Below are 72,089 nucleotides of genomic sequence, written 5' to 3' on the forward strand. Positions count from 1 at the left end.
CTGGAGCCAAAGTGCTTTTTTGCAGGTAATTAGACTCTAAATCAGATGGGTTAGGCTGGGTGGGAAGGAGACTGGCAAGAAGTCTGGAGGCTTTGGAAGCTGAGAATGAGTGTTTACAGGTGATCCAGGGAAGAGGAACTCCCTCCTCACATACAGTTCGGGAAAACAACACTCATTCTGCTCTCAAACAGAGCTGGGTTTGATTTTTTGCTTTGCTACTCACTGGCATTTTGAACTTGAACAAGCAATTTCACATCTATAAACTTCAGTTTCCTAATCTGAAAAGTCAAGACAATAGCACCTACATCTCAAGTCTGCTAGAAGGATTCAATGAAAAAATAATGTAAAGTGTCCTAGTAAGGTACTTTGCATATAGGAAACCAGAGGATTAAAATTCTTATTTCAGGTATTAGAAGAGTTAAATGCCGGGGTGCCTGGGTGGCTCAGTGGGTTAAAGCCTCTGCCTTCAGCTTGGGTCATGATCCCAGAGTCCAGGGATTGAGTTCCGCATAGGGCTCTCTGCTCAGCCGGGAGCCTGCTTCCCCCTCTCTCTCTGCCTGCCTCTCTGCCTACTCTCTCTCTGTCAAGTAAATAAAATGTTTAAAAAAAAGGAAAAGAAGAAGAAGAGTTAAATGCCAAGGCATGGTGTGTTCCTTTACTCCAGCCACAAGATTAGAGTCACCATGGGTTTTTTTTGTCTTGGTTTGGGTTTTTTTTTGTTTTCTTTGTGAAGGTGTTTAATATTCTCAGAACTTAGCTCATACCCTGCCAGGGAGCAGTGAAGGAGCCAAGCTGAGTCTGAAGGCATTATATGAAAACTGACAAGCAGGCAGACTCTGAAGACGATACAGTTAGTAAGATGATCAAACATAAGAACAAAACTCAGTCCAAAAACAGCTAGCTAAATCATTCTTGGAATTCTGGTTCCCGAGTAAGGCCAGGAAGAGTGCAGCTTGGTTCAAAAAGCATGAGACAATCCGGAGTTTTATAAGCCAGGGTAAAATTTACCCCTGGGTAAGAGATAATGTCTGGAAATTGTCAGAGGACAGATTGCTGGTAATATTTTGTTTCCTGTTTTATGTGTTAATTATACTGGATGTGTTAGCTTTATGCCAACTCATTGAGCTGTGCACTTAGGATTTGTGCACTTTTCTGTGTGTATGATAGACTTCTAAAAATTGCAAAGCTTTTTACACTACAAGCCCAGGCCAAAAGGGTCTACTCACCACACAGTCACATAAATAAGAGAAGCATTGTAACTGTGCCTTACTGTAGAAAAATGGTCAGTTTTTCTGGAATTAAAAAATTGAATCTCAATCATTAGAAAGTTGTGTGTAAATTAGAGTATCCTGTAATACTGGATGGTTTTATCTTTTATGAAATGGAACCTACCCATCACCTGCAAAGAGCAAAAAATAAGAACAATTTTTTAAATGGTTTGTAACTATATTCCTCACTCTGTGTTTTCCCTAGAGGATCCATAAAATCATAGAATCTCAGAGCTGGAGAGTCTGAAAGCCCTTTTTAATCCAGCATTCCACCTGACATGTATATTCTCTCTCCAGCAATCCTGTTCTAATTTCTTTTTGAATGATTCCAGTGACAAACAACTCATTAGTACCTGTTCCGCAGTTACTGTAATCTATTTTCTCACAGGTTATATTAGAAAATAATGAGTACAGGTCTTTGAATAAAGACTAGAGTTCTTATTTTGACTGTTTCACTTATTCTGCCTTTGTAAGCTTTGTCAAAACACTTCACTGCTCTGAACTTACTGGACCAACTGTAAAAAGGAATGATAATTTCATTTTATTTTTTAAAAGATTTTAAAATCTTTTTAATGAGCAGCAGGGAGCAGCAGGCAGAGGGAGAAGGAGAAGCAGGCATCCTGCTGAGAAGGGAGCCTGATGGGGCGGGGGGGGGGGGCAATCTCACAACCCTGGGAGCATGACCTGAGCTGAAGGCAGACACTTAATGACTGAGCCACCCAGGTGCCCCATAATTTCTCTTTATAGAGAGGGTTGTGAAAATTAAGTCAGATTCAGCTACAAGTTCCCAAATATTGAATACCTACCAGGTTTTCAGTAAAAGTATGGAATTTTATCTGTACTGATCAGTGGACGCATTCCACCGAAGTTCTTAACTATAATTATCTGAACACCAATTATGTGAAAGGAATAGTGCATGCATTTTTTTTTTTCTAACTCTCAAAAGTGCACTTTCAGGTAAGTATGAAGATATCCCCTCTGTTTTCTTATAGAAGCTTTATAGTTTCAGATCTTATGTATAATTCTTTAGTCCACTTTGGGTTGATTTTTGTATATGATGTAAGATAAGGGTCCAATTTCATTCTTTTGCAGGTAGATTGTTTTCCTAATGCCATTTATTGAAGAATTGAAGACACTGCCCTTTCCTCATGTGTAATCTTGGCACCCTTGTCGAAGATCATTTGAACATATGCATGTGGAGTTGTTTCTGGGCTATGATGTTCCATCGGGCAATATGCATTTTTTATGCCACATACTATTTTGATTACTATACTTAATATGTTTTGAAATCAAGAAATGTGAAGCTACCAGCTTTGCTCTTCTGTGTCAAGATTGTTTTGGCTACTTGGGGTCCTTTGTGGTTCCATACGAACTGTAGTATTATATTTTCTATTTCTATAAAAAATATTATTGTGATTTTGATAGGAATTGCACTGAAACACTTTAGGTAATATGAACACTTTAACAATATTTAGCCTTACCATCCATGAACATGGGATGTCTTTCATTTATTTGTGTCTTCTTTAATGTCCTTCAACAGTGTCTTATAGTCATCAGTGCATAAGTCTTTGCCTCCTTGCTTATTCCTGTGTGTTTTATTCTTTTTTAAGAAAAACTAATGTTATTTCTGTTCATGATTGCATAATCTTATATGTAGAAAACCCTAAAGATTCCACACCAAAAAAAACCCAAAAAACAAAAAACAAAAAACAAAACTTTTAGAACTAACAAATGAATTCAGCAAAGTCGCAGGATACAAAATCAACATAAAAAATCAGTTGCATTTTTATATACTGACAAGAAAAATCTGGGCACCTGGGTGGCTCAGTGGGTTAAAGCCTATGCCTTCTGCTCGGGTCATGATCCCAGTGTCCTGGGATCAAGCCCCCCATCGGGTTTTCTGCTTGGCAGGGAGCCTTCTTCTCTTCTCTCTCTGCCTGCCTCTCTGCCTTCTTGTGATCTCTGTCTGTCAAATAAATAAATAAAATCTTTTAAAAAAAATCTAAAAGAGCTCTTTTTTTTTAAATCCACTCTGACACTCTTGGTTAGTGTAGTTAGACCATTGACATTTAAAGTGATTATTGATATAGTAGGATTAATATCTACCATATTCATTACTGTTTTCTACTCATTGCTCTTGATTTTTTGTTTCTTTTATCTTCAACTCTCCTTCTGCCTTTTCTGGTTTTAATTGAGCACTTTAAATAATTCCATTTACCCTTTTATTTTAGCATATCAATTATAGTTCTTTTTTTTTTTAATTGGTTGACCTAGAGTTTACAATATACATACACATCCAACAGATCCAAACCCACTTTTAAATAACACTGTCCTGATTTATTGGTAATGCAAGTATTCTTTAATAGTTTTCCTACTTCCTTCTCTTAAAACATTTCATCATTTATATCACTTATTTATAAGCTATAATCACTGAATATGTTATTTTATTTTGATCTGTTATTAGATTATTAAGAATAAGAAAAACAAAAGTTATTTTACTTTCATTTATTTCTTCCCTAATGCTCTTCTTTTCTTTATGCAGACCTGAGTTTCTGACCTCTATATTTTCCCTTTTTTCCGAAGAACTTATTTTAACATTTCTGGTAAGGTTGTTCTATTGGCAGCAAATCCCTTCAATTTTTGTTTGAAAATAATCATTACTTCTTCACTAGAAAAGCTTAATAATTTAAGATTTACTTCTATAAAAACATATCAGCAAATATTAAACTGTTATACTTGTAATTTGAATACTATAAAACAAACACAAGACAGAAACTATCCAGTGTTAAATAATGATCTCCTCTGCCTGACTCTGTAAATATTGAGTATTTTATATTTTATATAGAAAGGAACTTTTAGAGTCTTGTCAATATTTATATTATGTACTATTATTCCTCACCAAAATCTTCATGAAATCTAAAAGGCTGGTATTAAGGTAGTTATTTTTTTCTTCTTGAATATTTTAAAACATGCCAGTTTAGAATAGACTTCAGATTTCCAGGGCGTTACGGATATACTAACATAAGACACATGACTATTTTTTGCCCATTTAAGTTTGTTTGCAATATGACAGAAATGCCTTCAAATTTCAGATAATGGGAAAAAAGCATCCTAAGCAAATAAAAAAGATACGATGGGTCAAGTTATACCTTAGTAAAAACAATGCATCATATCAATCAATTTTTAAACTAAATCCTTAAAATCATTTGAAAAACATTTGTGTCTTCTAATTGTCCATGTACTTATGTCATGGAAGAAGATACAGACAAGTAATAGAAATTTTAAAAATCTCAAATTATTCTAATTCCTAAAATAAAGAATTTGCAAATTAAGAAATTATTATTGTTTAGAGAATAGGCCTTATGTGTAATCTCAAATTCACTTTAAATGCTTGACATGTAATTTAATATCTAAAAATACTCTAGCTGAATTACTTATTAATATTTATAGAGTGTTCCTTCTTTGGATAGACAGAATTCACAACAGCTTTCAACTAATGCTGAAAAAAAATCACTTGATAGCTGTTATCATAATTACCGACTAACTTATTAGTGGCTTGCCACTTTATTCAGGAATTTATTGACATAAGGACCACTGAAGAGAATAATTTGAAAATTTCTCATTGTGAAACTGTGCCCATTAGTAAAATTAAGAATTTGATACATCGTTATGTATCTTATATTACTTATACTTAGTTGCATTACATGTTTCCATGTGTGTGATTTGACCAACTAAAAAATGATTTGACCAACAACAACAAAAGCCACATGTCAAGCTTTTTCCTTTTTCTTGCTTTCTTTCCTTTTTTTAAAAAAATATTTTATTTATTTATTTATTTTGACAGAGACAGAGATCACAAGTAGGCAGAGAGGCAGGCTTAGAGAGAAGGAAGCAGGCTCCCTGCTGAGCAGAGAGCCCCATGCAGGGCTTGATCTCAGCACCCTGGGATCATGACCTGAGTCGAAGGCAGAGGCTTTAACCCACTGAGCCACCCAGGCACCCCTCCTTTTCTTTTTTTTTAAGAGCAAATCAATGATTTGGAAGATTTGTTAGTACAAGACAGAACACAGGAGAAAATCACAAAGTAGCACTGAACGCCAATGCTAAAATTATCTCGTATGATTATAACTAAGGATATTAATAATGTTTGTGCTATTCACTATTCTTTAGCACAAAACCAAAGCCATTAACTTGAACCTGAAGTATACACAACTTATTCAAAATACTTTTAACAAGTTATGTTACATTTTTAAAACATTAGGAACCAAATACCTGTACTGGTTTGTATTTTGACTTAATGGAACAAGAAGGGAACAATATTTAGCTAGGGAAGGTTATATTAATAGCAATAAGGTCTTAAAGTTAAAAAAAGTCTTCCTTTTCCTTTATACTTTCCACATGCTACACAATGCCCTGAAAGTATTCATTATAGGAAAACAATGTCAATCCTAGCCTTTAGACTTTGCTTTGGAAGGAACTAATGAGAAGCAAATTAGAAGGTGAGGTTTCATCATTGTTTTTTGAATAAGCGGTCTTAACTTTTCTTCTTATGGTAGTTTAAATCAGCTTATTATAAATACAACTAAACATCAATTTTCGTGGCTTTCAGGTAAAGTCCAACTCTTCATTTATATAGTCTGTGAGAAGAGGTCCTGATTTTGGAAAGATAAAAAAGAGACTTCAATTCTGTTCTGTTCTATTTTATTTTATGCGACTGTTTATCTGTACGTTAAGACTATACGTGTGTACTATTCCACTTCAAAACTGTGCTTCATGATTTGAGTACCTCACAGATGGGGAGACACAGGATGGCAAGGAAGGTTGGAACCTGGGCCTCTAACAATGTCTTGGGGCTTCAGAGGAGGAATGTCACATGGCAAACCAAAAAGGAGAAGGAGGAAGACACCTTCTTACAGTGTTAATTAAGCACCTGTTAAAGACTAGGCTCAGGGCTAGGGGCTTTGATGTAATGCTTTTTAAAATTTAAATTTAATTAATATATTTATACATTTATTTATATATGTATGTGTGTATATACATTTATTTATCTACTTAAGTGTGTGTATACGTTTATTCATTTACATGTTTGTTTGCTTGAGGGCAGGGGGCAGAGGAAGAGGGAGGGAGAGAATCTTAGGCAGGCTCCACACCCAGCCCTGAGATCAGGACCTGTGGGGAAATCAAGAGTGGGTGGTTTAACCGACAGAGCCACCCAAGCAACCCTTGATGTAACGCTTTTCAATCTTCAAAAAGTTACAAATACAGCATCTTGCTCAGATGTGTTGCAGACCCGTGGATTTATTTATTCACCACCTATTTGCCTCTTATCCTTTAGGTCTCAGTTTCCTCAACTGCCAGATGGAGCTAAGAAGAGCATTTTCTGCCTGATTTTGTCAAAATTAAGTGATTCATGCGCAGAAGCGAGTGTGCTGCCTGGCATTTGGTTAAGGCACCCAAGAAATGCCAGGTGCTGCTGTTATCATCACTGTTTACCTGGCAAGATTCCAACTGTGCGATGAGAGAGGGTGATTGAAAAACACAGAGCTCAAAGGCTTGTGGCGCTCTCAGAGATGCGGAAACGCTCCGTGGTCTCAGAGACGAGCTTCGAGCTTCGTAAACAGAAAAGAGCAACGCTCTGAGCCTGGCCTTTTCCAAGACCTCTTCTGGAGGGCAGCCTGGCTGACGTGGGGTCTGGGGTCCAGGGAAGGAAGGAGGGGAGAGGGAAGCTCACTGGGCGCTGCACTCGGCGGGTGGGGCGAACAGCTGGGACAGAGCTCCCGCCCGGGGCGCAGCGGGGAGGGCACCAGGGGCGGGGCAGAGCGGGGGCCTGTGTGGGAGGCGAGTTGGGCGGGGCGAGTTGGGCGGGGCCGGCCGAAGGTCTTGCAAGCTCAGCTGCGGGGACCGGCGGGGACGTCGCCTGCTCAGAGCTCAGCAGAGCGAGAGGAAGAGAGAGCTATGCTTGGGGCGGTGGGCTCCCTGGTGGCCACTGTCTGGGTGGTGCTCCACCTCCGCACCCTCCTGCTGGGTGCCGTCGCCTTTCTGTTCTTTGCTGATTTCCTCAAAAGACGGCGCCCAAAGAACTACCCGCCAGGTCCCCTACCCCTGCCCTTCGTGGGCAACTTCTTCCATCTGGACTTTGAGCAGTCTCACCTGACGATTGAGCGGGTAGGAGCGGGTAAAGGTGCAGGGCTGTGCCGGGACCCTGACTTGCAGGACAGGGGCCGTCCCGGGGGTGGAGGGCGGGAGGCTGGGTGGCTGTGCCGCGAATGCAGGTTCCTTGGTAAATCCTGCTTTGAGCCTCGGTTTCCTCACTGTCAACTGGTATGATTACACCTGTCCTTTCTAGAAGTGAAATATTGTTCACTGATTACTGTTTAAAGGTGCTAGACATGTTACAGTTTTTAACCCATTTAGTTGCGTATCTTGTTAAGTGTTATTAGAACATCCTGTTTATAGTATGATCACTTTGTCCTCTTTAATATTTTTGTCGTGGGGGTGGGGGTTTGGGGAAGCTGTACTTACCTTCTCCGCTGTATTTCCTGAGTGTAAAATGATACAAGACTCCCTAAATCCTCACCACTTGTCAGTAACTTAGCCCCTCCCTTTCCGTCTCTCCCTGCTATCAGCGCTCACTAAAGTAATTTGTTTTAAAATGTCCCTCTGCTTAAATTCTTTTAGGGCTTCCTACTGTCTTCCAGAGTTAGGGATCCACTTGGAACTCTTCATAACTCAGCCTCTTTCCACCTTTTTATAATCATGTCCACCAGGGTTTCCTAACTCTGCCCTCTCTGATTTCCTCAAAATTCCCTCCAACATCCAGCCCTCTCTCAAAAATCCTCAGCTGGTTTCCTGTCACTCAGCTAGGTACCTCTGTTATCTTTCACTACCTAGCTAAGTGACAACACTGTGGTAGGTGACTGTGAAGGTTAAATAAAACTATCAGTGATCAAACATGGCTTTTAGTGGGTGCACAACAAATATTTGTTCCCCTTTTCCTAGACGTACCCCCGGGCACTTTAAACACATGCTTCTATACTCCAGTACAGGTGGAGAAGGTTTTATCAATTTCTTGGAGAAACACCCAATTGAGAACACTAAGTGACAGGATTAGTAACAGAATTTTAAAGCTAGGCTCCTAAACCTATGCCCTTGTTTATGAAATGTGTTGGGCTACTGGGTGGCTCAGTTGGTTAAGCAACTGCCTTCCACTAAAGTCATGATTCCGGAGTCCCAGGATTGAGTCCCACACTGGGCTCCCAGCTCCACAGGGAGTCTGCTTCTCCCTCTGACCTTCCCTCTCGTGCTCTCTCTCACCCTGTCTCTCACTCTCTCTCTCAAATAAATAAATAAAATCTTAAAAAGAAAGAAAGAGAGAGAGAGAGAGAAAGAAAGAAAGAAAGAAAGAGAAAGATAGATGTTTAATAAGGGTGCCTGGCTGGCTCAGCTCAGTCAGTGGAGTATGTGACCCTTGATCTCAGGGTTGTGAGTCTGAGCCCGAGTTCGAGTGAAGAGATTACTTAAAATCTTTTTAGGAAAGAGAAAGAAATATGTTGTTTAATTTCCAAGTATTTGGAAATTTTCCTGCTTTCTTTCTATTAATGATTTCCAGTTTGATGTCACTATGGTAAAAGGACATATCCTGTATAATTTCAGGTCTTTTAAATTTGTTAAGGTTTGTTTTATGACCCAGCATACAGTCCCATGCATGCTTGAAAAAAATGTATGTATTCTGCTACTGTTGGGCTGAGTGTTCTATATGTATCAATTAGATCTCATTGGATGATCCTGTTGCTTGGTTTTCTATGCCCTTCTATACCCTGACCTCTTATCTATTGATTCTATCAATCACGAGGAGAGGCATGTTGAAGTCTCCAACTATAATTACAGGTTTGTCTATTTCGCAGCTCAGTTCTGGTAGTTTTTCCTTTTTGTATTTGTCATCTCTGTTATTTGGAAGATGCATGTTAAAATTAATATATCATCTTGGTGAATTGACTCTTTTGTTATTATGTAATATCTCTCCTTATCCCCGGTGATTTTCATTGCCTGGGCTTTAGCTGATATGATACAGACACACCAGCTCTTTGATGATTATCTACATGGTGTGTACTATATTCTTTCACTTTTAACCTATTTGTATCCTTCTATTTGAAATGAGACAGCATATAGGTGGATCAGTTTTTTTTTTTTTAATTCTGCCAATCTCTCTCTCTCTTTTTTTTAAAGATTTTATTTACTTATTTGAGAGATAGATAGAGATAGAGATAGAGAGATAGAGATAGATAGAGAGATAGAGAGCAGGAGGAGCAGTAAGCAGAAGGAGAGGCACACTGCCCGCTGAATGAGTCCCCATGTGGGACTCCATCTCAGTACCCTGGGATCATGACCTGAACTAAAGGCAGATGCATAACTGACTGAGCCACCCAGGTGTCCCAATCTCTGTCTTTTAATTGGTGGATTTAGATCAGAATAGTTAATGTAATTGTTGATAAGTTAATACTTAAGCCTGCCATTTTGTTATTTATTTTCTATTTTTTCCCTCTGTTTCTTATTCCCATATTACTCCTTTTCTGTCTTCCTGTGGGTCACTTGAACTTTTTTTTAAGAATTCCATTTTAACTTATTTATACTGATTTTTAGTATATCTATGGATTATGTTTAAGTGTCTGCCTAAGGATTATAAGAGGCACATGTAGCTTAATGCAATCTATCAGTATCACCATTTTACCACATCAAGTATAATATCGATTCCTTACAACCAGTAGGTACTTTCACTCTCCCTGCTTTATAATTATCTTGAATATTATTTCTATATATATTGAGAACCACATCAGACAATATTACAAACTTGCTTTTAACTGTTAAACACACTTTTTTTTTTAAATTCAAGAGGAGAGTAGTCTGTTATATTTACCAATTTACCCTTTATGTTGCTCTTCCTTCATTCCCAAAGTTCCTAATTTTCTACCAGTATCATTTCCTTTTTACATGAGGAACTTTCTTTAGCCCTTCTTCTAGAGCTGGTCTGCTGGCAAAAACTTATCTTAACTTTCCTTTACCTAAAAATGCCTTTATTTCACCTTCATTTCTGAAGTATATTTTCACTTAATATAGAATTCTAGATTGACAATTTCTTTCATTCAACATTTTAAAATGTTGTCCCACTTCTTTCAGGCCTCTGTGATTTCAAATGAGAAATTTGCTGTGATTTGAATTGCTCCTCCCCATAAGTAATAAGTTGTTTTTCTCTGCCTGATGTCAAGAAGATTTTTTTGCTTTTATTTTTTTTAAGATTTTATTAGGTTATATCTTTCGTGTGAGAGAGAGTGAGAATCTGAAGCAGATCTGCGCTGAGTGCAGAGTCCAACCTGGGGCTTGATACCATGACCAAGAGATCATGATGTGGCTGAAACCAAGAGTCAGACACTCAACTGAGCCACCCAGATGCCCCAGTTTTTTTGCTATTAGTTTTCAGATTAGGTTATGGTATGTCCTGGTGTTGAATTCTTTGAGTTTATTGGGTTATTAGATCTGTAGTTTGATCTCTTACCAAATTCAAGAAGTTTTCAGTCATTATTTCTTCAAATATTTTTTTTAATTCCACATCTTTTTCCTCTCTTTCTGGGACTCTTGGATGGTGATGGTGCAAATGTTACATCTTTTGTTATTCTAACATAGGTCCCGGAGGGTCAGATTTGTTCTTTTCAGTCTATTTCCTCTGTGTTGTTCAGGTTGGATACAGTCTATTGATCTGTCTTCAGTTTCACTGGTTCCTTTGTCATTTCTGTTCTGCTGTTGAATTGCTTTATTGAGGTTTTTGTTTGGGTTATTGTATTTTTAAGTTTTAATTTTTCCCCTTTGGTTCTTATATATATCTTCTATTTCTTTGGTAAGATTTCCTAATTTTTTCTTTTTTAAAGATTTTTTAAGTTAAAAAATATTTTTTATTATGAGGGTAGGGAAGAGCAGAGGAAGAGAAGAGGAGGGGAGAGAGAGAAAGAGAGAGAAAGAGGGAGAATCCCAAGCAGACTCTGTGCTGAGCATGGAACCTGATGGAGGGCTCAATCTCATGACTCTGAGATCATGAACTGAGCAGAAATCAAGAGTCGGATACTTAACAGACTGAGCTAGTGAAGTGCCCCCCAATTATTTTTAAATGTTTTAAGAATATTTATACTTGTTTATTGAAACATTATAACTGATTTAAAATCTTATTCCTATAATTCCAACATCACTGTCATCTCAGTATTGGTATCAACTCATTCAAACTGAGATTTTCTTGGCTCTTAGTAAGGTGAGTAATTCTGGAATATGTCCTGGACATGTTGTGTTTTATATGACTTGGGACATGTAAATTCTTCCATTTTGGTAGAGAGTCAACCTGTTTATGGTCAGAAGCTCACTTTTGTGGATTGTGGCTCAAATGCCAATTTAAGTTATAAACCCTCTCCAGCGCTTCTAGTCTTCCCCTCTTATGTGTTATCCACCCACAGAGGACTCCATCTCCACATTCTCATCAGTACAGGCTAGGGAGAATGAGAATGGGGACAAAAGACCACCCCCTCCACCCCCTCCCCCAGTCCTGGGTAGGGTAGCCTCTTCCTTACTGTAGGAAGGATGGAAGTCAGAGATCTATCCATACATGCTCCATGGGGAAGGAGCATCTCCTTATTTCTGTAGAAGAAGGGTAGAAATAAGAATTCTTCCTCTTAACCCCTCCATTTCGGGGGTGACAGTTACAGTTCAGCTCACAGACTGGGCAGGCAAGGGGCATCACCTTGTTACTACAAAGGTGGGGTAAAGACAAGTTCCCATCCATGTTTTCCACTGATGCAGCACCCATTAGGGTGGGGGAGAATCATATCTTTTTTCATGCTGTTGTCTCCAGAATAGGGAAGGAGAAAGGTTAAAAAGTTTCTGTCTTATCTGACCAAGCTTTTTCTGTCACTTTGGCTAGAGAAAACAGTACTTTCTTGGAGTTATTTTTGCTGTGCTAATTAGAGTAATGATTAATAGGAGTAAAATGGAAATTCTTTTACTCAATCTTGTCTGGAAGGGAAATTTGATCTGTGCCCTTGTTTTACCATTAAGATAGAGCTGATTAGAAAGGGTAAATGATTTACCTGTCATAAAACTGGTTAGTAGTGAAACTGAGGCTAGGATCTAATCCATGGCCTGGTGTTTTCTCATCAAGTCAGACTGTTACATTTTATTCCATATAGGTTCGCATTTTTTATATTTTTGGTTGTAAAACAAATGGAGTCAAATGGTTCATTCAGTTACAATGAATTTTACATTCCAACAATTTGGAAACATTAAGTACCAACGATTTGCTGGGTCTTGTAGCAGGATTTAGATGTTCATTTTCATTAATCTTCACAAAAAACACACAAGTCAGGTATTCTCTTGTGGTGGGTCCATTTTGCCATTGAGGAAACTGGCTGAAAACAATAAAGTCTTTTGCTTGAGTTATTCAGCATAAATAATGGCAAAAGGAAGAATCTCTGGAATCCAAGGCTTCTTGACTCTTACACCCATCCTCTACTTAACACCACTTGACTTTTCATGGTAGAGGATAATGGATGCATTGATTCAACACACATTTATGAAGTGTTTACCGTAGGACAGCCACAACACAAAACAGTGTATGATGAAATGTGTGGTGTAGACTCATGGTAACCAAATGAAGTATCAGGAGATGAGATCACAGGGAGTGGGAAGCCCTAGAGACAACCTCTTGTAGAATGTTGGGATAAATTGGGCTTAGCTTTAAATGCACGTTAGGCAAGTGTTATGTGGAGTTAAGGGGACAGGAGATTTTTTAAACCCGAGGATGTAGCATGAGCTAAAACATAGCAACAGTACAGTGAGGAAACTAGCCTGTTTAAATGGCATGATGGGAACTTTTCTTGTGTTAGTTCCCCTATTTTCTAAACTTTCTCTATCATAGCTATACGACCTATTAGATGAGTATTTATCAAAATAAGAGAAAACTTTACTGGACTAAGGCGGGAGAATGGTAGATAAGGTGGATAAATGAATTAGTTAAGATACACGTAAAGCTGTTTATAACAGAGACCTAAAAATGCAGTAATGTAAAAAAAGATGGAGACTTACTTTTCTTCCACAAATGAGTTCAGATGTAGGCAGGAAGTCAAGGAGCCAGAGGCTGCTTTATACCTCAAGGTCATCCAAAAACTCCAGTTCCTCCTATGTTGTAGCTCTGGTCCTACAACACCTTTGTGTCTGAGTTCTGCTCTGTAGAAAGGGGAGTAGGGAAGGTGGTGAGCAAGCAGCTTTCATTTAAGGCTGAGACCCAGAAGGGGAACATGTGTTCCCCATCACCACTACTCCTGTACCGTTGTCTACACCTGGAGAAGCTGGGGAATGTGATTCTTGATTGGGAAGTCATGTGGCTCCTTAATTCTTAGGGAGTGCCATCACTCAGAAGAAGGGAGAATATCGTCATCCTTTCATTAAAGATGAAAACTAAAGAGAGTTAGAAAGAGCCCAAACTTTATGCCCCCAAGCTATGTGCTAAATCTGTGTGCCTCCTTTTCTGAAAACTGAAAATGCTTTCTAGGATGGTTAAAAAAATCACATAACCCCATGAATATCAGTTTGTTGTCAGAGTGCCTAGCAGTTGATGCTTATTTCTGTAGCTATAGCACTCTTCCCTTTTTAAAAAAAATTGATAGCAAGAAATTAAAGGAAAGCCACTGTGTTGCATAGCAGGCATACCTTCTCTGGCCTCCTCACTGGATGGGCTCCATTATCCCACTCTCTGGCCTCTTCCCCTTCATTGCTTTGTCAATACCTTACCAGAGTCCCTTCGCTAAAATATGCTCCCAAATATATCAATAACAATACAGAAGTTGATTATTGATATTCGTATTATGGCTAATCCTGCCATAACTTCCATTTTATGGATTTGGAAACTGAGACACAGGGAAGTCAGATAACTTGCCCCTAAATCACACAGAAACTCACAATTGGATTCAAACATTTGTAGGACTTCACAATCCAAGCTCTTAAATACTCACTTCTATTGTGTCTCCTATTCAAACATCTCCAGACTTTCAGTTACAAACAGGACTCAAACTATTTCAGCTGGCATGAAGGCCCTCTTCCATCTAGCTCAGATCGCCTTGCCAGCTTTGTCCCCTATCTCCTTACTCAAAAGAGGAGCCTTGTCTTCTGTCTCCTTACTTTTCCCAGGAACCTGTCCTGGTGCCTGGTCCCCCTATGTGTTTCCTAACTTGCCCCCATCGAATGACTTATTGTACAGAATAGTAAAAACAAGAACTGATTATATTCCCGTGTGCTCCTTTAGACTGTGGAGCTTCTTTAATATAAGAGCAGATCCATGACATACACTAGATTTTCAAAGGATTCTGTGACTCAGAATAGAGTAGGAACCCATCGTTAATGACGCTTTATTCCTTATTTCCTTAGGTCTGTTTTTCTTTTCTTCTTTCTCTCTCTCATTCTTTTTCTTTATCAGATAGAAATACTTCTGATCTATAAAAGCAATACAGGGATGGCTAGGTGGTTCAGTGGGTTAAGCGTCTGCCTTCTGCTCAGGTCATGATCCCAGAGTCCTGGGATTGACTACTGTATGGAACTCCTTGCTCAGCGGGAGCCTCTTTCTCCCTCTCCCTGCCACTCCCCCAGCTTATGCTCGCGCTCTCTCTCTCTCTGACAAATGAATAAATAAAATCTTTAAAAAATAAAAATAAGTAAACAAAAGCAATACAAACACATTAAGAAAATATTTAAGAATACAATTTAGTGAGAGGCAGAGAATCTTGCCCCTCCTTGTGCCAGCCCAGCCCCCCGCACATACCCAAACATGCCGAGCAGCTCCTCTATAAGATTTGGTATATATCTCTCCAGACTCCTGTGTAATAAAATAAAAATATTCCTATTTGTAACTTTTTCCTAGCGCTTCTACCAATCAGTGAGTAAAAAAGTTGAACTTCCCAATTAAAAAATGGTTAGAAGATATAAACAATCTTTTTAAAAAATAATACATATATTGGGGAAAAGGTGTTAAACCTTAGTAACATATAGAAACAGCATGCATTGTTTTGTCTATTAGAATGATATGTGCATGTGTGCACACATGTGCGCGTGCACACACACACACACACTGCTCAGGGTGGGTCACATGTAGAAGGAGCAGACCTTTTCCCCTCCTGCCTGGGAAATGAGAATTGCTACACTTTTACTCCTTTGCTTTTCCTTTGTGTCTTTGTTCTGTGGGTTTTTGAGTTTAAGAGCTTAGAAGTGGAATCTCTCCCAGTTGTCTGCCTCGTGGGTATCATGGTTCAAGCTCTTATCTCACTAACCCTCCCTTCTAATTTTTCTTCATTCTAAAAATTTATTTTGTTCCACCTTATTGTGTAAGTACTTAATCCCACATTTGGAATTTTGACCATTTGTCTTAAATCTCCTGTCTCCTATTACTTCTGTTCACCTTTTGTAGTTCCTGTGTGAATTCTTTTCTCTTTTTCTATCTTCCTTTCTGATATTAAGCCTATTTTAGCCTCCTGAATCATCGTATTTTTAACCTCTTTTGTTCTCTTGCTCTCTTGTTTGTGTAGTGATTGTTGGACATTGGGCAGCGTGCTCTACACTACAATGTTCTCAGGTGCCCAGTGTGTTACACATTTACCTCCTGTTAAGTGATCAGCAAGATGATGGGCACAGTGCACGTGAGAACTCTTAGACACCACCATAGTGGATAAGAGGGTTCTGGGAGGTCATTTGACCTATCTATGATTACACAGTTGACTATGCTGTGAAAGTTTCTGGTCCAATTCTTTTGGACTAGAAATATACATGGGCAGAGAGCTGGTAGAGCCGAAACTCTGAAAGAGTTCATTTCAGTAAATGCTAATGGGGCGCTGTGTCCCGGCCCAGTACAAGCTGAGATTCTAGGCTGTATAAGCACATTGTTCGTTAGAAGTCCTTCAGCTTAACCTGAGATTTTTAGCCATTCCAAAAACATCTTTTCTGCATATTCTAAATTAGTCAAGAAATCCTTTTTATAAAGCCCTAAGAGGTTCATCCAGGCAGTCAGCAAGATGAAACAACAAACAAAAAACACATTTGCTTGATGTTCATGGACCCATTCCTGGCATTTATAAGCAAATCTTGCCTCCACCCTTTCCAGCAAGATAGGACAGACTGTGCTAGAGGCGAAGATTGTTGGAAGACTCTGGGCTAAAAGGACAAGGGAGGCATTGAGTTCAGGCTTGGTTTTTAATGTGGGACCAGGGTGGTGGAATGAGACTGGTGTAATCCATTGAAGTTGCTCCGATGAGGGGGGCGCTGGGGTCTGAGGCACTGAGGGTGGCAAAGGGGAGCATGAGGGCATAGGGATCGGGAAGGAGGGGCTGCAGACACGTGCAGGAAATGGAACCCTTCTGTTTGTTACCACTGTCTGCAGCTAGCCACAGCCGTTGCAGACGAGAGGCAGGGGTAGGGTCTACTGAGAGTCATCTCTTGAATGAACAAGTCAGGAAATACTTGATTATTAGCCATTCACTCTCATCCAGCTCCCTTGCACATACCTGCGTATTTGTGCGTACTTGTGACACACCACACACTCTTCCGTTCTCTTCCTCCCACTCTCTCCCTCCCTCCCTCTCTTTCCTTCCCACTAAACTCTAAGGGCCTGGTGCCTTCTCAGGTTTGAGTCTTTGTCTGCAAATCTTACATAATGCCTGACAAATTCCCTCCACCACCCAACAGCTTTGTTACCTTGGTAGTTACTTGGGCTAGGACTCATTTTCCTTTTCTGAAAGACAAGGAAAATCATTAATGCCAGAGGGTGGTTGTAAGATTAAATAAAACAAACAGTGAAAAGGGCCACACATGGCACCCTTTGTCTATGTGCCTTCCTCCAGCACATCACCCATGTGCTCTCGTCCTCTCTGTTGCCATGAGCCCAGTCATTCCTCAGAGACTCAGGCAGCTGTGCGCCAGGTACCAGAAAACCAAGTGCCTTTCATACAGTTGCTTTCATTCTTCCTCACCAAACTCTTTGAGGGAGTTTTTTTGTTTTGTTTTGTTTTGTTTCCTTTCTATAGCTGAAGCTCAAAAAAAAAAAAAAAAAAAAAAAAAAGGAAAGAAAGAAAGAAAGAGAAACAACTTTCCCAAATGCCCATAGCTAATGAACCATAAAGCTAAGTTGCCCACATTAGTCCGGAACTAGAGTGCTTTTCTGCATAGTTGACCCCAGCTAAGACTTGAATTTTCAGCCATCTAGCACATGTTGAGGAAAGGGACATTTTCTTCTACTTCAACACTTATGATTTACTAAAAAGTCCATGCTTGCAACTCCAGACTTCCACTAAGCATATCAGCCTTCTTTGGCCTGTCACGTGTTCTGAATTCTCTCCCCTCACTAGACTCTAAGATGCTCCTGGGTTAGAGACCTTGTTTGTTTTATTATAGTTACATCTTCATGCCTTGTTCTTGGGAGAGTGGTGGACGCTCACTCAAGTTGTGTAGATTGAATATACGAATAAATATTTATAAAGAACATCCACATCCCGTAGTGAATTCAATCCAACTCTAGTAGAGAGGAGAGGAAAGGGAAACAGAGAAGAAATGTTCCCATCATGCCGAGGTACACACAGACTCTCCTCAGTACAAGATCTTCCCCAGCTACACAAACCCCCTCCATTCCCGGACACACAGACATGTACATATTCAGTTGTGACTATTTTTCAGTTTGTGAAGAAATATGGAAACATTTTTAGCATGCAGCTTGGTGACTTGCCCGTAGTTGTCGTAACTGGATTGCCCTTGATCAAAGAAGTCCTTGTCGACCAGAACCAAATCTTTGTGAACCGCCCTGTGACTCCTGTCCGAAGACGTATCTTCAAGAGCAGTGGTAAGTTTCTTAACCAATGTAAGATGGCTGTGTTTGATATTTTATGATCTGTTAAAGATGCCTCTGTGACTGTAATTCTCCAACACTCTCATGGAGCAGGCCCATTATAAAATTTCGGAAGTTAAAGAAAGCTGGATGCTGGATGCCCACAATTCCCTACTGAAGGCACCTCTTAGAGAACCTGGCAGGTTCTGTCAGGGATTTAGAAGAAGCTGTGTCTCCTGCATGAACTCACTCTGGAAACACTGATGAACAAGTAATTGCATTACTCAGTGATGGCAGAGAAAGAGGCAATGCATTTTCGTTCTCTCTTTCTGCTTCCTGCTCCAATCTCTTCCCCTAGGCAAATCGATGCAGATCTGCTTCCTTCTGCTGCTTATGTAAGTCCCTCTTCTTGCCTCTAGTTCAGTGCTTTCTTGTTAGTTACGGCATCTTAAGCCTTCCATTCTGTGTTAGAACACTTTGGCAAGAATACTTAAAATTGTCATTAATAGATATAAACACTACTGTATGTTGGCTAACTGAACATAATAAATGAGTGAATGAATGAATGAATAAAATCTCTGTAAACCCCCCAAAAATAAAAAATAAGTTAAATTTTTATTCAGTTTCTTTATTGGCTATATATATTCAAGTTTTTGTGTTAATTCTTAAGTTACTTTTAGTAATTATTTCTTAGAAAATTCATTTTAAAAAATAATAAATGCAAAACATTTAAAAATCTAAATGGATAACTCAAATCTATTACTCTACCAAAGCACCATTTCTTTCAGGTGCTTCCCAATTCCTTTATGATATAGTTAATCTTCCAACACTACCAGGCACTACCTACAGGCACTACCAACACAACAGTGAGTAGTGCAGATAAAATCTGTGTCCTTAGGTAACTTACATTCTATTCAGAAAGACCGCTTCAATTAGCTCTCATAACTTAAAGCATCAGTCTTATTAAGATATGTACGGGATGCATTTATTAGGGGCATCTAACCTAGTCCTTGGATTCAAGGAAAGCTAATGTAGATAAATGACAATCAAGTTAACAAAATGAAGAGGCATTCGGGCATATAGACTAGAATAGAAAAAGCTCTTGAGGTGGGAAGAACAGTGAACTTGAGGAAGTAAAAAGTGGCCAGTGTGGCAAGTGCAGGGATTAAATGGAGATAACGGAAGGAAGATGGACCTCTTGAACTTGACCAGGAATTGTTCACACAAGTTCTTGTTAAGTGTGTTGGGTTTTATGCTAATAACAATGGAAACTCTTGAATGGTTTTAAGTAGGTGAAGGAATCACCATATTTACATCGTACATTTTAAAATCTTATGTAGTTTGCCCTGTAGAAAATGGCATACAGGGAGCGAGAGACTATGGTAGCATTCTAGGTTAGAAAAGGTTGCAGTGTAGACTAGGGAGATGGCAATAAATGACAATAGAGTAGATTAGACTAGGTTAGTAGCAGTGAAGATTCACGAATTTAAGCTATCCAGGTGGGTAAATCCAATAAGATATGATGACCTAAATAGAGGGAGATGGAAAGCTGAATGAGGTGAGGTAGACGCCAAGTGGGTAGATAATGGACAGGAGGAATATTTGGAGTAGGACAGATGTTTAGCTTGGGTGTGGAGTTGCATGGAGAACATCATGAATCCAATCATGGATATGCTGAGTTTGAAAGGCTTTTACGTAGACAAAGCCAGGCAAACAGTGGTGTATGTGTCTAGAGCTCAGGGACAGAAATAAATGTTCACTATCAATAGATGCTATTTAAAAATTTAGGAGTTGATGAAATTTCCCAGTTCTGGGGTTTTGGGGAAGAAGAGAAGAGGCTTTATAGCTTATCTTGAAGAACTCCATCATTTCAAAATTTGATAGAAAAGGATGAGCTAGCAATAGATATGGAAAGGAGGAAAATCTGGAGGGTGTGCTGTCCTGAGCACCATTGGAAGGGAGGGCTTCAGGAGAAAAGTCCCTCATACTACTGAAAGGTCAAGAAAGATAAGGTTGAAAAGTTTCCCTAGATTTGACAAAGATGGCTATCTCCTGAAGATTGTGGAGGCCAAAGTCAGGCACTCAGAGGAGTTGGAGTATGCTCTGGAGGTGAAGAAAAGAAAGGAGGGTGGCCTTATCTGTGTTGTAAAACAAATGAATTTTTGAACATAACAAGATTTTTTTTTCCTTTACCTTTCCATGTGCTATACTTTCTGCTTTCTTGAGTCATTCCTTATCTTTTAAGGTCTAGTTTAGATAAGACTTTCTTGGAAAGCCTTGCCTCCTTATGAGTGTGTATTTTATCTTATCCATGAGTGCATTCTTAGTATGTAGCATAAAACAAATATTTCAGTATACTTATGTGACCAGTAATCAAAGCATGGGCTTTGGCATCCAGCAGACCTGAATTTGAATGCCTCTTCAGCTGCTTACTGTGGCCCTGCAAAGTAAGGGTTATACCCATCTCATAGAGTTTCTGTAAGTGCTAAATTACATAATGCAGTAAAAACACTCAGGTCTCTGTACTACCAGCAATGAGGCTAGCCACTATATCCACTACTTTGGGATTATTTCCCTGAATAGTTTTCAAGTGGCTTAATGCCCTTCTTCTTCCCACCAATACATATTCCCATACTATTTGCCATATATTTACATAATAGAATATCATAATGTTGGCTTTTTTTTTTTTCCAGGATTGATCATGTCCAATGGCCAAACATGGAAGGAGCAAAGAAGGTTTACCCTGGCGACCCTAAGAAACTTTGGTCTAGGAAGAAAGAGCTTAGAGGAACGCATTCAGGAGGAAGCCCATCACCTCATCCAGGCAATAGAAGAAGAGAATGGTGAGTTGTTTTCTAGGACAGATGCAGGAGATTGTGACTCATTCATTCACTCACCGAACAGATACTTACTAAGTGCCTGAGTACCTATCTTGTGCACAGCACCATGCCAGGCACTGAGAATATTACAGCGAACAACCAACCACGAACCTGCCTTCATGGAGCTCTAGGGTTACGCACAAGAAGACTGGTACTAAACACATTACTGATTTTAAACGCTGGTCGTTAGTATGATTTCCCAGGTATTGACCGAGTCCTCGCTGTATGTCAGAGCCTCACAGGCAGGTCTATACTCAGTATGTTAAATGTCATGAAGAGCAGACTCTCAGTAGAAAACAGAAACAAGCAAATCAAAGGATTCATCTCTCCTTCCACCTCCAGGACAGCCTTTCAACCCTCACTTCAAGATGAACAATGCAGTTTCCAATATTATTTGCTCGATCACCTTTGGGAAGCGCTTTGAGTATGAGGATGAACAGTTTCAGGAATTGCTGAAGTTGCTGGATGAGGTCACGTGTCTGGAGGCATCCATGAGATGCCAGGTAAGGGGTTCTCTTTCTGCATCTTGGACAAGAATACCGGAGCTGATGTCAGACACAGATGGGTTCCTACTAAATATCATCTTTTTGTTTAAGCTAAAGTTATCACCTTTTATAATTGACTTCAACTCAAACTTATTTGAAGTCAATCTGTTGACTTTAGTGTTTTTTGATATTATTTTTGGATATTTACTACATACAAAGAACATTTCTAACATGCATGCAAAGAATAAAATTTCCACGTTATATACCTATACATCCACGTCATTTTATCTAAAAGCACGATATTGCCACTGCCTTTGGGTCCCGCCTCTCCATGTCCCTCCCTCACCCAGCCACTCTGCTGGCCCCAGAAGTACTCTTCTGTGCTCGGCTTCTCCCTGGGCAGATTGTTTGCAGATTATCTGTGTCAGTTGCTCTTTTCTTTTTAAAATTCTGAACAGTATTTCATGTTATGAATATGCCACTGTTTGTTGCTCTATTCTCTATTGATGAACATTTGGGTTGTTTCCAGTTTGGGGATGTTATGAATAGCTACCGTGAACATTCTTGTACACTTGTTCATGTGGACATGCCCACTCATTTCTCTTGAATTTATACCTGGACATAAAAGATGCCTAAAGTTTTTCAAAAGCAGTTACACTACTTACCTGCCCATCCACACTTGACATTATCAATCTTCTCATTCCATAGGGTATAGACCTTTGGGGTTCAAACATCACCCTTTCCTTGGTGGACCCTGCTCTCCATTTTGTCCCTCTGGGTCTGTGAGTCTGTCAGAAACTGCTCAGCTTCTTGGTCTCTCAACCACTTTCCCGGATTTGGAAGATACTTCTATGGGAAAAGTGGCCCTGTTAAGGCCACCTCTCTAGTATCTAAAAGTGGGTTTATTTTTATTTATTCCTGACAAGCATCTTTGCCTGGAGCTTTATGGACCCATCGCATCAAAACCAATAAAGCATGATTCCTGACATGCTTTAGCATGATTCCTGACACATTTGAAGTATGCAATGAATGTGAACTATTATTATTGTCAAAGCTATTTTGAATTCCTTGTTCTCATCTCTAATCTCAGCAGTCCCAGTTCAATAATTCCATGTTCTCCAGTCCTATTAAGACAGAAAGTCATAAGAGTTCAATGGGTACCCAGCTAATGTTCCCCAAGGAAACGTAATTCCTGAGAGGGTAAGAAGGGGCAGTAGGGTAAGGTTATTAAGTATTTCTTGGACTCTCAAAATAGGCCAGGCATCTTGATGGACAAATATATACTTTATCTCAGTTAATTTAAAAAAAAAAGAAAAAAACCCTTTAAAGATGAAATGAAGCATCATGGTATATACAAGCAGATATGGGAGTGTGTAAGCAAATCCAGATAGTGGTCCACTGGTTTTGTGCTAGGTGCTATATGGATCTCATGTCATCCAGCCACCAGAATAATCCCAGGGCCCCACTGGCAGCTATTTAAACTAAGGAGCAACAAATCGTATCATCATCATCATCATCACCACCACCACCACCAAAATATTATAGTTAAAAAGCAGCAGAGCTAATGGACCCATATCTGTCTCATTTTAAGTCTAGGTGACTTTCCATTTTGTCATGCTCCTTCCTACCAGATATTATTAGAGAAAATATTTTTAAAAGTGCTTTCTTTCAGTAAAATGTCTTACCTACGTGGAGCTTATGTCATAGCAGGGCAGACAAATACGTATACATGAAACACATATGTGTATCTTACACACACACATATATTAGTGATAATTACCACAAAGGAGAATGAAACAGGATAAGGGAATGGAGAGAGGGTGGCAGGGGTGCTTATAGGATTATCAGCTTTTAAGACCCCTCCAAGGTGGTGATATTTGGAGCAGCACTTCAATGAAATGAGGGGCTGGAGATTACAGATTTCAGAGGAAGAGCGTTCTAGCTGGAAGGAATAGCAAATGCAAAGGCCCAAACAAGAACATCCTTGATGTCATCATAGAGGCCAGTGGTGCTGCGCTGGAGTGAGTAAGAGAGAGTAAGATGGCAGGGGGTGATAGCAAAGGGGGTGACGGTTGTGTGTGTGTGTGGGCAAGGAGGGGTTGCAGAGCTTATGTCAGGAGAATGATGTAGAGTCATGGAAAGTCACTTGAGGATTGAGATCCAAGAAGTAAAATGATCTGATTAAACTATTAAATGATGCCTCTGGCAGCTCTGTGACAAACAGACTGGGAGTGGGTTAAGAATGGTATCAGTGAAGCTGATGGAGGCGGTCACAGCACCCACGTAAGAAATGTTGGTGATTTGTACTAGGGGACAATATGGCTGGGGCAGTGAGATGTGGATACGCTTTGGATGGAGTGCTGAAATGCTTTGCCAGCAGGTGAGAAGAGAATGAGAGAGAAGAGTTAAGGTGACCCAAGTTTTAAGAGCAAATAAATGAAAGATAGAGATTATTGATTATTTTGTCTTGAAATATGGGCATCAGATTGTCTCTATGTGTGTTTTGTTTTTCTCAATTAGCTCTACAATCTCTTTCCATGGATTATGAAATTTCTTCCTGGACCTCATCAAACACTCTTTAGCAACTGGGAGAAACTGAAATTATTCGTTGCTCATATGACTGAAACCCACAGGAGAGACTGGAATCCTGCTGAACCAAGAGATTTTATTGATGCTTACCTCAAGGAAATAGAAAAGGTGAGGGAACCAAACTTGTTTCTTTGTTCTTAAAGAGCAAATGGGGGTATACTAGTCTCCCACAAATGGGGGTATACTAGTCTCCCATTGCTGCTGTTAACAAGTTACCACAAACCTGGGGTTTCCAAACAACACAGATCTATTCTCTTCCAGTTCTGGAGGTCAAAAATTTGGAAGCAGTTTCACTGGGCTAGAATCAAGGTGTTGGCAGGGCTGGTTCCTTCCGGGGGCTCTAAGAAAGAATCTGTTTCCTTGACTTTCCCTTCTAGAGACTGCCTTGATTTACGGCCACTTTATCTATCTTCAGAGCCGGTATGTAGCCTCTTCTCTGTTATCATTCTTACCTCTTCTCTTTATGACCCCCTTGCCTCCCTCTTATACTATTGTAATTACATTGAATTATCAATAATAATCTTTCCACATCAAGAATCTTAACTTATAGGGCACCTGGGTGGCTCAATGGGTTAAGCCTCTGCCTTCAGCTCAGGTCATGATCTCAGGGTCCTGGGATCGAGCCCCACATCGGACTCTCCGCTCAGCGGGAAGCCTGCTTCTCCCTCTCTCTCTGCCTGCCTCTCTGCCTACTTGTGATCTCTCTCTCTCTGTCAAATGAATAAATAAAATCTTTAAAAAAAAAATCTTAATTGTAACCACAAAGTCCCTTTTGCCATATAAGGTAACATCTACAGGTTTCAGAGATTAGGATATGGACACCTCTGTGGGTCATTACTTAATTTACCACAGGGCAGTCAAAATAGAGGCAGCCTTTCATAGAGTGTAGGAGCAGCATTAACTCAGGATTGACAAGGTAAGTAGAAATAAAGATAGCGGTTGAACGATATTTGGCTTGAGGCCTTGGGGATGCCCAAATACTGCCTGTTCATCTTCTGTTTTCCACACTTTGCCCATATCTGAAGGAGCTATATATAAAAGGAAAACTAATAAATAAGCTTCAAAGGACTCTTTCATTTTTAGCTGGACCTGTGCCCAGTTAACTGCCCCTTCCCTTAGCCCCCAGCGCAGAACACAAGAAGAGCTAAGCTGGATGCCAGAATTCAAGCTCAGGGCCTGGGTGGGACTTTTGCCTTCCTCCCGGATCTTCCTACCACCCACTTTCCAATATTATAGGAAGGACGCAGGGAAAAGCCACATTGGATGGACTGCCTTTAGCACAGTAACCCCTGTGGTCAACGAACATCCAGGCATCAGTGTCGTAATCTTTCACTCATTAGCTTAGTTGAGCCTCCTCTTGGGGTTGATAGTTTAGTGGATTTCTATCCACCTCCTCTTTTATTTCACCATATTGGATAACAGTAGAAGCACTGATCTCTCCACCGAGGAGGAAACTTTCCTTTCTAAATGTTGTACAGGTACGGGGCCACACATTGAGAGGATTGTTGACAAATTGAAGCTTCCAGGGGAAGGTGACAAAGATGATGGAGGGCTGTGAGGTTGATGGAATCAACTTTCTTGGTTTCACCTAGAAAGGAAGAGATTAACAGGGAAATATGAGAATTGTTTTACATAAGAGGAATTCAATTTATTATTCCTGGTATCAGTACAAGCATGTGTTGAGTATTTGTTTCGTGCTCTTTATATCTCATGTAATTCATAATGCCATCTTAAAGGGCATGTGTATTTCATTTCTCTTTTTTGAAACAGGAAACTGAGGTGCAGAGAGATTAAATGACTTGCCCCAGGGTCATGCAGATAGTTCACAACGATATAGCTAATATTGGAATCCAGGCCTGTCTTTCTATTAAACTGTTTCTCTTTCCACTGTACTAATAGATTCTCCCAAATTATAGGCATAAACAAAAAAGTTGTCTTGATTTTCATCCACCAAAGCCAACAAAAGCTTCCAGCACTTGGGGCAGGAGGATGCTAGTGATATTGTGTAATAAGCCTCTACCTCTTGAGCTGGCCAAGAGGGATCTTTCCTTCCATGTTTTCACCCTAGGGTGAAGCCCCTGTGTATTGTAGCAACCAAGAACCAACTGGAAAAACCAATAAACATTGTGCTTTCTAGAATAGAGACAATGCTACATCAAGTTTCCATGAAGAAAACCTCATCTATAGCACCCTGGACCTCTTCTTTGCTGGAACCGAGACAACTTCAACAACACTGCGCTGGGGTCTGCTTTACTTGGCCCTCAACCCAGAAATCCAAGGTGAGCATGTCAGTGAGTGCTCCTGGGCCAGGGCAGAATGGTACCTCCTGAAGCATACTGCCCCCTAGCTGGGGCTAGAAGATAGCATGGTAGAATGAAAAGCTAGGACAAAAGCCAGGTGATGTGGACTTGAAAAGGGTACCTTCTTCAGTTTTTCTGTTGGATTCAGATAGCAATATAACAGAGTCCCTGCCCTCAGGAAACTCAGAGTCTAGAGGGGAAGCAATGGAGTCAATTGACATTGTGAGTTCCAGGAAAAGACTGACATTCTTAACATGAAATCTGGTTACAGCCTTCCATCCTTGTAAGTAATGTCTTCCATTGCCCTGTGGATAATGTTCAAACTCCTTAGTCTGGCATATCACGCCCTCTGATGTGCCTCCTTCTGTCTGTCCAGCCTCAGCTCCACCCACCCTGCATGGTGGTCTCACTAAATTACATGGTGGTTTTTTGGGTTTTGTTTTGTTTTTTGTTTTGGTTTGGTTTTGGGGTTTTTTGGTTTGTTGTTGTTGTTGTCTTGCACTGTCCTTATTTATGCCTCTGCCATCATGACTGCTCTTCCCTTTACCACTTGTGTAGTTCCCCAGTTTCTCTATATGGTAAATCACCAGATGGCACTTGAAGAAATCTGATCAAATACAACCTCCTCTAAGATGTTCCCCCATGCTTGTGGGAAACTACTTCCTTTAAAGATGACTTTAGTATTATTAGGATTATTTTCCTCCTCTAGAGACGCCCTAATATGCCTCCACTGCTGTGCTGATTGTACACTATTCATACAGCTTCCCCAAAGACTGTTGTCCATTCAAAGCAGTGACGGTTGTAATCTTCTTCTTCTTCTTTTTTTTTTTTCCTCTAGGACCCAGAACAGTTTGAGCATATGAGAGATGGGATATTAGGATACAGTTTTTCAAACTGTGGGTAACAGTTTGTTAATGGGACATAAAATCAATTTAGTAGACCAAGACCAACATTTTTTCCTAAAATAAAAATAGAATAGAAAAGATCAGAGTACTTCCCATGTAGTAAGGATAAGTTTGTTCATGAAACTGTTTCTTTCCATAATTATACATAGAAGTGTGTTTTATATGTGTGTATATTTGTGTTTATGTGCCTTAAGTCATGATGTAAAATGCTTTTAGAACTATGAATTACAGTTTCTAAAAAGTTGAAAAGCTACCTTATTAGGATATAGATTAGGCTTCTGTAATAGGGTCTCTAAAATAACAATAGCTTAAAATGATGGATGTTTATACCCATCTTCATAGCAACTTTATTCACCACAACTAAAAGTCAGAAGCAACCCAAGTGTCCATCAATGGAAGAATGGATAAACAAAACTATTCAGTCTTAAACAGGAAGGAAATTCTGACACATGCTCTAACATGGATGAACAGGACATTATGCTAAGTTAAAGAATAAAGTCACACAGAATACAGAATAAAGAATACAGTCACAAAAAGACATACTGATAATTCCATTTACATAAGGTTTCTAGAGTAGCCAAATACACAGAAACAGAAAATAGAATGGTGGTTTCCAAGGGCTTTGGATAGGAGAAAATGAGAAGTTATTGTTTAATGGATGTACAGTTTCAGTTTTTCGAGAAAAATTCTGGAGGTTGGTTGCACAATGTGATTATGTGTGTGTGTGTGTGTGTGTGTGTGTGTGTGTGTGTGTAATCATTAAGCTGTATGCTTAAATATGGTTAATATGGTAAATTTTATGTCACATATGTTTTACCACAAGTTTAAAAATATTTTAAATGGCTGGTGAGAAAGAAATTAACTTTCTCTATTTCTCTCTAAAGTAAAAAAGCCTGAGCTGGCCTCTGCAGAGCCCTTTGGGTTCTAAGGTCTTCCCAACATGTTGCTCTGTTGTATCTAGAATGATGCCCTTGTTTGCACTCTCAAAGATGGCTCACCTCAAGGGCCGCCTTTCCTCGAAGAGGGAGGGAAGAAGGGAAGAAGGAAATGCATACCCTTCCTTTAAGGATATGTTTTAAGTATTAAACATCCTTTCTACATATAGTCTGTTGACCAGAACATAGTCACGTGGTCACACTTAGTCACAAGGGAATCTGGGAAATGTAGTCTATAGCTAGGCAACCAGGAGTCCCGCTAAAATCTCTACTATTGTAGAAAAAGAAAAAAGAGGAAAAAAGGTATTGGGGCACAGTTAGAATTTTCTTTGACTTGTTGGGTGCTCACCTAAATCAGTTCATGTAAATCTCAAGATCTCCTTAGGAGAAATGTAGATCATCCTCACTAAGAAGAGAAAACAGAGGCTCAAAGAGTTTAAGTAACTTGCAGCAGTAATGTTGCAGAGCAAGAGTTTGCAACCAGGTATATCTAAACCCAGGCCCACTTTTCACTCTGAAACACCTCCTGAGAAACCAGAGTCTATAGTGCCTGCTATAGTTTTAGCCTTTTTTCTTTCTTTTTTCTTTTCTTTCTTTTTTTAGCCATTTTGATCCTGATTATTCCATTCTTCAGCTTAGTCAGGCTTAAGGAAGGTTGTGGAATAATAGAATAATAGAACTTTCTTTTCCAGAAAAAGTCCAAGCTGAGATCGACAGGGTGATTGGCCGGTCTCAGCTGCCGAGCTTAGCCACTCGAGAGTCCATGCCCTACACCAATGCTGTCATCCACGAGGTGCAGAGAATGGCAAACATCATCCCCCTGAATGTGCCCAGGGAAGTGACAAGTGATACCACGCTTGCTGGATACTACCTGCCCAAGGTAACCAGGGACTCCCAGCCTCAGATCTTCAAGCCCATCTTTTTAAATGGTAGAAACTGTGACCCATACCCTTGTCCTAGGGAATCGCTTACATGCGAAGAGTGCTGTGTTACACCTGAGATAATACTGGCTTTTTTCCCTATGTGTGGTCTTTGGAACATTAATTCAACTAGACATTAACAGGTATTACAGAGGGGAAGGAGGATTCCATGGTCAAGTATGATTAGGCAAAGACCAGCTTTTCTTTGCTGTGGGATGTCTTAGTTTTTTGTTTTTTAACCATGGGATGTGCATTATGGATCTTTGTGCAGATACAGCAAGCGGCAATTCTCGGTAAGACTTTGTCGTGGGGCCCTTTGCTTTGCCAGGGTGGAGTTTCTCACAGCACTAGGGACCTGCCAGACCTGGAAAATTCTGCTTCATAATCATGGGGTTATAGAATATTGAAGAATGAAGGGACATTTGAGACTACCTGGGCCAATATCACATTCATGCTGGTGTTTCTAGCATGGTATCCCCCACAAGTATTTTTCCGGCTTTTATCTACAGCCCTGTGTGGGGCTGTGTCACAAGGGAAACCAATCCAGGCGGGTGTGATATTAATTATTTAGAAGGGAGAAAAGGGAACCGATGCTTATTAAGCAAGGAGTGTGTGTCCTGGGCTCTTGTATATTCTTTTAGAAGGTCTTAATCAGTCCTCGGAATAACTGTTACCTCCACTTAATAAATTTAGAAGTTGAGGCTCAGGAGTGGTTAAGCTAGTGTAAGAGCTCAACTACAAAGTGACAAGAGTAGAGTTCCAGAAGATCTGTTCCGTTTTCCAGGCGCGTCTTTTCTGTACTACACCATGTTCTCTCCATGGGAGCTGCTTTACTTGCCCTTTAAAAGAGTCTCTCTGCAGTTGTTTTTGGTTGGTCTCTGTTAAAATTCCTATCCTCACAAAGGAGATTCTTTTTTTTTTATTCTTTATTTAAATTTAGTTTAGTTAACATATACTATAATAGTAGTTTCAGGGGTCGCATTTAGCAATTGATCAGCTGCATAGCACACCCAGGGCTCATTACACATCAAGTGCCCTCCTTAATGTCCCTCACCCAGTTACCCCATTCCCTCACCCAGCCCCCCTCCAGCAACCCTGTTTGTTTCCTAGAGTTCACCATCTCTTATGGTTTGCCTCTCTCTTATTTTCATCTTACTTTATTTTTCCTTCCCTTCTCCTATGTTCATATGGTTTGTTTCTTGAACTCCACATGAGTGAAATCATATGATACTTTTCTCTGACTTATTTCACTTAGCATTACACCATCTATTTCCATCCACGTTGCTGCAAATGGCAAAATGCCATTCTTTTTGATGGCTAATATTCCATTGTTTATATATACCGCACCTTTATCCACTCATCTATTGACATCTGGGCTCTTTTCATATTTTGGGTATTGCGGACATTGTTGCTATAAACATTGGGGTGCATGTGCCCTTTCAAATCACTAGGTTTGTATCCTTTGGATAAACACCAGGTAGTACAATTGCTGGGTTGTAGGGTAGCTCTATTTTCAGCTTTTTGAGGAATTCTCATACTGTTTTCCAGAGTGGCTGCACCGGCTTGCATTCCCACCAACAGTGTAGGAGGGTTCCCCTTTCTCTGTATCCTCACCAACATCTGGTTTCCTGAGTTATTCATTTTAGCCATTCTCACTGGTGTCAGGTTGTATCTCATTGTGGTTTTGATCTGTATTTCCCTGATGCCGAGTGGTGTTAAACATTTTTTCATGTATCTGTTGGCCATTTGTATGTCTTTTTTGGAGAAAGGTCTGTTCAGGTCTTCTGTGCATCTCTTGATTGGATTATTTGTTCTTTGGCTGTTGAGTTTGATAAATTCTTTGTAGATTTTAGATACTAGCCCTTTATCTGCTAAGACATTTGCAAATATCTTCTCCCATTCCACAGGTTGCCTTTCAGTTTTGTTGACTGTTTTCTTTGCTGCACAAAGCTTTTTATCTTGGTAAAGTCCCCATAAAGCATTTTTGCTTTTGTTTCCCTCGCCTTTGGAGAAGTGTCTAGCAAGAAGCTGTTGCCGCCAAGGTCAAAAAGGTAACTGCCTATGTTCTCCTCTAGGATTTTGATGAATTCCTGTCTCACATTGAGGTCTTTCATCCATTTTGAGTTTATCTTTGTGTATGGTGTAAGAAAATGGTCCAGTTTCATTCCTGTACACGTGGCTGTCTAATTTTCCCAGCACATTTGTTGAAGACACTGTGCTTTTTCCATTGGATATTCTTTCCTGCTTTGTTGAAGATTAGTTGACCACAGAGTCATTGAGGGGCCATGTCTGGGTTCTTTATTCTGTTCCATTGATCTATGCATCTGTTTTCGTGCCAGTACCATGCTGTCTTGATGATGACAGCTTTGTAATAGACCTTGAAGGCTGGCAATGTGATGCCCTAAGCTTTGGTTTTCTTTTTCAATATTCCTCTGGCTATTTGGGGTCTTTTCTGGTTCCATGCAAATTTTAGGATTGTTTGTTCCAGCTCAGTGAAAAACACTGATGGCATTTTGATAGGTATTGCACTGAATCTGTAGATTGCTTTGGGTAGCATAGACATTTTAACAATATTTGTTCTTCTAATCCATGAGCGTGAATGTTTTTCCATTCCTTTATGTCCTCCATGATTTCTTTCATAAGTGTTCTATAGTTTTCAGAGTACAGATCCTTTACCTCTTTGGTTAGATTTGTTCCTAGCTAAGTTATGGTTTTTGGTGCAATTGCAAATGGGATCCTTAATTTCTCTTTCTTCTGTCTCATTGTTAGTGTATAGAAGTGCAACTGACGTCTATGCTTTGATTTTATATCCTGTGACTTTGCTGAATCCCCATTATCAGTTCTAGCAATTTTGGGGTGGAGTTGTTTGGGTTTTCTACATAGAGTTATCAAGTCATATGTGAAGAGTGAAAGTTTGACTTCTTCTTTGCTGATTTGGATGCATTTTCTTTCTTTTTGTTGTCTGGTACTGATGGTGGGACTTCCAGTACTATTTTTTTTTTTAAGATTTTATTTATTTATTTGACAGACAGAGATCACAAGTAGGCAGAGGCAGGGAGAGAGGGAGGAAGGAAAGCAGGCCCCCTGCCGAGCAGAGAGCCGGATACGGGCCTCGATCCCAGGACCCTGAGATCATGACCCGAGCTGAAGGCAGAGGCTTTAACCCACTGAGCCACCCAAGCGCCCCCAGTACTATTTTAAACAGTAGTAGTAAGAGTGGACATCCCTGCCATGTTCCTGATCTTGGAGAAAAAGCTCTCAGTTTCTCCCTCTTGAGGTTGATATTTGCTGTGGGTTTTTCGTATGTGGCTTTTATGATATTATGTTCCCTCTATCCCTACATGGCAGAGTTTTTATCAAGAAAGGATGCTGTACTTTGTCAAATTTTTTTTCCTGCCTCTATTGAGAGGATCAAATGGTTCTCGTTCTTTCCCTTATTAATATATTATATCACATTGATTGATTTGCCAATGTTGAACCAACCTTGCAGCCCAGGAATAAATCCCAATTGGTTGTGGTGAATAATCCTTTTAATGTACTGTTGCATCTAATACTAGCATCTTAGTGAGAATTTTTGCATCCATGTTCATCAGTGATATTGGTCTGTAGTTCTTTTTTATTGTTATCTTTGTCTGGTTTGGGTATCAAGGTAATGCTGGCCTCACAGAATGAGTTTGGAAGTTTTCCTCCTATTTCTTATCTTTTGAGACAGTTTCAGAAGAATAGGTATTAATTCTTCTTTAAATGTTTGGTAGAATTCCCCTGAGAAACCATCCAGTCCTTGATTCTTGTTTGTGGGGAGATTTTTGATTACTGATTCAATTTCCTCACAAAGGAAACTTTGTTCTCAAGCTGCCCACCAGTCTTAAGATCTCCGCCAACAGCTCGGCCCCCTGGTGTCCGCTCTGCACACTGCACAAACAGTTCCTTTTCTTTCTCAAGGTCTTGGTCGGCTTCTGTGGATCCATTCCAATTTGTCTAGGTCCCTCTGCGTGTGTCTTACCTGGGGACAGAACCAGAGGAGCTTACCCATTTCTATACCGATTCCTATAGCTGTTTCCATTCACTGTTTTCTTACTGATTGACATCTTGTGGGTGAAGGCTGAGGTCTAAATTATTTCACAGGTGCTGTTTGCATTTTTCTAGCAATTCGTTTAGCTCAACAGAGTCATTCTACCACTGATTTTTAATATCAGCTTTAATAAAGACCATGGGAACTGAGAAATCTCATTGACTGTATCTTATAGAGACTTGGAGCCATGGCTCTGACAGAAAGTAGACCTTGTACAAATCATGGCTCTATCTCCTTCCACTGCATGACTCTGGGCATGTCACTTCATGTCTCAGAGCTTTGATTGACTTATCTGTACAATTTTAAAACTACTCCAGAGGTGAAGATGAAATGAGTTCATTCATGTAGTGTTTAGAAAATGCTCAAAATAGCCATTATTTCTTTAGTAATTTAATAAATGTCCATTAAGCATCTAAAATGCCCCCGTCTAGGAAAACAACTCTGAATAAAGTAATCATGAAGGATATACTTACAAACCATGATAAATGCTCAGCTGGGAGAACTCGCTGGTTTCCATAAAGATACAGGCCAGCTGGAACCAGGAGGAGAGGGCTTCCAAAGGGAAGCGTTTGTGCTGAGGATTAAAGGATGATTGAGAGTTAGCTCAGTGATAAGAGTAGAGAAAAAAGGCATTCCAGGCAAGGTGAAGAGCTTGTAAGAGGCCCTGGAAGTGAGTAGGAACATAGCATTTTTGAGAAACTGAAAGCAGGCCTCTGTAGTGTGAGTGCAGGTAGGAGGAGAGCGGTCCAAACAGGGCTCGGCAGATGGGTCTCTCAGCTAAGGGTGGCGGGAAGCTACTGAAAGGTATTCAAGATGTGGGTGTTTGGATGAGCGTGACATCACTAAATCCTGTTCAAAGCTCACTCTGCTTTTAGAGTGTGGAGCAGATCAAAAGGGGAGAGGTGATGGGCATAGGTGGGTAGCTACTGCAGGGATATAGGCAAGGCACCTGGTATCCCAGGCTAAGAGGCAGCGGTGGGCATAGAATGGAGGTGACAGAATCAAGAGACATTTAAAGAAAAATGGAGCAGCCTCACTGAAGGATTGGATGAAGGCAGAAAGAGGGAAATGGAAGCAATATGGAGGACTCCCGGGTTTCTTGCTATGTACCAGGATGGATAGTGGTTCCTTTCACAGACGTACCTGATTCTATTATTCAACCTCCTATGGAATGTACCAGACCCTGGAGGGAAGAGAATGGGAGAAAATGAGATGAAGGAGATTTCTTTCACCTGGATAGAGCTGCCGCAGTTGTCATTTCCCTGAGCGGCTGGGTGATTTTCATGTGATGGTACTGACTAGCCAGCTGCTGTGTTATTCTCTGGTTGATGCAGATATGTCCCTGTAGGAAGATCCCTTCTGCAGTCAATAGAAGCTACACTTCCCTGGTCAAACGCCCTGCAAGCCCATGACTTTGAGCTGTCCCATCACAAAGAGCAGGGGCCAGGGTGGGTGGGCGAGGGACTGGGCTTGGAAGACAGTGACTTGGGGAGGGTGAGGGAGTCTGCGGGGTGTGGTGAGGTCAGCCCTTCGTGTGGGAGCCAGGGGACTGCTACTCTTCTGAGTAGGTGTGTTGTGTGGGTCAAGCCTTGCCTGAGTCTTTGCTGCCTTTTCCAGGGGACCATGATCCTGACCAATCTGACTGCACTGCACAGGGACCCAGCAGAATGGGCCACCCCCGACACATTCAATCCGGAGCATTTTCTGGAGAATGGACAGTTTAAGAAAAGGGAAACCTTTCTGCCTTTCTCAGTAGGTGAGTTGTAAACAAATAGGAGTGTCCGAATCCAGAGTCCCTCTCTTAGCCCTCCCCCTCCTCTTCTCCCTGCTACACACGTTACAGAGCCCACACGAATGGAATACATGATAGTCTGCTTATCATTAACTTAAAAATAAATATAAATTGGTTTTGTGGTCCACTATCATTTTGCTGATGACACTAAGGCTTCCAAGGGGAGGAACTGGAATTTGAACCCATGTGGTATGACCTAAAGCCCAAGGAGCACACTGCCCTGAGTATATCTGGATGGATTCTGATTAGATCTTCTTTGTCTTACTTCACCTCATTCTGTGTCATCTTTGCCCACATTGGACAAGTCCCTTCCTAATAGGAATTCTGCTATGTGATGTAGGAATATCTTCCAGTCTTCTGTCTACAGTAGCTTCAAATTTCGTATTTTAGTACCAAGTCCCAGCCGTATATTTCAAGGATTATAATTATTCTTGCCTCACTGGTGCTTCGCTATTGAGAATTTTATCATACCCTCTTAATTACAGACTTCATTTGCAAGCACATTATCTCACTTAATCTTTGCAGCAACCCAGTTATTAATAATTAGACAGGAAAGTGAGCTGTATTTCCATTCTTAATATGAGGAAATGAAGAATAAGGGAGTGGTTTCTTATCCAAGATCCTGTGCGCCAGGAATTGGCAGAACAGGGGCCTAAGACTCAAGGTTTTATACTCCTGGTCTACTGCTCTCTTCACCACAACTGGAATCTAACTCATCTTCCCACTTAAAGGCCCTTCCACTTTGATTCAGAATCCATCCCACAGCTATCAGTTAGCATACGCATGCATAACAGTCCGCAAACTCAGTGGCTTAAGACAATAAGTTATTAAAACAGTATTATTGCTTACAAGTCTATAGCTTAGCCAGGTAGCTCTGCTGGGTCTTAGCTGAGTTTGTGTGTGTGTTTGGGAGGTCAGCTGTCTGAACAGCTGATCTAGGATGACCGCAGGTGGAACAACAAAGCTTTCCACATTATCTCTCATTCTTTAGCAGCTAGCCTGGTTTGTTTACATGTTGGTGTTAAGATCCCGAGAGGGAGAATGGAAGCATAAAATGTCTCTTAAGACCCAGGCTGCGGACTGACATTCTGTCACTTCCACGGCATTCTGTTGGTCAGTGCAAGTCATAAAGTCAGTTCCAACTAAGGGAGTGGAAAATACTATAATTTTTGGTGGGAAAGGGTATGAAGTCACATTACAGATGATGTGAGTACGTGGAGAAGAGGGGAATTGGAGCCAGTTTGCAGTCAGTCTTATCCCTGTGATGGAGAAGAATGAAATTCAAAGAAGGCAAACAATTTGGGGATTCCCACAGGAGGTGTGACAAAATGCAGGTTAGCTGAACAGAAGAAACAGAAATCTAAAAAATCCAATGAGTTAAGAAAACGTCAGCACACTGTTTTTTCTTTCCCACCCCATTCCCATCTTTGGCACACAGTTGCTTTTCCTCCTTCTTGGTCTAGCACTTTCTGGAGACAGCGTCCCTGAAAGAATGAGATATGGACGGCCCCTTCTTTTTTCTTGGGAAAGATGACCATGGCGAAATTAGTACTTGTGCATAACCAGGGAATATTGTGAAGCTATTTTGGCAAATTCCTATTTTCTTTTCCTCACTGAAGTCCTTCCAGGTTGATCTGACATGGCAGCAGGCAGCTTCATGAAAGGCAAGAGTTTGGTTCCTTATTTTTCAAATAAGATCGTTTGGTCATAGAGGATGAGGTTAGGAAGAACTTTTCCCAAAACACCTAGGTCATCTCTCTCATTTTACCAGTGAAGTAATCGACCTTGTTAGTTGGTGATAGCCAGGTGGTGGGAGTACCAAGGAGATACCAGTTTCCTGTGATCCGGGAGAAGCTTCAAAAGCAAGCAGTCCTCATTTTCATGCTTTGAAAAGAAAATCCCTGCTTGTCATCTTCTTGGTATCGTTGCCCAGCTGGCCACATGAAACAATTCGAAGAGAGATTATTTCATGGATGTGACAAGTGGGAAAAATTTAGCTCTGTGGGATGAATTTGCTCACTACCCACAGCTGGTTACTACTGGTTTCTGACTATCTGGGTCTAGTTTTGTCATCATGAATGGATTCTTCTAGGAGAATCTTAGTATTCACAGGACAGCTGACTAGGTACCATTTTAACAAATATGCTCATCATGCTATGTGTGATGGGTAAAGAGACAAAGACAGAGGGAAGAGAGATGAATGAGACACATGCTGGTAGGAAACACAGACCCCAAACAATGTAATAGCAGCATAATTGTGCTGCACGTTTACATTTACTAAACACTTCTGCAGGTGTTACCTAATTTTATTTCCTCAACAGCCCCTTCTAGGCAAAGGACAAAATGGAGGCATGCATACATTAATGAGTTTTCAAGAGTATTTAATTACATGGGAAAATACAAAGTAGCACACGCAGCACAGAGAATTAACTACAGAGAATTATACCATTATAGTGTCCAGGGGGATCCCCACAAAGACAGTGAGGAAATATGTCAGAATGTTAACAAGGGCTCTTGTCTAGATTATGGGATTATAACCATCTTTTATTGTCTTCTTTATACCTTTCTTTTTCATGCATTTAAAAAAAAAGTCTGTGGTGAATATGTATTACTTAGGGAGAAAGTAAGTTATCATAAACACACATACAAAAGAGATGGCAGTAGTGAAACTGGGAGGTTGTTGCAAGGGGGAGAGGACAGTAGAAGCCTAGAGCGGTAGGTCAGAGCACAAGTGAGATGAGGTAGGGTCTGCACAGGGTGGCTGTGGTGGTGATGGATTGTATACAAGGGATACTGATCCAATAAGTAAACCTACTGGCAATAATGGGAGGAAGTTACAAATAGGGAAAGAGAAAAGATAGAATGAACTCTGGTGTTGAGTTGGAACCAGAGGTTATTGATATGAACTCAGATTTCTGATAGGTAGGTAGGCAGATATAGAAATAAATATAGATGTAAACATGGAGATATATATATATATATAAATATATACTCACAGTACATACATATAGGTTCCCAGCTCTAGCCGCTGATGTGCACTGAGAGCAGCACAACCCTGATATCAGCAAGCATGCCAAATGCCCAGATCTTGGTTTCTAGATATCATTATCCACTAAAAGGAACGTGGACTTCTAGAAAGTTGGCTGATTCTAGGGTTGGGGAAGGGAAAGGGGAGGATGAGCCTGAAACACACTGTGGTGCCCAAAAGTTAAGGAAATACCAGCTTGAATGGGCAGCTAATAGCCAAATCTGGAACACCTTGAGCATCAAAACAAATAACGATAACAAATTATAACCCTTTGAATAAAAATAGGAATCTCTGAACTCACATTGATATAAGTAAATGGGTGGAAAAATGGGTATGCGAGAAAGCATTTCCTTTAGTAGAATTCTAGCTAATAGATGTGGAAGGAATGATGGAATTTTAAAGCTCATGACTTGGCAACCATCAGAGTAATCAATAATTTAGCCAAGAAATAGCAATGGAAACTAGTGGATGAAAGGTCAGTGAGGAATGGCTCATTAACATAGTCTTAAAGTATTTACTAGTTACAAAGAGAAAGATAATCATTTTAAAGAGGAAAATTTGGTAGACACCACCTTAATCGAGAGATCAAAGTTAACACCACCAATAATGGGACAAATCAAAACTGTGTACCACTCAATAGGATGAAATGAGAACACAGCCTCACTTTGGTGTTACTCCTATTAGAAATGCATGACCTTACAACCTGAATCTAATCATGAGGAAACATGAGAGGCACTTACCAAGTAATCTGTTTGTTGTCTTCAAAAAAGCCAGTCATATAGACCTGGTGTGGATACACACACACACACACACACACACACACACACATGAATAGTATTCAGCCGTAAAAAAGAATGGACTCTTGCCATTTGCAAGAACATGGATGGCATTAGAGAGTATTATGCTAAGTGAAATAAGTTAGTCAGAGAAAGATAAAGACCATATGATTTCATTCATATGTGGAATTTAAGAAACAAATGAGGAAGGGGAAAAAAAGAAGCGAAAGAGACAAACCAAGAAACAGACTCAACTATAGAGAATTCATGGTTACCGGGGGGAGGGAGGTGGGGGGATGCCTGAAATAGGTGATGGGGATTAAGGAGCGACTTGTCATGATAAGCACTGAGCAATGTGTAGAACTGTTGAATCACTATACTGTACATCTGAAACTAATATAATACTGCACGGAATTAAAATGAAAAGCTCAGTAAGAAAAAAGAAACGTCAGACATGGCAGCTGAGTCGTCACTTGCATGACAGCCAAATGCAGCAGTTGATACTCAACTGGTCCTTTTCCAATAAAGGGCATTATTGGGACAACTAGCAAAATCTGATTGGGGATGTCGGGGGCAAAATGGTAGCAGTGTGTCAATGTTTGCCTGAATTGGTGGTTATACTGTAGTTATGTCGGAGAATGTCCTTCCTTTTAGGAAATACATACTAAAGATTTCATAGGTAATGTAGACAAGGCACTTTCAAATAAATAACTCAGAAGAAACAAGTTCTTTGTATTATTCTTGCAAGTTTGCTGTACTTTGAAAGTGTTTCAGAATAAAAGGCATGCTATGGAAAGTATCATAGTAAAGAACTGTAATATGCAGAAAGCCATCCAAAATGTTTTTATTGAAAGGTAGTCTTGTGATGGGCTTTAAGGAGGGCATGTATACCATGGACTACTGGGTGTTATTTGCAAACAATGAATCATGGAACACTCGATTAAAAACTAATGATGTACGGTATGGTAACATAATATAAAAAAAATAAAAAGTAAAGGTAGTCTTTTAAATTGTATTTTTCCATTTTTTGAGAATTAACCAGAGGAAGTTAATGCTAAGCTGTTTTACAGATAGAATGTTTATTATTATCTAGTTGATGTGTTAAGCTACTTTGTTTTTCAATACAAGTTATTAAATTCTTTGGTCTATTTGGATTCAGTGTGTAGCCCACACAACATATAAAATAAGGTTCCCATTTTTAGTGTGTGGGTTTTTTTGTTTTGTTTTGTTTTGTTTTGTTTAAGGAGTAGGGGACAGAGGGAGGGAGGGAGTATCTTAAGGAGGCTCCATACCCAGCATCTCATGACCCTGAGATCATGATCAGAGCTGAAATCAGGAGTCAGACACTTAACTGACTGAACCACCTAGGTGCCCCTAAAATAAGGTTCCCATTTTAAATACACACACACACACACGCTCCCCCTGATGCCCAAATGACATGGCTTAGAAGGCGCAAGGAGTTGAATTGGATCTCCCTCTGCCTCCAGTTCCTCCCTCACATAACGAGGAATGGGATGGTGCCAACTGTGGGCCAAGGGATTCATCAAGGAACCCCCGTTAAAGGCAAAATCCCCACTGGAGAAGGACTTCTATGTTTAAGGACTATTCAAGGAAAGAGCCTGAGAAAACTCCAATGTAGAGGGCCATCCATGGCCATGAGATCCGCAGTCATGAGGGAGGAAAACATGACATAAGGGAAAGACATCTTGCATTTTAGAAACCCTGCTCTGAAATTTATTGGCTTATACTTTTCTACAGTTTAAAGGAATGAAAAAAAATAATCAACACAGAGATTTTTTGTTTTGCTGTCTGCTAATGTTGTTTGCTGACTGATTTTTGAAAAGCCTTTCAGCTAACACTTCCACTTTCGAGGTCAACCCAGGCCTCCCTCCTCTTTAGTCCTACACCCTGTGCCTTCACCCTGTGGGGCAGCTGCCTGACACCTGAAAGCACTGGGAGTTTTCGAGTACAGACTTACACTTTGGCCTGGATGGTTGTCAGATTAAATGAGCCTCTGTATGTAAATCTCTGAGGCCTGCCAGCCCCTTCTTCTGCTTAGGTTTTATAAGAAGTGGAAGATGTCAGTCCCAGGTGGGCACCCATACCAGATGGAAAGATGACTTGTCTTACGCTTTTGCCTTTCAGGAAAGCGGGTATGCCTTGGAGAACAGCTGGCCAAGTCTGAGCTGTTTATTTTCTTCACCTCCCTTGTGCAAAAATTTACCTTCAGGGCCCCCAACGATGAGAAGCTGAGCTTGAAGTTCAGAACGGGCCTCACCATCTCCCCAGTCAACCACCGACTCTGTGCAGTCCCTCGGTCCTGATGTCTGAAGTCGTCGGGCAGGGAGAGGGGAAAGGAAAGCAAAAAGTGTGGTGTCCTTGAAGGCACTGGCACCTACTCAGAAGGGAGGTGATAAAATGGAACGTGACTCTAAGGGACAGTCATAGGAATTGAACTCAGAGGAAGCACAATCCAAATCCCAGCCTTGCTGTTTTCTCTGATGGAGCCTTGAGCAAATCTGTTATGTTGTGAATGATTTACCTTTTCATCCAGGAGATGAAAATCAGATAATGATTCCTCCTCTAAAGGAATGGACTTTGAGTGGTTTGGAAACCATACAGCTTATCAGAAAAATTAGAGCTGAAATCTGCCTTTTTCCTGCTTGCTTCTTTAGACATGGATTTGCTTCTAGCCTGTGGAGGTGGCTCAGGTCACAGTGGTGCCAAAAGTTTGACAAGAGTTAGAATTTGGACCCTGGGGCAGCCAGAGGCTGACCTCAAACGCTGTCACACTTGGTGGCACTACCCAAGCTTTATCTTGCTCCCACCCTAGAATGGCCCTCTGGGAAGTCAGCCAGGCAGCATATAAATACTCCCTATTTATATGCACGTTTCTATGAGGAAGCAGTTTCTGTGGTTTACTTGAGGGAATACTACACTGGCTTTGGAATCAGGACCAAGCAGAGTGTGACCACTACCAATTAAATGCAGGGAACATGTTTGGGAAACAATGTGGAATTTATCTTCCATCCTTAAGAGTATCTCTTTGCCTCAATTCCTCTATCAGGCATCTTTCCTCAAGGATTTAACTATGGGGTGGGTGTGAACTTTTCTGGCAAATAGATGGTCAGCTTTTGAATGGTTAAGTATTACCAGCCTAAACTCAACTGAGCCCTGGTACAGTATTTTATAGTAGGGAATCAGAAATGCCAGAATCCTGCTCAATCCTTCTGCATGTAGTTGCTGAGGGGAGACAATGGCCAGAAAATTGAAGGCCAGGTAACACTGATGGTCCGTGGAGTTTGACGTCAAACCCCAATACAAACAAACACAAAAACACCTGCCAAACTGGACCAAACCATATGGGAGGTCTTTTTCCCTAAGGTGGAGACCTTGTGTGCTTCTGCCTGCTCCTCTGGAACTCTGCTCCCACCATTTAAAGAAGCCCGTGTAACCCGACGGATGATGAGAAACACACAGTCCAGTCATTGCTGTTGCATCCGTAGCTGACAGCTGGCCGACCACCAGAGCTCTGCTGAGACCATCTGAGATGAGCTGGACCCAAGCATATCCAGCAGCTGAATGCAGACGCATGAGTGATCCCAGCTGAGACGAGAATTGCCCAGCCGAACCCAGCCTAAACTGCCACCCAGAGCTTTAGGAGTTAAGTGGTTATTGTTTTAACCCACTATGTTTTCAGATGCACTGTTACACAGCAGTAGCTAACTAATATATTCCTTGAGGGCAGGAGCAGTATCTGTCTTATTCAAGAATGGTGCCTGGAACATGATAGGACTCAAAAAATAGTGAATTAATAAAATAAGGCAGAATTATTATGGGCAGGTGCTAGATTGGACCTATCACTCCAAATCAGATCTCTGCCACTACCCCTCTGTCCTTTTCACCTCATTCCAACGACCTACTTCTCAGTCCTCATGCCAACTTCTGTTATAATCCTTCAGGAACAAGGTAGGAGGAGTGCAGGCTTGTTCTTACCTCACTGTGTCAGTTCCATTTCCCAGGTGGCTTTCTGGAATGGGGCCACCTATTCCTTTTCCCCATGCTTATTTCTTAAGAAGAGGCTGATGTCCCTGGATGGGTATTTTGTACTATCTGGGTCACACTGTGTTTTTGTGCATTCACCATGAGCTGTGTGTTCTGCTCTGAAAAGCTAAGAACTTTTCCCTGTGCTTTTGAAGCAGATAAGAAATTAAGCAAGAATAAAGGGTCGAATGCGAAGGGCCACTTTCAGGGGCTGGCGTGGAATCGTTGATGATGCCTGTTGCAACAGTCAGGGTCAGAACAGAGGTCTCTCTTAGTCCAAATATATCAAAGGTCCAAAGATATCACAGGGCTCTGAGGTACATAAAACAACATTAAAGATTCAAGGGGGTGGACTGCGGACCATGCCTAAATTCAGTTCAAGGTTTTACCATTTATTAACTTCTGCCCGTGAATTAAACAGGCTACTTTACTTTCTTCAACTTGTATCCTAATCTGTGAAATAGAATTAAATAATACCTACTTTGGTAAATTATGAAACTGATCAAAAGAGCCACTATCCCTCTCTGGGTTGCCTTTCCTTGTGGTACTCGGCCCCATGGGACAGTTATGGGTAATCGCCTCGATACATCCAAGAATGGCCATGTCAGTTGCTCAATAAAATAGCAAAAGTTCCACAAGTTCAACATGTTTCTTTTTTCTCTGCCACGATGCCAGCAATGTCCCGGATAAAGGTCTGTCAGCTTACATCCAGGTGACAAAGACATAATGCAGAGTCCCAACTGATTCATGATGGACATGCAATAAGACAAACCTATTTTGTGGTGAGCCACTAAGATTTTGGGATTTTGGGTTATGCAGCATAAGTTATCCTCAACTGTCTGATATATCAGCATTTTAATTGAGAGGACCATATATATTTGTGTTTGTAGTTACTGTAAATACCAAATATGTGTGTGGGTCTCTCTCTATATATACGTGTATATACATATAATATATATGCTATATATAAAATGCTACTTTAATACATATTAAACATATACATTTATATTATATGTAATAAAGTCACAGTACACTTGGCATGTAATAGATTAAATTGTAGTTGTAATGCTGTTACAGTTGTTTCAGACAAAAACTTGTGATTTATACGGTTTTTCTTCTAGACAATTTGATCTTTTCCTCGCTGGATCACAGAGCAATAGATTCTCCCTATTAACTATAAGACCATTATAAATCCTTTGATACGCTGCCCAAACTCTGCAACTCCTGGGGGCCATCGCGGGCAGTCTAGGGGAATGGCGCCCTCTGCATTTGGACTGTGCAAGGCCCATATGTGTGGGCCTGCTCCTTGGCCGGGTGTATGATAATTTTTGTGATCTGAAACCTGCTCGCTTCATCAGTCACATCTTTTAATGTTTCTGCCAAACAAGTGAGCTCCTCTCAATCTCCTAGACAGACTAGGTCCTTTGTCATTGTCATGTTTTTATAGATGCTTTTTTTTTCTGTAAGAAGTATCTCATGACACATGACAGACCCCATCTAAATGTCAACTCTTCAGTGACATTTTTCTTGACTCTCAGCCAGTTGGGTGCTCTCTCCTCCATTCTCCGAGGATTTTAGTCAAAAGTTTTCATTTTCTTTATCCATATAATCTCCCAGTTACACTGAGGTTTTTGGAGGCAGCTGTGCCTTGCTCGCCCAGGCTCCATCCCTAACAGTTTTGGTGCATGGTCGATGCACAGTAAATGTTTGTTGGACTGACAGAGTGGGGGAGAGCAGCTGAGGGACTGAGGCAGAGCAGGAGCACCAACAGTCCAGTGTTGGACATTTCCTGTGGCTACGCAGCAAGTCTCTGGGCTCTCTGTGCCCTAACTGCACGTTCAAAGACTGTACACTAAGGTCCCTTCCGGTTCTAGAAATCTCACCTGTGCGGAGAAAATTCTGCAATGGCAAAGTAAGGACCTCTGAAAAGCCACTCTTCCATCTAGAAAACTAACAAAAGTTGTCAAAATCCACATTCCCAGAACTCTGAAAAGTAATCAATGTCTTGCCACAATCTGAGCATTTGTTTAAGGTGGAAAAAAAATAAAAGAGCTGGATCTCAGTAAGAACAGGAAGCTCTGTGGCATTTAACTTACCCTAGTCCCATTCTCTTCTCCCCAGCTCTGCAGTCTCCTTAAAAAGCGCAGCCTCGCAACCACGGAGCTGAGAAAACCAAGCGCCAAGGAACCACTGGAGGGGGCAGGATGGGTTTGGAGCACCCCGTGCCCAGACAGCTGTCACCATTTGACCTGTCTGGCAGTTCGCTGAAAAGCCCCATTCTCAGGGCTTGTCTTTATTTGACCTGACTCAAAGTGGAGTCTGTGTGAAAAAAAGTGGGTATTTGTTGAAAAAAACGGGTAACAATTGTCACCACTCTGGTAACCAGGGTGGGGATACCAGTTGGTGCTAACAAGAGGATTACAAGGTAAAACGGGGGAAGGAGAAGTCCATGGGAGCTTCCAATGGCTCTAACATATCTCTGGGAATCTAAAAGGCCAAGCACACGCAAGGACTCTGTCTGAGAAGGCCTTAATCTCTCCTTCTGACTGACCTTGAGTCTCTGCGTGAGCAGGAAATTAAATCTAAGAATTGTGAACTACTGGCTAGTGTGTCCAAGATATAACCTGCCTCATAGGCAGAGCCTTGAGAGCCTTCCTGGTTTCAAGGCATTTAAGGAAACCTCTGTCTGAGCCTGAGCTGAACACAGTACTAACAGCAGAAAATCCAGTGGCTGCACGTGACAGAGAACAGAAATTTTATAGAATCCGTCCCAGAAAGTCACCAAACAAGAAGCAACACAAACTACAACAGTAATAATAACAGACCTACAACAGTAATAACCACCACCTCAGGGTGTTTCTTGATTTCCAGAATTTCCACATTATATCATTTAAAATGTCAAATTTTTAACAAACCAATTACGCACCACATAAAGAAATAGCAAACTATGTTCGGCACACAGGACACAGAGAAACTTCCTGAGGACACCCAGGCACTGGATTTATGAAACAAAAAAACTTAGGATAAGCTATTCTTAACAACTTAAAATATTAATAAATTCTAATTAATACTATTTCAATTTAAAAGCCTTTAATAGGAGACATTTTTGCATATATTTATAGTGTAGAACTTATTTTTATATGTAAGTATGCATTGTGAAAAAAATCACTACAGTCAAGCTACATAACTTATCCATCATCTCTGTAGTTAACCTTGTGTGGGGGGACAGTGGGCAGGGGGTTAGGAGCCATCCTTTCAGAAATTTCAAGTATGAAATGTGGCATTGTTAACTGTCATCATCACGACGTATATTAGACCTCCAGAACTTACTCATCCCACATAACTGAACCTTTGTACCCTTTAACGAACACCGCCCCATTTCCCCCACCCTCCAGTCTCTGGGCAACCACAGTTTTACTCCCTGTTTTTATGAGTTTAGTTTCAGATTTCACACTTAAGTGACATCATGCAGCATTTGTCTTTCACTGTCTAATTTCACTTAGCACAATGTCCTCCAGGTTCACCCTTGTTGCCAACTGCAGTGTTTCCTTCTTTTTTCAAGGTTGAAAAATACTCCTGATTTCTTCTGGTTGCCATAGGAAAGGACTGTCTTCCATTTCTATTAGCACTTTACTTTCTAGCCTGCTTTATTCTTTCTTATGGATAGCACATAGTCCTGGGCTTTTTTTAACCCACTCAGCTGCTCTGTACCTTTTGATTGATAAGTTTAATCAATTTTCATTTAAAACAACTATTGATACAGAAGAATTTATTATTACCCTTTTGTTAAATGATTTTATGGTTCTTTTTGAAATTCTTCTCTCTTGCTGTCTTCGTGTATTTTTTTTTATTATTGATAGGCTTTGATTTTTTCCTCATTTTATTTTATGTAACTTCTGTATTTTTTCTATGGGGCTTACATAAACTATCTTTAACAGTCAATTTCAAGTGGGTAATTTCACTTATAAACAATTCCGTACACTTTTACCTCTCTTTTCCCCTAACATTATATGTTAATGATGTCACAATTGACATCTATTTATATTGTGTGTCCATTAAGATCATTTACAGTTATTAATATTCTGTCCCTTATCCACCACTGTGAAGTAGTATTGCATTACATTTACTTTGGTCAATGACTTTCATGCTTCCTTACGCTCTTGTGCTGCGTTTTAGCATTATTTCATTTCAACTTTAAGAACCCCCTTTCGTACTTCTTTTCAGGCAAGTCTAGTGGTGATGAATTCTTTCAGCTTTTGTTTATCTAACAGTCTTTACCACCCCTTTATTTTTGAAGGACAGGTTTGTCAGAATAAGTATTCCTGGGTGGTGGGATTTTTTTTTCTTTCAGTTTTCTGAATTTATCATCCCACTTCCTTCTGGACTGCAGGATTTCTGCTGAAAAATCTGCCCATAATCTTAAGGGAGTTTCTTTGTATGTAACATGTCATTTTTCTCTTGTATCAAAATTCTATCTTTAACTTTTGACAATTTGATTATAATGTGTCTTGGTGTGAGTCTCTTTCATTTTACTTGGTATCCTTTGGGCCTTGTGGATCTGGATTTCTATTTTCTTCTTCTAGGTTTGGAAAGTTTTCAGGTGTTACTTCTTTGAATAAGCCTTCTGCCCAACTTTCTTTCTTCCTTCTGAGACTTCCATAATGAGTATCCTCTAAGTCTCATAAGCTCTCTTCACTTTTTCATTCTTTTTTCTTTTTGCCCATTTTACCAAATGATTTCCAAGACCTTTTCATTTGTTAATCCTTTCTTCTGCTTAATCTAGTCTGTCACTAAAGCTTACTTTTGAATTTTTCATTTTAGTTACTGTGTTCTTCAACTCTGTGATTTCTGTTTGGTGCTTCTTAATATTTTCTCTTTGTTGACATTCCCACTTAGCTCATGCATTATTCTCTAGACTTCAGTGAACACCTTTATCATCATTATTTTTAATTCTGTTAGATAAATCAGAAATCTCCATTTCATTAGGGTCAGTTTCTGGAGGTTTACCTTGTTCTTTTATCTAGAACAGATTTTCCTTTCTTCATTTTCCTTGAGACTGCACATCAGATAAAACATCCACCTCTCCCAGTCTTCACAGACTGGCATCATATAGGAGATAAACTTCATGAATCAGCCTGGCCAGAGACTCTGAATGCCTCTCAAACCTTCGTGCTTGTCCAAGCTGTCATCTTTGTTTTTAGTGGCCCCCAAGAGAACAGAGTATGCCAAGTCCTGTCAGTGCTCAAGACAGGTAAGATAAAAGCCAATTCCCCGAATAGCAGCTGGAAAAGTCTGGAGCACTAGGTGTGAGGTCCAATTCCTTCTCTTCTCAGGGAGACGCTGGGAGCAGGAGTTCATCACTCATCTGCTCTACACTGAGTTTGGAGAGGAGTTGTGGCAAATCCCTCTTTCTCATTGAGACCATATACTCTTTCAAATGGCTCTTTTGTTCCCTGTTGCCCCCAGGGTCCTAGCAAGTGCTGGGTCATGCTCGCTCTCATAGATAACTGGGTTAGAAGTCCCTTGGTAGCAGCTGAAAAGCTGGGGGGAGAGAGCTAAAGTGTGAAGTTGAACTCCTTCTAGGGAAAAGCTGGGGACTTAGTTTTATTCCTATATCATGCTGGGTATAGGAGCTGTGTGAAGTGCCCATACACCTGTTCAAAAATTCCAAAAGATCAGTCATTACCTGTGCAAGTCAGCTCCCAGAAATAGGCAAGTTAGAAGACAAACTATCCGGCAGCAATTGGAAAAGTCAGGCAGTAGTATAGTCTCTCTTCCAGAGAGAAGCTGGATAATATTGCAGAGTGAGCTGAGATGAGGAGTCATAACAAGAGCCTGCAGGGCCACTCAAACTGCTGCTTTCTCTGTAGACCCAAAGGGACTAGTGAAGGCTGTGCCTTGTCAACTCCTAGAGACAAGAAAGTTAGAAGTTAAACCATCAGGCAGCTGCTGGAAAAGTCCGGGAAGCAGATGTATAGTTCAGCTCCTTCCAGGGAGAAGCTGAAAGCTAGGATTTTTCACTGGAGTGAGCCAGTAGGAGAAGCTACAGTTAGTGCTCACAAGCTTGCTCAAGCTCCCAGAGGATGGTAATTGCCTATCCCATCAGCTTCTACATGCAAGCTAGTTAGTAGGTAAATCCTCAGGCAGCAGGTAAAGTTAGAGTGCTAGATGTGCAGTCAACCCTCCAGGGAGAAACTCAGAGCTGAGCTTTACTGCCTGCTCCTAAGCACTGAGCCAGGGGAAGAGCCCCAGAAAGTGTCAGTGCACCCATTTAAAACCACATCCTTGTAACTGGAGGGTATTGTGTTAAGTGAAATAAGTCAACCAGAGAAAGATAATTATCATATTGTTTCATCACTCATATGTGGAATATAAGAAATAGCACAGAGGATCACAGGGGAAAGGAGGGAAAACTGAATGGGAAGAAATCAGAAAGGGAGACCAACCATGAGACACTCTGGACTCCAGGAAACAAACAGAGCAGTGAAGGGGGAGGTGTGTCGGGGGCTGGGGTAACTGGGTGATGGGCATTGAGGATGACACATGATGTGATGAACACTGGGTGTTACAAGCAACTAATGAATCACTGAACATTACATCGAAAGCTAGTGATGTAATATATGTTGGTTAATTAAATTTAAATAAATACAAAATAAAAATAAATAAAAATAAAACCACGTCCTTGCTCTTTGAGGTGCTAGGAGACTAGCAAATACCAGGCCCCATCAGCTACCAGAGATGGCTTAGTTAGAACCTCATTCTTCAGGTAGCAGCCATAAAGGGTGGCACGGCAGATGTATGGTACAAACCTTTCACTCCCCAGGGAGAAGCTGGTTGTTGGGGGTCTCCCTCCAATGGCACAGCACATTGCCGGGCGCGGGGTTTATGGTGAGAGTCTGTTTCAGCTTTTCCTACCTGTTTCAATGTACATCCTTAGTCACCTAGTATGCACAAGTCTCCCTCAACTGTTTTTCTGGATTTCTCTCAGAGCTATGGATCCATGTGAGGCCGTGTATTTGTTGAGTCCATGGATGGAGCATTTCTTAATTTCTTGTCTATTCAGGTGCTCCTTCAATGCACTTCCCTTATCTCTTCAGAGCGTCTTGAGACTGGATTTCAAAGGAAAAATTCTGTGCCTCATCAGCAAGCCTAGTTTGGCTGGTACATAAGTACTGACTGTGTAGAAGACACTGTGCTGCAGGGGAACAGATAACCAGATATGGCCAATGATCTCAAGGAACTTTGGTGTAGTGGGGCAGACATTTGAGGGAAAAACAAAGTAGATCACATTAAGGTCACGAAGACAGGGTTAGAAAATTTCAGAAAAACAGCTCTTATCTTGTTTGAGAAACCTGGGAAGGATTTACAGAAGAGGGAAATATTTGACCTGAAGCAAGAGGCAAGACATCTAAATTGCCGCTTTTACTACTTACTGATAGCAAGTGGCTGCAGCCCAGGCGACAAGGGAGTGGAGTGCTTCGTCATCACAACCATGGCCAGCTTCAGAATCTGACTGCAGCTCTCTCCCTGAGCATGCCATTGTGTACAGCAAGAGATCTGAAAGTTTTACTTCGCTACATTTCTGTGATTGCAAAACCACCTGAAACTTCAGAGATGCAGAATGTATACATTCAACCTAGGCATCTAGAACTGAGCTGTCCAATTCCATTTTCCGTGACGATTTCCTTACTTGAACCGTCCAACACTGGAGCCACGAGGCATGTGTGGCTGTGAGGGAATAAAACTTAATTAAAATTTATGTTTTAATACCTATTGTGGCTTGCAGCCACCATATTGGTCTGTGCAGGTCAAGAACCTTCGGTTGTTCTTAGTGAACTAATCACAAAATTATGTGATGACGATTTATTGCTAAGTTCAGAAAGTTAGATTTATAGAATCATATAGTTTTGGGAACATGGGGATCAATCTAAATTGAGATGAGTTTTCACTTTTTCCACCATTTTTGCATATTTGGCACATGAAGTTCATTCATGTGATAAAAGAAGTATTTGTGAGCATTTAACAGCAACAGCATTAAACCTTTCCAAGACCTCTTCCAACAACATGGAACACCTGCATTTTCCTAAAAATTTCACAACTCATTTTAACAAACATGTGGAGATTGGGGGGGGAAAGTAGGATGCTGGGGAAAAAAATAAAGTAGTTTTTAAAAAAACTGCTTATGAGAAATTTGGGCTGGAAGTGACAGCTGGTATGACTGGACGGCAGTATCAGAGATCCAAGCGTCTTCCTTGTTCTACTGTCCCTGAGGGTTCCCCCAACTACTATTCACACCCTTTTGGCCAGAACTTAAATGGCCCCACCTAGTTACAATGGTGTCTGGGAAATAGTTATTCTCCCTGCCCCCACCCCCCATCATTGGATGGCAAATGTAACAAACTAAAAGTATGGCATTCTCTTACTGAAGGAAGAAGGGGAGAATGATGTGAAGAGGTAAGTAGTGATCTCTGCCAAAGAAAACCCAGAAATATTCTGGATTTGATGATAATGCAAAATGTCTAGATTGCAGTGATGAAACTGGAGACATAAAAGGGAACACCAGCAAATCACTTTTACACATCTTCTTATTCACCAAAAAATTCAAATGAAAAACAAAGTTAGAGGAATTAAGTTGATGCAATTATTTTTCTTTAACAAACTAAATATTTGAAGTCCTTTATTTAAAGCAGCAAATAAACAGTGCACTTGTACCCACTAAAAAATCCACTGTAACTGTCAGACACAGAAATCAGGAATTTTATTTAAAACCTTTCACAACTATTATATTGTTATTGGACAATCATTTAAAATAATATCCTAAATACTTACAAAAATAAATCAAGTATTGCTTCTATTTTTCAAGTGTCAAAGTCTTTGCCATAGAAAATAGAAAGAACCTTTTATAAACTAAACATAACATTGAAGCTACATCAAGTTTAATAACTGCACACTATTTTCTTTAATGGTTGTGCTTTACAAATTTCCAAACCACTTTGCGATGTACAGGTTCACAATAGGAATGTATGCATATAACCATACACACACATTTTTACATAGGAATGTTTTGCATTAAATATGCATACGGAGAACCTAACACAGTACTGTAACCTAAAAGCCACCCCACAGAGCCAAATGTGCCAAAATACAGAAAGAGGTGTAGATGTAGAAGCATTATCTAACGCTCAAATTAGCAATCCAGTTACCAAAGGTGATGACACTTTAATGAAGGATACTCAGTTTAGTGTTTCTAGATAAGACATTAATTCCTAATCTATATTAAATCATCAGTTCAATAGCCTTACTCATTGAAAAAATAGAATGAACTTCAAATATTTCTCAATATATTAAGTGATCACTGTCATACATATACACACTTTTTATTTTAAAAAGAGGAATATTAATCTCAGAGCAAATGCTCAAAATTACGGATCATTTCCAAATTGGTCTGTGGTTTAATCTTTTATCACTGAGATAAAACTCTCTGTCTTCCTTATCAGACAGGGAAATGCTGGATTTCTCCTTCCTGGCATATGCACTCAAGCCTCACAACACAGTCATGTATAAGTCATGGTTCGTGATGAATATTTATAATGATGCACCACCCACAGGGTGTCAATCTCACTACATTAACCAGATGTGGAAAAGAATCTCACTTCTGATCAGTTCCTGAATTTCCGTACGGTTAATCACAATAATACAGAACTTTACATTACTCTTGTATAAATACCTCTATATTGAGCGTCTTAAATTCTACTTATCAACTAGAAAAGTGATAAATCACAAAATTTTTTCTCTATTAAAAAAAGAATCTAGCCTTCTGTCCTAATTCAGAAATTGCAGGAATTATTTAGAAATTCCAAATACAATAATTGAAAATCTATGAGTAACTGACTGTGAAAATACTAATTTATTGAAATTGATGTTTTACAATAAATTCCAATAAAAGGGAGCTTGAAGAGCTTGTAAAATCTCAAGTAGTAAAGTAGCTACTACTAAGCAAGTAGTAAACACCAAAGGAGCAGATGTTTTACATTGACCAAATATACCAAAATGCCATAATATCTGGAAAATTTTAATAGCATGCTAAAATATTTTCAAAGGGCTATTTCATTTCACTAAAAGTTGCAGGCAAGCAGACTCTAAGAATATACAAAAATGCAAACCAACAAAAAAATTGCACCAATAAAAAAACATCAAAATCTAAGAGGTAGTCAACAGAAGTAACCCTGATGAGACAACACATCCTGGGAGCTGCTTCCTAGTCTTAAGAGACCCAAATGCAGTAGGAAATTTGTGTATCATTGGTGATTAGAAAAAAATGGACTGGTAGAAAATCTAGAAACCAAGTATCTAAACGAGTAATACTGTAAATGGAATACTCATATACGCAAAGAAAGGCTGACAATAAAATCCAGACCGGGGTCTACCGCAGGCCAAATCTGTCCTATGTCCAGTTTTTGTAAATAAAATTGTATTGAAACACAAAAATACCCATTTTGCTTATATATATTGTTTATGGTTGCTGCTCTACACCTAGAGCAGAGGCCAGTACTTGGACCCAATCACATAGCTCAGACATCCGCTGATAGGTATGCAGTTGTTGAACGGCTGGAAAGGTTAACAATGAACGTCACAATATAAGCTATTAAACTCTAAGGAACGCAAACTGCTCGTTATGTCACAATTCAGTTCCATTTCATATCTGAAGTAGCTCTGACATTTTTCTTCTTTTGTTGTCAAATATCAAAGAGTATTTCAAAGTTACTATAAAAAGGTTTAGTACAGCAACCTCCAACAGAACTTTTTGCAACGATGGACATTTTTTATATCTGCACTTCCCAATACAGTAGCCACCAGCCACACGTGGCTGCTGAGCATCTGGAAATGTGGCGGATGACCAAGGAACTGAATTTTTCATCTTAATTAGTTTTATTGAAATCGCCACACGTGGCTTGTGTCTATGATACTGGACAGCACAGATTTAACTCAACTAAAGTTCTGAAGTGTGACTCTTCAAAATGGCCCCCCAAATTAGAAAACAACACCTGTGAAAAGATGAGCTTTGGACAGAAGTGCACTGAATACCAACAACTGAGTCCCAGACAGGTTCCTTAAATTCATAAACAGAAGTCAGACGGATTCCAGACTGTTTCCTCACTGTACCACCTCCTTGCAGTGCAAGGAAAAAAACCATTATAGTACATTTTTCAACAAAAGCCCTGATTATCTTATGCTTAAAAGCAATAATTTCAATCATACTAAAAACAGGTATAATGTTTCACACAAATTATATTTTTTGTCTTGCTTCCCACCAGAAAAATCACCTTTTGTAAAAGTCTGTTCATTCCATACCGTTAGCATGTCAACCATGCTGTACAGAAGCCCTTGTTTATAGCAGGGACACAGAAGAACTGTGAAGTCTCCTGGATCTGCAGAATCTCCAACTAGTCCCTTTTACTATGGCAGAAGTCACTGCAATAGTCCAATCTTCCATTACATGATAAAATAGACCCACCTGATGACAGATTTGAGGATAGAGGTAAAACCTTATATATATATATATATCAAGTCAAAAAATATAACTTGTATAGTTCTCCATGTACCTACCTCAAGACTATTTTTATAACCAAACCAATAAAACGAATATAGGTATGTTTTTAAATTCCTTACTACTGATTACACATTGCAAATTAACCAAGTTACTGGTAAAACTGAAGACATTAAACTAAAATACACCAAGTCAATATGAACTTGTTACAACACTCTCAGAAGACAACTGTTTGAGATGTGTGCCTAATTACATCTTCCAATTACTCAAGTGTGCTCCCTTAGAGAAACAGCTAATTCTGTATTTTGTTTCCAAAGTCAGCTGACAAAATTCATTTTATGCATACTGATTTTTAAATAGCTGATATCCACCATCATAAATTTTTTTCAACCTGGAAGTTAACTGAAGGATACAAACTATTTTAAGGGCACTTCTGTTTATGTTTTCTGTTGTAGTTTAATCGGGTGTGGTAGCAGGAACTTTGACAGAGAGGTTTCTTCTGGTGTTGGTGATGTGCCGCTGCTGTGCCAGGAATGACCGTGCAGGAGCACACGCCCCAGGGTCCTTGCAGGCACCACTGCTGCTCACGAGTCTAGATTCCATCCCCAGTTTCTGGAATGCTAGACTCTGAACAAACATAAGCAAACAAATAACAAGACTATTTAGAGTTTGTAAAATGCTTTTCACAAAAATTAAGTCATTTAATCCCCCAAATTCTATAAAGCTGCTGTCCTCCTCATTTTATAGAAAAAGTAAAGAGTTCAGAAGCTAATTTACCTGTACATGCTAGCAAGGAAGAGGAAACGAAGGCAAAATCCAGTTTCTCTATTTTAACCTACTGAATTTGAAATCATTAAAAAGAGTAGCTCAAAATAATAAAGTTAACTTTAATTATAACAATAAAAAAAGGTTCCATGGTAAGTCTTCGTGTTTGGGCCTTCACTCCACCCACTGTGAGCATACACAGCACAATAGAAAAACTCAGATCAACGGTTCTCAAATGTGGTCCCAGAATATCATTTTCACCAATGGGAATTTGTTAAAAATGCAAGTTCTCCCCGTAGACTCTGGCCAGACCTACTAAATCAGAAGTTCTGCACATGAGTACAACAACTTGTGCTCTAACAGGTCTTCTGATGCACGCGTCACAGCTGACATTCACTATCACCTATCTACATACTGATGCATGACGAAGGACGGTGGTTGTGGACGGTGAGCTCCATAGGAAGAGGAATCATTCCTTTTTCTCACTAGACTACACAACATGATTTTACTAAGCTTAGAATCATGAGTAACTCGTGTAATACATAGAAAATAGTAAATGTTCAAAAGACATGGGTAGAAAATGAATAAATAATGTGTTATGTGGTTCAAATATATTTAATAATTTATGTATCAAGAGACTACAGAGGAACAAAGAAAATAATACACAGTTCCCAGTCCTAACTAGGCTGGCTGACTCATGACAGAAGGTTCCAGGAACACCTAACCTATAATTTCCTTCACAGTCTTGCTAAATTAAGCTGGATTTTACCAAACAGAGAAGGGAAGGAAAGAGCAGACAAAAAGTACAGTGACACAGAAGAGCGGGCATGTTTGAAGCAGGGCACCCAGTTCTGTGTGGTGAAGCACCACGTTCACACATGGACAGAGTCCATAAACTGATATTCTCTCATACTAAATAACCAGCAGCTAATGTAGATAATGGCTGTGTCCACTCTCTCTGTAGATTAAAATAACCCAAAAGAACCATATACATCATGAAATACTATAAAAACATCTTGCTGAGAATAAGGATGATAAAATAAAATACACTTCAAATAATTTTATACTACTCTCTCCTTGTTATAATTGACAATTACTGAAGAGCATTCCTGATTTAAAACAAAAACAAAAACAAAAACAAAAACAGTGAGGGGCACCTGGGTGGCTCAGTGGGTTAAAGCCTCTGCCTTCGGCTCAGGTCATGATCTCAGGGTCCTGAGATCACGCCCTGCATCCCCTACATCGGGCTCTCTGCTCAGCAGGGAGCCTGCTTCCCTTCCTCTCTCTCTGCCTGCCTCTCCGCCTACTTGTGATCTCTGCCTGTCAAATAAATAAATAAAATCTTTAAAAAAAAAAGTGAAAGATACAGAGGCTTTTTGGGATGTTAAAATAAATGTTGAATACTAGATGCACTTAATTTTGCATTTCACAGATATTCCTGCTTCTACAGAAACCCATATGAAGCACAAATTAAATATTTTCACTCAAATAAGACAATTTTTGAAATATTTATGAACTGTTGTATGTGTGCTTCATGTGTATCAACTAAAAGTTGATGAGTCACAAATCAATTTAGTGATTCTGAGAAGGTCAAAATCAACCAAAAACATCAAACTAAAATATACAATTTTAAGTATGACTAATGTTGAAAAAAAAAAAAAAAAAGAATGTGACAGGAGATACCGGAGTATAAGGTACACAGTCAGGATAAATTCTGTTCAGTTATATATGTAAACATGTACAGGTACTGATTTTTGGTATAAAATGTATTTCCTCCTATGGTTCATGGTCAAAATGTTTGATAAACACAACATCCAATCACTGGCTGCATGTCAACTCACCTTATTGTACCAGGCAGAAACAATGAGTTTTTCTTCATAATCACGGAATTTTGCTACTTTACATTCACTCTAGAAAAAGAAACAAGGACTATCAAGATCCCAGAAATAAACTGAAACTACCAAAAATGGAATCATTTTTCACTGTGCTCATGTAGAATTTAAAAAATGCACTGTGCGGCATAAAGCAGTCAAAATCTGAACAGAATCATGGAGAATGCACACACAATGCCCTTAAGAAAAGAGTAAGACCATGACTAGTAAATATTTATTTCAGAAATTTTGCTGGGAGAACAGATGTTCAACAAGAAACTGATGATTCTCATGCTACTGTCTCTACCTCTAGAAAAGAAAGTAGCAACTGGCTTAAATGACAAAACAGAGCTGTACCTATGGAGGAGTGAAAATGAAGGAGAAAGAGGATATAGAAGAACATATCCCAGAAAATCCTTTAAAATCCCTATAAAGCTTAACACGAATTTTTACCTCTTCATTCTTGGTGATCTGTATACTAGACTGCCTGTGGCCATGTTTGCATACTACCCTCAACATCCATGTCTTAATTCCTTGAATACAGCAAATATTGTAATTTCACTGAGCACTTGATACAACTGACTCATATAAAAAGCTATAAACTAAACCATCAATGTTCCTACAGCAAGATGCTCATGTGCCTCCCCCATTTCTTGTATGCTTTCTGGATCATGAGCATCATGCTATACTATATATGATAGAAAACATTCTGCAAAGGAAACTACAATGTGCTGAATCATAAAATCTACGAACGTACAATTCCAGACTGAAATACGTAACTCAGCTAGTAAAAATGATATCATTAGCACAAAAATAACTTTTAAAACTTAAAAGACTCAGTTAATTAACGAAAAGATGTCATCACTACCATAGCTGTGCATGATTAATAACCAATACTACCACTTTAGTGCAAGGGCTTACTGGATTCTGTGGGAGCACTTTCTTCCCCTAGGAATTGCAGCTAAGGAGCTTACTTAGGTTCAAGTGTTCAAGGGACAGGGAGAGGGTAACTGAGTACAGTACCTTGTTTAAAAGGTGAGTTTGGTCCTTTTCCTTTCCCTTCTTCCCTCCTTTCCTTCCAATTTTCTGAACGAACTCTAATCTGTATAATTTTAAAAGGAGCTAATATAGCAGAACTCTACTAGACACTAAGGGATATCCACACGGATTGGCTGTTGTGGGGAAGAGGGATACAAAGCAGCAGAGTCCATACACTCGCAGAGACCGATCTCACGGGCTAGCGCGACTCTGTAACAAACACAGAGTGCTGAAACATGACATCTCTAACTTGTGACCTCAACCAACCTCTTGTGAGACTTGATCATTTACAGCAGATACGTGACAGCAATTAATCACCAGGGTTACACAGGATAATTCAAAAGAAATGTGTGAATATGAAAATTTTACCTCTAGAATCTCAATTCTTCTCTCTTTCTCTGCCAACTGCTTTCTAAGTAGCATTATTTCAGCTGATGCTGGATTTAATTTGGGATCTAAAGTTTTTATTACCTGTTTAAAGAAAAAAAATTATATTTTACATTTACTTTATCTTATAAAGTATTGAAATATAGTATCATCATCTATAGTATCTCTGTAAATAAAGTGGTAAAATATCCAGAAAGTAAAATTATCCAGGTACTAACTATGGCTTATTTGGCAATTAAATTTGAAAAACATAAATAGCATTCCATAAAGGTACACTGGTTATCAAACTTCAGTACAAAAATGGAAAGATCCCTCTCCCAAAATAAAATTTCCTTTCTCCAAGGCTTGGTACTCAGACAGTAATTTAGTGTTATTAAGCTCTGAGCACTAAGGTCTTGAAATAACACTTTCCATATTTATAATGATGAGTATTTTTTTAATTAAGATGAATTTGATAATTATATGGGAACTTACTGATTGTACAAAGTATCAAAAAAATTCATAGCAACAATCTTTTCTACTACTATTACCTATTTAAATGTAATTCAATACATAAGGATCAATATAATGGAAATTGGTGATTTTATCTGCAAACCAGAGGGTGGCTCAATCACATTTATGGAAATTACTAAAAGCTAGGTAAAAGACATTCAGTCAGAATGTTGTTCAGAGACTCAACCAAACTATGTAGCCAGCAGTATAACAAAAAATTAACTCAGAAATATCAGGTGGGACAACTGGGTGGCTCAGTGGGTTAAAGCCTCTGCCTTCGGCTCAGGTCATAATCTCAAGGTCCTGGGATCGAGCCCCGCATCGGGCTTTCTGCTCAGCGGGGAGCCTGCTTCCCTTCCTCTCTCTCTGCCTACTTGTGATCTCTGTCTGTCAAATAAATAAATAAAATCTTAAAAAAAAAAAAGAAATATCAGGTGTACATCAGGAACAAACAAATTTCCAATAACAAGAGCATCGGTATTATGTAATTACAAATCTATTAACAAAGATTTAAAATGATCTAAAGACTTAGGAAGATTTCACCTATACTTATAGAGGTAAAGGAAAAAGACTAAAAGGTAGTATGTTAAACATTCCTGCAGGTCGTTCAAAACAATTTGCTGACTGCCGAATGTGGGAGGCACTGATGGGGACAGTGGGGATATAGGAGACTTGGTATCTGCCCTCATAGAGGTCACATTATAAAAGCAGAGTTTAAATCATAATTTAACTACAAAGACACACTACAAAGACACTGCTTGTGACTAAGAGCATTTACACTTTTGCAGTTGAGAGAAACAGGATGGTGGCAGGGCCTGACTGCATATGTTTAACAGGGCTCTCTAGGTGGGTGAAACTGGGTGCCTGCATTCTGCCGACTAAAATGAGGGTGAAAGTGGTTCATGGCTCCCAGGCCTGCCCCATCTCAAGTCTCCTCCAGTGCAGTCAAGGCTGGCCTCCCTCATCTACCAGCTGGACTATCTCCAGTGAGCTTGGGAATGCCGTGTTCAAGGAGGCAAAGCCTCTGTCAGCTGGGGGCTCTGGCAGATTGCAGGGAGCAGAGCCCCTCCCCCACAGAACGATGGGCTTCCTGTGATCAAGAAATAACTTCTACCTTCTGAGATTGTGAGGTTTAGCTATCGATGCAGGTACAATATACAACTTATAAAGCTTAAACATAAAAAGAACAAACATACTAGCAGCATTTTAAAGCTTCATCATATAATCCTTTTATTCAATAACTAGAAAAAATATATTAACATTCTCTAAGAGAGCTTACAATTAATTAGGAAAATATCCAGTATTCATGGAACAGAAGATTTTATGAGAATAGTACTTATAGATATTTAAGTTTGAAATAAGGCAAAAAATATTAAGTCTGGTAAACATCAACTGAATAGTGCTTAACTGTCTCATCTAGACTGAAGACTAAAACAATTTTAAACAAGTCCGAAGAGCTAAATTTTCACAAAAGGCAAACTTTCACTTTAAGAGCTAACGCCTCCATACTTCCTAACAGTCATCTCCCCTAATGAGGTTACTCCAGTCCCTGCTGAAACTGTCCCAATAAAGCTCCATGTTTGTTTTACCCGATGCTCATGAGTGAGAGTGAGAGAGCATGAGAACTGACCGGCAAGGCAGGTGGGAGGGAACAAAGTGATGGGACCCAGAGACAGGAGAAATAGTCCCACAGATGGAACTGGCCTAATAAGAAACTGAGTCAGAAGACTTGGGCTCCGAAAGATTAGTCACTCACATTTCTTGCTTTCTCCAAGTACATTTTATATCTCTCCTCCATTGCTTTCATATCTTCATCTTTCTTCTGAAGAGCAGCTTCAAGTTCACTGATCTTTTGTGCTGTTATTGAAAAGGAAATGAAACATGACCAATTTAAAATACTCCCTTTTCACACAAAAACTCTATCATATTTTTTCTAAAGACTGGTAAGAGAACTTAAAAAGAAATGTTTATTTCTTCTTTGTAATGAATTCTTATCTAAAACTTTCGAACTACAACCAAAACATTCTTAATCAGTTCATATTATTCTTTCTTAAAAAATATCTATAATCTGCTTTATCTAGCTATTTTTCTCCTTTGTCTCCAGTGTTTCGATGAGCAAATACACTTTACAATGTAATCACAAACATCATTAGAAAATAAAGCATTCCTTCCACACAATGTTTAAAGGTTATTTTAATTTGATTATACATTATTTTATTTATATTTCCATAGTATTAATTCTACTGTATTTTACAATGTTTGATACTCCTATATATCAATCAGTTCATTTTATTAGATTTTTTTTTTTTTTGCTTTAAGATTGGATCATTTATTGATTACTTAAATCACTAGAAAATTATCATGGTTCTTCTTTGCAATGTATGTATTTATGGAGTGTCCAGAAACCGGTACACAGTTCTTGCATCCTTCAACTAACGAGGGCAAGTCCTTAGATGTAGTCTGACCCAGGTTTTTACAAATACCTACCGTTCTGGTTTACATCTGGCTGAAGATCTTCAATGAGTTCTTGTTTCTTCTGTAATTCTTCCTGGACCTCAGTTAGTTTTTCCCTAAGTAGTGGAAAGAGCATGGAGTTTTGGAAGCAAACAGACCTAAGAATGAAAACTGATTTCTGCCACATAATATCTGTGGACTGTGGGCATATCACTTTCTGATCCTGAATCTCCTCACCTGTGAAATGGGAGTAATACCTGCCAAATATTATAGGGGTTGCTGTGAGAAGGCAAGCTGCCTGGCACATGATAGGTGCTAAAAATGTTAATTTTTTCCCCTTGCCATCCTTGCTTCCTAAGAAAGTCAAAGGAAATATTTTATTGGTTAAACATCCCACATCACATAGTGAAGTTGTGACAGTTGTCTGCTTTGTAAACTCTTCAAATGACATTAATGATTGAAAAATGCAGGATCTGGGATCACTGGCAGGCAGGGTGAACATTTTAGAACATTGTTCTTTTCGCTTCTTGGTGGCAGTGATGAACCGTTAATTGCTATCAGGGGATTTTTCTTATAAATGAAATCAGAAAAGGACACTAATGTTAGAAGTTTTTAAAACCCTTCCCCTTTCATATTTGAAATGAAACATCAGTTTTACTTACATATGAGCTTCCAACTTCTGCTTTAGTTTGCTGGACTATAAAAATTAAAAAAAGTTGCTGTAAGATAACTATTGTGACAAAGATAAATTTTCCAGACATCAAAATCTCTTTACTTCCTTTTGAAGTATATTACTTAAAATTATAAATGTTTTAAAAATTTGTATTTCTAATAACGCACTTGTAAAAACATAAAATTTTAGGTATTATTGACTTCAAAGGGAAAGGAAAGGAGGTTAGGAAATGAAAGAAGGATGAGTACAATAGTAAAAAGAAAAATACTTCCTATTCATATTTCAATACCATGAAAATAAAATTTAAAGTTGAAGAAAAACAGCAAATGCAAGCTGAATGTGATATACTGAGGAGTATCAAACACTTAAAAATCATTATTTAAAATATAAATTTTAAGATTTTAGGCCTTTAATGAAGAATAGACTTAAATAATTATCTTTATAATAAAGCTTTATCATTACAAATGTAAGCACTTTAATATTAACATCAAAATGAAGTAAATTTTGTTAAAAAAATAAAATTTAAAACATAAAACTTCCTCTTTAAAAAGGAGGACTTTAAATTACAATACTGGGTCAAGATCCTCTACTGACTAAATAAATGAAGGGTTTAAAATATATAATCTGAAATATAACTCAGACACTAATACCTTTTAAAAAGAGAAACATAAAATCTTTTAAAAATACTGCAATCCAAAAATGTACTCCCCCAAAATAGATCCCATTTTAAAAGTATTCCCTAATGTGGCTTAGAAAAATATTTGTATTAGAGAGGTTACAATACCGTATATATGCACATACGAGATGCCGCCATGCATGAGACGATTTCTATTTTCCAAGCCCCCGGGGAAAAAAGAGAAAATCATATAAAGCATATAAAAGACAGAGAGGAAACACAACCCTTCCAGTCTTCTCCCTCATCTCTTTACCTACTCTTCATAACCATCTCCCCGTCAGCACAGGTACACCCACCTCACATTCTGTCTATGTACGCCGAGCCCTATCTTTTTGCTGTTGTTTTGGTTAAATGCCTTCCTCCCTCCACGCTTACTTCTTTCCCCCACTGCACACAGAGACCCAACTACAGACACACTGCTAGCTGTACTCAGATCTGAGCTGTTCGATCTCTGCTGAGTCCTCTCATCTGCCTCCTAGAATGCTTGCCATCTAAGCCCATTAGAAATGGCGAGGCCCTAAGTCCGCATGCAAGGAGGGAAGAAATAAGAAGTTACTGAAGTCTTCAAAACTGCATTAAGGTTTCTGTCCTCTGGAGGTTGGTGTGATCCACTTCTCCGATGCTCTTTAGTAGAAATCATTGTCTTACTCTCTCCTTCCTGTTAAGTTTTCCTCAATTCTGACCGCTGACTACACTTACTAGGCCTTTTCTCAAGCCTGAGAAAAGAGCTGTGAAGACCTCACTTGCAGCATGCTCTCAGTCAGGAATTCCTACGAATTTAGGTGTAGCTGTTGAAGTAGGACAGATAGAAATCACCTTCCAAGACATACGATTAACGTATAGGTTCCAAGTTGGCAAAATCACTGCATCTTTATGCAGATATATACGGTATTCAAGGGCACCCCCAAACGTAGGGTAGGACTTTCAAATACAGGACTAATTTGGGCATTAGGACCCATGGCGGAGAGTCCACACACAGCAAATTATCACAATGCTTAAGTCACTTACACTTTCTCCTTCAGCCTTGGAACCTTGCTCCTGTAAAGACTTCTGGAGGTCCTCAATCTGCTGTTGCAACTCCCGGATACGCTCTCTGCTCAGCCTGTTGTAGGATGAATCATACATATTTACTTGTATTGAAAATCAACATAGTTATGGATCTATGAAGGTACACCCGTGCAATTTAACTCACGAAGTTTGCATTTCATAGCAATAACGAATGCCCAACAATTGTCAGTGGCTAGGTATAATAAGTATAGTAGGCTACCAGCAAGAAAATATTTTTTTAAAAAAAGACATTTTATCATGGAAGTACATATGCCTGCATTTAAAGATGTCAGATACTTACGTGCCAGCTGTAAAAGCACATCAATTCTGCACTGTTTTCGCTGGTACAAAAAAATCAGAAAACGAGCTCAGTTTTCCTATACTTGTATCTTTAATGAATGGGAACTAGGTTTCTTCTTCTTGTTTCAGATTTCACAGGCCACCATTTCACCATTTCCCAACCATTTCTTTATAACTCTTTATTTAAATTAAAGAGACTGACACTAGCAACCAGGGCAGATTTCTAACTTGGCAGAATCTCATTCTTTAAAAACCCTTTAAGAGTTACCTGAACTGAGGTTACCAGCAAGAGAAAACATCTGTCTCTTTTCATGTATATATGACCCAACACACCTGCCTATTATAACGCTCCACTGTTCCACGATTGCAGGTATCACATAACACAAGCATCATTCACATGTCTATCTTCCTATAGTAACTCTTTGAAAGCTGACACTTCCCATCTCCAGTGCTGATATTCAACTGTATGGGATAGTAATATCTGATGGTCCCCTCAGAAAGCTACAATGTTGATATAGTACTATACATACAAGTTTGAGAGACAAGGTTCAAATGTCTCTAAAATTCCTGGTGGGCTCTAAGATCTAATAAAGTTTGGTCAAATAGAATCAAATACTTCTATAGCAAAATATGCTATTTATAAGAGGCAAGTTAGCATAGTGGTTAAGAGTCTGGACTTAGGAATCAGACTGACAGAAAGTTCAAATGTGGGACTGAGAACTTACTAGCTTATAACTGTGGACGAGTTACTTAGCCCCCTTGGACCTCAGCTTCCTTATCCATGAAAGAGAGATAATTATAATTCTCACTTCATAGAGTTCTTAAGAGGATTTCTGAATGAATACCAAAAAAGTGCTTAGAAAAGTGCCTGTCACATAGTGAACACTGTAACAATGTTATATATTTTTAACATTCTATTTCTTGAGCTCCTCATTGGTATCAGACGAGTACACCATTTACTTTTATAGCTGAAGATACTAAGTGTGAGTTTAACTTGCCCAGCACAGAACAGCTAATAAATTTAAATAGAGGAGGGGCTTAAATTTGACTCCACAGTCTATGTTCTATCCATGTACACACTGCAGCCCAAAGCCAACGTGTCATGTATTCATCTGTTAAATTTTCTGTGGATTTGAAGACATATAAATGAAATTCAAGAATAAGCAAACTGGTTAATAAAGTATGCTGAAATAATGAATGCGAGAGGCTGAAAACAATTTAAACATTAAATCCTATTTTTAAAATTTTTTCAGTGTTCCAAGAGTCACTGTTTATGCACCACATCCAGTGTTCCATGCAATACGTGCCCTCCTTAACACCCACAACCAGTCCCTCCCAACCCCCCATTCCTCTCCCCTCCAAAACCCTTAGTTTGTTTCTCAGAGTCCACAATCTCTCTTGGTTTGTCTCCCCCTCCGATTTCCCCCAACTCACTTCTCCTCTCCATCTCCCCATGTCCTCTGTGTTATTCCTTATGCTCCACAAGTAAGTGAAACTGTATGATACTTGACTCTCTCTGCTTGACTTATTTCACTCAGCATAATCTCTTCCAGTCCTGTCCATGTTGATACAAAAGTTGGATATTCATCCTTTCTGATGGAGGCATAATACTCCATTGCATATATGGGCCACATCTTCTTTATCCATTCGTCCGTTGAAGGACATCTTGATTCTTTCCACAGTTTGGCTATTGTGGTCATTGCTCCTACGAACACTGGGGTACAGATGGCCCTTCTGTTCACTACATCAGTATCTTTGGATTAAACACCCAGTAATACAATGGCAGGGTCATAGGTAGCTCTATATTTAATTTCTTAAGGAAATCTCCACACTGTTTTCCAAACTGGCTATACCAATTTGCATTCTCACCAACAGTTTAAGAGGGTTCCCCTTTTTCCACATCCACTCCAACACTTGTTTACTGTCTTGTTAATTTTGCCATTCTAACTGGCGTAAGGTAGTATCTCAATGTGGTTTTGATTTGAATCTCCCTGATGGTTAATGATGATGAACATTTTTTCATGTGTCTGTTGGCCATTTGGATGTCTTCTTTGGAGAAGTGTCTGTTCATGTCTTCTGCCCATTTTTTGACGTCATTTCTGTGTCATATGTGTTGAGTTTGAGGAGTTCTTTACAGATCTTAGATATCAGCTCTTTGCCTGTAGTGTCATTTGCGAATATCTTCTCCCATTCCATGGGTTGCCTCTTTGTTTTGTTGACTGTTTCCTTCGCTGTGCAGAAGCTTTTGATCTTGATGAAGTCCTAAAAGTTCATTTTTGCTTTTGCTTCCTTTGTCTTTGGAGACATGTCTTGAAAGAAGTTGCTATGGCCGATGTCGAAGAGGTTACTGCCTGTGTTCTCCTCTAGGATTTTGACAGATTCCTGCCTCAAGTTGAGGTCTTTGATCCATTTCCAGTTTATCTTTGTGTATGGTGTAAGAGAATGGTCCAGTTTCATTCTTCTACACACAGCTGTCCATTTTTCCCAGCACCATTTGTTGAAGAGACTGTTTTTTCCACTGTATATTTTTTCCTGCTTTATCAAAGATTATTTGACCACAGAGTTGAGAGTCCATATCTGGGCTCTCTACTCTGTTCCACAGTTCTATGTGTCTGTTTTTATGCCAGTACCATGCTGTCTTGATAATCGCAGCTTTGTAGTAAAGCTTGAAATCAGGCAACGTTGATACCCCCAGTTTTGTTTTCCTTTTCAACATTTCCTTAGCTATCTGGGGTCTCTTCTGGTTCCATACAAATTTTAGGATTGTTTGTTCCAGCGCTTTGAAAAATGCCGGTGCAATTTTGATCGGGATGGCACTGAAAGTATAGATTGCTCTAGGCAGTATAGACATTTTAACAATGTTTATTCTTCTGATCCATGAGCATGGAATGCTCTTCCATCTTTTTGTGTCTTTTTCAATTTCTTTCATGAGTGTTCTGTAGTTCCTTGAGTACAGATCCTTTACCTCTTCGGTTAGCTTGATTCCCAGGTATCTTATAGTTCTTGGTGCTATAGTAAATGGAATCGATTCTCTAATTTCCCTATCTATATTTTCATTGTTAGTGTATGAGAAAACAACTGATTTCTGTACATTGACTTTGTATCCTGCCACATTACTGAACTGCTGTATGAGTTCTAGTAGATTCGGAGTGGGGTGATTTGGGTTTTCCATATAAAGTATCACGTCATCTGTGGAGAGAGAGTTTGAATTCTTCTTTGCCAATTTGAGTATCTTTTCTTTCTTTTTGTTGTCTGAATGCTGTTGCTAGGACTTCTAGTAGTACTATGTTGAATAAGAGTGGTGAGAGTGGGTATCCTTGTTGTGCTCCTGATCTCAAAGGGAAGGCTGCCAGCTTTTGCCCATTGAGCTTGATATTCGCTATGGGTTTTTTTCATAGATAGATTTTATGAAGTTGAGGAATGTTCCCTCTATCCCTATACTTTGAAGTGTTTGAATCAGGAACGGATGCTGTAGCTGGTCAAATGCTTTTTCTGCATCAATTGAGAGGACCATGTGGTTCTTCTCTCTTCTCTTACTGATTTGTTCTATCCCATTGATTGATTTGCGAATGTTGAACCACTCTTGCATCCCAGGGATAAATCCCACCTGGTCATGCTGGATCATCTTTTTAATGTGCTGTTGGATCCTACTAGCTAGGATCTTGTTGAGAATCTTGGCATCCATATTCATCAGGGATATTAGTCTGAAATTCTCCTTTTTGGTGGAGTCTTTGCCTGGTTTGGGAATCAGGATAAGCTGGCTTCATAGAAAGAGTCTGGAAGCTTTCCTTCTGTTTCTATTTTTTGAAACAGCTTCAGGAGAATAGGTATTATTTCCTCTTTGAATGTTTGGTAGAATTCCCCAGGGAATCCGTCAGGTCCAGGGCTCTTGTCTTTTGGGAGGTTTCTGATAACTGCTTCAATCTCATTACTAGATATTGGTCTATTCAGGTTGTCAATTTCTTCCTGATTCAGTCTTGGATGTGCATAGGTTTCCAGGCATGCATCGATCTCTTCTAGGTTGCTTAACTTACAGGCATATAACTGTTGATAACAATTTTTTTTAAAGATTTTATTTATTTATTTGATAGACAGAGATCACAAGTAGGCAGAGAGAGAGGCAGAGAGAGAGGAGGAAGCAGGCTCCCTGCTGAGCAGAGAGCCCGATGTGGGGCTTGATCCCAGGACCCTCGGATCATGACCTGAGCTGAAGCCAGAGGCTTTAACCCACTGAGCCACCCAGGTGTCCCTTGATAACATTTTCTGATGATTGTTTCTACTTCCTTGGCATTAGTCGTGATCTCTCCCCTTTTATTCAAAATTTTATTAACTTGGGTCTTCTCTCTTTTCTTTTGGATTAGTTTGGCCAGTGGTTTATCGAGCTTATTGATGCTTTCAAAGAATCAACTTCTAGTTTCGTTGATGTGTTCTACTGTATCTCTAGTTTCTATCTCAATGACCTCTGCTCTAATCTTGATTATTTCCCTTCTTGTGGGTGAGGTTGGCTTAATCTGTTGTTGGTTTTCCAGTTCTTTAAGGTGTAAAGAGAGCTTGTGCATTCTGGACTTTTTTATTTTTTTGAGGGAGGCTTGGATGGCTATGTATTTCCCCCTTAGGACTGCCTTTGCCGTATCCCATAGGTATTGGACTGAAGTATCTTCATTATCATTGGTTTAAATGAATTGTTTAAGCTCTTCTTCGATTTCCTGGTTGATCCAAACATTCTTAAGCAGGGTGGTCTTTATCTTCCAAGTGTTTGAATTCCTTCCAAACTTTTTCTTGTGGTTGAGTTCCATTTTCATTGTGGTCTGAGAATATGCAGGGAATAATCTCTGTGTTTTGGTAGCGTTTAAGCCCTGATTTGTGACCCAGTATGTGGTCTCTTCTGGAGAAAGTTCCATGTGCGCTTGAGAAGAATGAGTATTCTGTCGTTTTGGGTGGAATGTTCTGTATATATCTATGAGGTCCATCTGGTCCAATGTGTCATTCAAAGCTCTTGTTTATTGATATTCTGCTTGGATGATCTATTACTGAGAGTGGCGTGTTAAGATCCCCTACTATTAATGTATTCATATCAATATGACTTTTTATTTTGGTTAATAGTTGGCTTATGTTGTTGGCTGCTCCCATATTGGGGAAATAAATATTTACAATTGTTAGATCTTCTGGGTGGATTGACCCTTTAAGAATGATGTAGTGTCCTTCTCTATCTTTTGACTCCATACAGTCTTTAGCTTAAAATCTAATTTATCTGATATAAGAATCACTACCCCAGCTTTCTTTTGAGGCCCATTTGGCATGAAAGATGTTTCTCTATCCCTTCACTTTCAGTCTGGATGTATCTTTAGGTTCCAAATGTGCCTCTTATAGGTCCTGTCATTTTATCCAATCTGCAATCTTGTGCCATTTTATGGGAGCATTTAGGCCGTTCACTTTGAGAGTGATTATTTAAGGATACATTTTTATTGACATCATGTTGCCTGTGAAGTCCTTGTTTCTAAGATTGTCTCTGTAAATTTCTGGTCTATGTCACTCTTGGGTTCTTTCTTCTTTTATAGAATCCCCCCTTAATATTTCTTGTAGTGCTGGCTTGGTGGTCACATACTCTTTTAAACCTTGCCAGCCTTGGAAGCTGTTTATCTCTCCATCCATTTTGAATGTCAACCTTGCTGGATAAAGTATTCTTGGTTGCATGTTCTTTCATTTAGTGCCCTGAATATATCTTGTCAGTCCTTTCTAGCTTGCCAGGTTTCTGTGCACAGGTGTGACATTATTCTGATGGACCTTCCTCTGTACATTAAGAATCTCTTCCCCTTAGCTGCCCTTAGGAGCTCTTGTCTAAAATTGTGATTCATGAGTTTCACACTTAAGTACCTTGAGGTCTTTCTAGATTCATTGATCTTGGTGGGTGTTCTTTTTGCCTTCTAGGACATGAATGCTTGTTCCGTTCCCCAGATTGGGAAAATTTTCATCCAGAATTTGTTCAACTATATCTTCTAGTCTTCTGTCTTTTTCCACCCCCTCAGGGATCCCAATAATTCTGACGTTGGAATGTTTCATGGCATCATTCATTTCCCTAATTCTGTTTTCATGGCTTCTAAGCTGTTTGTTCCATGCCTCCTCCTGATCCTTTTTCTCTATCATTTTGTCCCCTAGATCACTAATTCTATCTTCTGTTTGGTAACCCTAGCTGTTAAGAGTATTTAGATTAGAGTAGCTCTCATTGATAGCATTTTTAACTTCTTCCAGGTCAGCTGTCACTTCCACCTTTACAGATTCTACATTGTCATCAATGGTTTTCTCTAACATATCCATTGCCTAGATAATTGTTACCCTGAATTCCCTTTCTGACATATTATTTATGTCCATATCCAATAGTTCTGATCAGGAGGGCACAGTCTCTGAATTTTTCTTCTGTTGGGTGTTCCTCCTCCTAGTCATTTTGGTGAGAGGTGGTTGAGGGGATGTATAGCTGAATATATCAACCATGATCCAGGCAAGGTGCACCCTGGAAAGTTTTGGAGCAATCGGAAGTCACCACCAAAAAGAAAGAAAAAAGAGAAAGAGAGAGAGAGAGAGAGAGAAAAAAGAGCCCCAAAAGTAAGATTTATAAGGTATATAAACAGAAACAAACAAAAAGACTGACAAAAGTTAATGACAAGGAAAAAAAAGAACCCAGCCAAAATGAACCCCAAGGATGAGATTTATATAACACCAGAACAAAAACGAATACACAGAAACACTGACAGAAGAAGAAAATGGGAGGGTGGTTATAAATCTTCGATGTGGGTGAGGAAGGTTATTTTGATTCTTCCTGGGTGTACCTTGATATCTTTGTTAAAGGACTCAACTTCTCAGAGATAAAGGGAGAATAATACTGGTTTATATATAGGGGTAGTATTGATTAGGGAAAGAGGATTACCTTGAAGCTTATAGCTGTATGTATATTAAAAAAAATAGAAAAGAAAAATAAAAACAGGTATATGTGAGAAAAGTTCAAGTTAAAAGGTTATTATGGAATATGTTGCATTAAACCTCTAGTTGTAATGGTAAGTAGGTTGAAAAAATTAAAAAGAACAAGAATCATGAGAACAAATTTAAAAAAAAAGTTGTATCTATGAAATATACAGGTATTAGGGCAATACCAGGAGCTTAATATATTGTTTTCCCCTGATGTTGGGGCTTTACAGTTTTATGGGGACCCTTTGGTAGTTGTCCTCTAGTTGTCCTCTCGTTAATTTGGCTTGCCTGGGGGAGGGGCCTGTCGCATTGTTTTTCAGTCAGTCTTGCTGGGGTTGAGTCATCCTGCCCCCTATGAAGGGGCTGGGCTCTGTGGAAACCAGTTTTTCAGGCTTTTGTTCTACGGAGGTTTTTGTTCTTTGGGGTCTTTTTGCTTTTCAGAGGTTTAGTGGAAAGCAAACTGCACCCAGACCTCTGTCTCAGAGAGAAGCCTCAGTCTGCTCCCCTCTGGGTGGTCCAGAACACAGAGACTCCCCTTCTGCAAACTGTACTGAGCTGTGTGATCTCCCACAGGTGATGCACACCCCCAGCCACCATCTCAGGGGTCGCCTGAAGCACCCGCTTGTCTCTGCACCCCTGGGCCACTAAAACCATGAGCAATATTGGTCCAGGCAGCCCACTTCTGGTGACTGCCTTTGCCAGGACTGCTGTCTGGGGTCCAGACCTCATGGCTGCACAGGTCACAGGAGGCTGCTACCGCAGAGGGATCTTGCTGGGTTCTCTCAAGGGCAGGCTGGGAGCGTTCAGACCCTTGGCCAGGAGCAGGAGGCCAGGGTCCTAAAGAGTGCTGCCTGGCACCCACACCAAGCTCTCTCAGGCACGGGGGGGGGGGGGGGGGGGGGGGAGGGGGGAGTGTGCTCACAGCCAGTGGTCGTGCAGGGCGTGCAGGGTGTGCAGAGTGCAGAAGGGTTTGGACCTAGCAAGTGTTGGTAGG

At 39.7% G+C, this 72,089-nt stretch overlaps 2 protein-coding genes across 2 annotated transcripts in view; one reads left to right on the top strand and one right to left on the bottom strand.

The window, feature by feature from the left end:
- The first annotated feature begins 7,114 nt into the window (after positions 1–7,114).
- Positions 7,115–43,528, top strand: CYP2J2 (cytochrome P450 family 2 subfamily J member 2). The gene is made up of 9 exons (XM_080803154.1): positions 7,115–7,433; positions 18,012–18,174; positions 20,853–21,002; positions 21,381–21,541; positions 24,044–24,220; positions 26,250–26,391; positions 28,945–29,132; positions 34,862–35,000; positions 40,986–43,528. Exons 1-9 carry the CDS (start codon positions 7,224–7,226, stop codon positions 41,162–41,164), a joined length of 1,509 nt encoding a protein of 502 aa, XP_080659280.1. The 5' UTR covers positions 7,115–7,223; the 3' UTR covers positions 41,165–43,528.
- Positions 43,529–51,630: 8,102 nt separating this feature from the next.
- Positions 51,631–72,089, bottom strand: part of HOOK1 (hook microtubule tethering protein 1) — a 70,231-nt gene continuing 49,772 nt past the window's right edge. Inside the window, exons 16-22 of the mRNA XM_080801549.1 lie at positions 63,797–63,890; positions 62,102–62,136; positions 61,473–61,555; positions 60,742–60,842; positions 58,476–58,577; positions 57,039–57,107; positions 51,631–55,059 (exon numbers count right to left, since the gene is read on the bottom strand). Coding sequence (XP_080657675.1) covers positions 54,889–55,059; positions 57,039–57,107; positions 58,476–58,577; positions 60,742–60,842; positions 61,473–61,555; positions 62,102–62,136; positions 63,797–63,890 — 655 coding nt within the window. The 3' untranslated portion in view covers positions 51,631–54,888. The remainder of the gene's footprint in view (positions 55,060–57,038; positions 57,108–58,475; positions 58,578–60,741; positions 60,843–61,472; positions 61,556–62,101; positions 62,137–63,796; positions 63,891–72,089) is intronic.

Source organism: Martes martes (assembly GCF_963455335.1).
Source record: "Martes martes genome assembly, chromosome: 4".
Taxonomy (NCBI): domain Eukaryota; kingdom Metazoa; phylum Chordata; class Mammalia; order Carnivora; family Mustelidae; genus Martes; species Martes martes.

What these genes read in the sequence shown, in the direction of transcription:
- CYP2J2 (XM_080803154.1), top strand. Translation starts at nt 7,224, where the DNA reads ATGCTTGGGGCGGTGGGCTCCCTGGTGGCCACTGTCTGGGTGGTGCTC. An exon ending in CTCACCTGACGATTGAGCGG is followed by an intron (nt 7,434 to 18,011) that starts GTAGGAGCGGGT and finishes ACTATTTTTCAG; the next exon opens with TTTGTGAAGAAATATGGAAA. An exon ending in AGGCATCCATGAGATGCCAG is followed by an intron (nt 21,542 to 24,043) that starts GTAAGGGGTTCT and finishes TTTCTCAATTAG; the next exon opens with CTCTACAATCTCTTTCCATG.